Source organism: Frieseomelitta varia, unplaced genomic scaffold (genome assembly GCF_011392965.1).
Source record: "Frieseomelitta varia isolate USP_RPSP 00005682 unplaced genomic scaffold, Fvar_1.2 scaffold_273, whole genome shotgun sequence".
Classification (NCBI taxonomy): Eukaryota; Metazoa; Arthropoda; class Insecta; order Hymenoptera; family Apidae; genus Frieseomelitta; species Frieseomelitta varia.
Genome location: NW_025110005.1, coordinates 1 through 67946, shown reverse-complemented (window position 1 = coordinate 67946; position 67946 = coordinate 1). Strand labels below are relative to the sequence as shown.

Below are 67946 nucleotides of genomic sequence, written 5' to 3'. Positions count from 1 at the left end.
AGATACAAAAGGTTCTAGACTTTAAAACAGGCCAAAATTGCAATATGTTTCTCAGTTTGAAGTATACTTAAGTATAAGCCAGGCAGAATTGCATGTAATAATGAATTTATTACTTCTCAATTATTTCTATCCAGTGATATCGTACCGACGAATTCAAAAGGAACGCGACGAATTATTGTAGACGGTTTGGTCACTCGTTATGGTCCGCAATCAGTTGCCACCGCAAGTGGTTAAGGGGTTAGAACAGTTTGAAATTTTCAAAAAATCAATTTTCTTTTTCTTTTTTTGTTTTAAATAGTAGTTTGAAGTCTTAGAGATAAGATACAAAAAGTCCTAGACTTTAAAACAGCCCGAAATTGAAATATTTTTCTCAGTTTGAAGTATACTTAAGTATAAGCCAGGCAAAATTGCATATAATAATGAATTTATTATTTTTTAATAATTACTATCCAGTAATAATGTCGTACCGACGAGTTCAAAGGAAAAGCGACGAATTATTGAGACGGTTTCGTCACTCGTTATGGTCCGCAATCAGTTGCCAGGGCAAGGGGTCAGAAAAGTTCGAAATTTTCAAAAAATCGATTTCTTTGTTTTGTTTTGTTTTAAATAGGAGCTTGAAGTCTTAGAAATAAGATACAAAAGATCCTAGCTTTTAAAACAATTTATTTTGAGATATAATAATAAATCCGCGGATAGAGAATAAGTGAATTTGCATCACTGTTTACAATTTACAAGCAATATTAGAAAGTGTAAATCGTGTGATTCAAATATTACTTTTGGCGAATCGAATATTAGGGGACTTGGATTCAATTTAGTTGTGAATTGTAAGAAGTGTGAGCCTCGATATATAAGTAAAAAAAGTAACTAAAGGATACATATAAAAAATGACGTTCCGAAACTTTGAACACGTTTTCCTCGAAACTAGGTTTTTAGAAACGGTGTGCAAGATATCTCGGAATCTAACCAACCGATTACCGTGAAACTTGGTACGTATCTTTAATATAACATTTACTAGGGATTGACGATCGAGCATTTTTTAATTTTTAACAATTTCGAAAGATATAAACAAAAGACATAGAAATTTTTGGCACAAATTCGATACATCAAAAACAAATAGCTGCTATTTTCATAATTTTCACAAAAATGAAAATGTTGGATCGTCAATACCTAGAGAATATTGTTTACTTTTGAACGTTTTTTGCCCTTTTGTTACAACTAAACCTGTTTGGCTGCTAATCGTGCACACCGATAGGCAATGTAAAAAAAAGTTGTGTAAAAGGATGTCGGTAAAAAGTTAAATAAGTGCCCTCTTTTTTCCTCTTTTACTGTTGCTTTTTATAGTTCATAATGTGTTAAAATAAATCACAAAACCTCACGTTAATCGAATATATACTTTTCTTTTAATAGCCGTCCAAAGTATTCGTAATTTTTAGGACCGTCAAACTGTCCTGCCCCCTTAAAGCGACCAACTAAACCACATCACAGTGAGTAGGACCAAAGACAATGAACTCTCAAATGGACACGAGTTTTGCGAGTTATATCGGCTAGTAAACCCTCGGAGAGTATTTCGGTCTCTCTCGGAGAGTAAAAATTCTCAAAGCTGCTCGCAACTGAGAAGAATACGACGCTTGAGAATACTCTCGCGAGAAACTCTCAAACGGACACGTACCTTAAGGTCACGAATCGAAAACGACTACATACACATATATACATATATCGATTCACCGATCCGGATTCATCGGCTCGGATTATTCGTACGAATTAGCAGCGGTAACGATTTCGGGCAATTTTCCGAATCGCGTCGCGCGGCCCTCCCCCCCTCGCCGTGAAACGTCGATACCTTATAAATCGTTGCGTAATTATTACGTATCGTCGCGCACGATTATTCGCGGGCCCGCGATACGAGCGGAGAGCACGAGTCGGGTGACGACAGACAGAGAGACCGGAAGCGGAAGGGAGCGAGAGACGACGAGAGACAGACAGGGCAACAGAGTAGACTCGTTTCGTTGGTTCGTTGGTTCGGTTAGTCCAGGATTATCGCGATAATCATCGTCGGAGGAGCTCCAAGATACGGAACGGGACTGCTACACGCCGGTGCTCGGCGAATAAACTAGGATGTCGGGTGGTATCATTGTCGTGAGGGGAGCGAGCGCGAGCGAGAGATAACGCCGTTCATCTTTCTCGCGTATAAACCGAGGTAAGTACCGAGGGGTGGATGGTCTGGGCTGGTTGGCTGGCGCGTTTGCCCCGTCGTAAATCGCGAATGATTCCGCTAAATTTCCATCTCGTCGAATGCGAAAGGGGATAGTAGTGGCAGGGACCATCGCGGTATGATAGGGGTTGGATCGCCGATGCCGATGCTGATGCTGGTGTTGGTGGTAGCGGCGACGGCGACGGCGGATGGATAATGACCAGGGTGAATGATAATGCCGCGTGCACATTGTATCCTTCCTGCGTATCGCGTTTCTCTCTAGAGTTTCTCTGTTCGAACGGAGCTTCTCCTTGCTTTGTCCTTCGTTACCCAACGATCCTACGCAGCTTGGGACCGGATCGAGACGTCACTCTACTTTCAAGAGAGTATGAGAGAGAGAGAGAGAGAGAGAGAGAGAGAGAGAGAGAGAGAGAGAGAAATCGTGCCAATTTCTCAGCCTGCCGACTTTTGTGCCCGGTGATTGGGGGCCCGCTCGCGCGTCCTTGATATTCAGATATCCGAATTCCGAAGACACGAGCAAGAAGAAGCGAGGCAAGGCGAGCAAAGACTGGTAGCCGGAATACAGCCGGCTGCTTCACGAAACCCCAGAATTACGAAAATTACGGGCACGATGCACGACGCGGGGCAGCAGCAGGGAGGCCGAGGGCGTATCGCGCTCTCCGCTTCTTTTTGCCCTTTGCACGATCACCCTTTTAGAGACGGTTTAAGGGGCCATCGCGTACGAGAAAGAAGAAAACGAAGGAGAAGAACCATGGACAGCGGCCCATGGTCGCGAAATCTCGACGCGAAAACACAACTGAGAAAAGAGAGTCGATCGCGGGAACTGGTCGGTGGTTCGGTGTGCTCGCGCGTCGCGCTCCTTGATCGTTGCACCGTGGCGGAAGAAAACGGACATGAAGCTAGGGGGAGAGAAAAGGCGGTGGGAGGAGGGGGGAGGGGGAAAGAAAGATCGCGCGGTATACGGTGTACTTATCGTCAGTCGGATAGTCCCGTGCACCGTACGTACAGTTTCTGGCGATGGCGAGTCGGTCACGAATACCTAATCAATAATTATTATACCGCGATACTACTCTCTACTTTTTGCTACTCCTGGCCCCCTTCAGTCAGCTCTCTCTCCGTGGCGAGAACGTTCGTTTGTCGGAGATCCGCGAACCTACCGCCCGTTCTCTCTGTCTCTCCTCCTCCTCCTCCTCCTCCTCTTCCTCCTTCACCGCCACCCCCACCTCCACCCCTTCACTCACTCACTCTCTCTCTCTCTCTCTGTCTTTCTCTCCCTCTCGTCTACAGACCCTCCCCCCGAGCCGCCGTTTCTTCTCCCTACGTGCACCGTGCCGCCATATTTGCATATTTATAAGGGAATGTAATCGCAGAGCTCGGTTTTCGCCGCTCGTCGCTCGCTACCGTGGAAAGAATTCTCGCAAGATGGCGGAAAGATTCGAGGCAGACATGCGATCCGATTTCCTGTGCTCTCTCTCCCTACCGATGCCTCAACCGGCCGAACAACGTATCATCAACCGTGCTTTCTGTGTACGTGTCTGTGTATGTGTGTGTACGCGAGCGCGTATGTATGCGCCGATCTAGAAGAAACAATCCTTCTTTCCTCCACGGCTCGCCCCGTCCCTCGCCCCACCGCGTCCCTTTCTCCACGCGGAAACACACACCGGAAAGCGCAGAGCCGGCCAACCAATTCTTTTCGAAAGACGCGAGCTACTACGTTCTTCTTTCGAAACGTTGCAACCGACCTAACTCTAGCCCCGCTGCTGCTGCTGCTGCTGCTGCTTCTGCTGCTTCTTTCCATCTTCCGCGTTGCACGAGAGAACCGATCGATCGTAGGCATCGTAGGCCCGCGACCAGCCAGCAAACACTCTCAGGTTTGCTTTGCAGTGTGTAAACAGGCGGAAAAGAGGACAGAGGGAGTAGCATCGCGTACGAGCTCGAGGGACCGACCCGAAACGGGGGATGATGCAAAAGTGAGAAACGTGTGAAACAACGAGAAAGCGGAGCAAGCTGACGAAGAAAGAACAGAACATTCGGATGGAACGTTTGCAAAATTTTCCTCAAAACTTCGATTCCGAAGTCGGTTAGTCTCGCGTCGCGATTATTTGGCTTGGCCAGTCAGAGCGGACAAGTAGCAATTGCAGCAACAGGATAGGAAACTCTGCCATCGCAGCAGTTGCAATCGAAGTAGCGCAAAAGCGGCGAGTCACGATCGACTCGTTACTCCAGTTCGATCGATCAGTCCTCGGCCCCCGCCCCCTCGCGGTATCGCCGATCACGAAATCACGAGAATCATCCTCGATGATTCCCTCTCCTTTCCCCCTCGCTGTCCCGTGTCCCGTCAAACTCCTCTCAGACGTCTTCTCTCGTGCCTTCGGAATGAAAAATCGGGCGCGAACGCGGATCCATCGCGAGGGCGAGCCGCGCGCCGTCTTTCACGACGCGTTCGATAATATTGCCGGAACACACACCGCGTCATCGGCTGTTGTCTCTCGTTTCCTGCATTATTTGACTTCTTACGCTGGAATGACGTGTAACGCACGTCGACAATTTTTTGGTCCCAAAATTGCAACTTTTTCCTGAGTTTTAAGTATATTTAAGCATAACCCAGGCACAATTGCATATAATAATAAATTTATTACTTGTCAATAATTTCTATCCAGTAATATCGTACCGACGGGTTCAGAAGGAAAGCGACGAATTGTTGTAGACGGTTTGGTCACTCGTTATGGTCCGCAATCAATTACTAACGCAAGTGGTTGACGAGTCAGGACAGTTTGAAATTTTCATAAAAGCCGATTTTTTTGTTTTAAATAGTAGTTTAAAGTCTTAGAAATAAGAAATACTAAAAGGTCCTAGACTTTAAAACAGCCCGAAATTGCAATATTTTTCTCAGTTTGAAGTATATTTAAGTATAACCAAGGCAAAATTGCATGTAATAATGAATTTATTACTTGTCAATAATTTCTACCCAGTGATATCGTATCGACGAGTTCAAAACGAAAGCGACGAATTATTGTAGACGGTTTGGTCACTCGTTATGGTCCGCAATCAATTACTAGCGCAAGTGGTTGACGAGTCAAGACAGTTTGAAACTTTCAAAAAATCAATTTCCTTTTTTTTTTTTTTTTTGTTTTAAATAGTAGTTTAAAGTCTTGAAAATAAGATACAGAAGGTTCTAGACTTTAAAACAGGCCAAAATTGCTATATTTTTCTCAGTTTGAAGTATATTTAAGTATAACCCAGGCAAAATTGCATATAATAATAAATTTATTACTTGTCAATAATTTCTACCCAATGATATCGTATCGACGAGTTCAAAACGAAAGCGACAAATTATTGTAGACGATTTGGTCACTCGTTACGGTCCGTAATCAGTTGCCAGCGCATGTGGTTAAGGGATCAAGACAGTTCGAAATTCTCAAAAAATCAATTTCCTTTTTTCTTTTTTTGTTTTAAATAGGAGTTTGAAGTCTTAGAAATAAGATACAAAAGATCCTAGCTTTTAAAACAACTTATTCTGAGGTATAACAACAAATCCGCGGATACAGAATAATTGAATTTGCATCACTGTTTACAACTTTAAGCAATATTAGAAAGTGTGAATCGAATATTAGTGGACTTGAATTCAATTTAGTTGTGAATTGTAAGAACTGTGAGCCTCGATATATTAGTAAAAAAAGTAAGGATACATGTGAAAAATGACGTTCTGAAACTTTGAACGCGTTTCTCTCGAAACTAGGTTTTTAGAAACAGTGTGCAAGATATCTCGGAATCTAACCAACCGATTATCGTGAAACTTGGTACGTATCTTATAATATAACATTTACTTTGGGATTGACGATCGAGCATTTTTTAATTTTTAACAATTTCGAAAGATATAAACAAAAGACGTAGAAATTTTTGGCATAAATTCGATACGTTAAAAACAAATAGCTGCTATTTTTATAATTTTCACAGAAATGAAAAATGTTGGATCGTCGATCCCTAGAGAATATTGTTTACTTTTGAATTTTTTTTGCCCTTTTGTTGCAACTAAACCTGTTTGGTTGGAATCATGCACATTGATAGGCGATGTAAAAAGAAGTTATGTAAAAGGATGCCTTTAAAAAGTTAGAGCCCTCTTTTCTTCTCTTTTAATGTTGCTTTTTATAGTTCATAATGTGCTAAAATAAACCACAAAAGCTCATGTCAATTAAGTGTGTACTTCTTTTTTTACTAATCCCTCCAAAGTATTCGTAATTTTTAGGCCCGTCAAACTTAAACGCGGAGATAGCGCGGAGAACGTCGCGAACGATCACAACGGGCCCGGCAAGAACGGCGGCCTGCGCCATTTTCCAAACCAGGCCGCGAGGCTCTCTCCTCCTCCTGCCCCGTCTACGATATTTTGCTTTTATCACGCGTACAACGAGATCCACCGTTCTATCATTCCTAATGCCGTTTTTCACCGAAACGAAGTTTCAGAAGTCGTAGTAACGGTACAGAGAGCGGCGGCGTGCGGGTCCGGGAACGCCCCGGGTGGCCAATTTTCGTCGATCGGAAATGAAATTTCGATCGATGAAACAGCCTCGTCACCGCCCGGAGAAATCTAACCTACGATTCGCATTAGGCGGCAATTTTTGCGCGACGGGACGCTCTTCAGGTCGAAAGAGAAAGAGAAAGAGAGAGAGAGAGAGAGAGAGACAGAGAACGTTGGCGTAGCATGTTCGCGACAACCATGCAAACCAACCCCCGTTTCACAGAAAACAAGACGCTCTCGCGTTGACAGATCAACGAGAGACGACACGGCGACTCGCGGCGAGTGCTCGACAACCGAATGAATATCCACGGGGAGCAAAGCGACGGGTGGTTGGTACCCCCCGCTGGATAAGAGGAATACGCGATTATTCGGTTAAGAGACCGATCTGGCCGGGCCTGCTCTCCCCAACTCTCTCTCTCTCTCTCTTGATCTGTGTGTCGTTCATCCGTCGTCCATCGAAAAGTTCCAACGAGCGACTATAAATTAGATTCGCGACGCGGCAAAGGAAAATATCTGTCGGTTAGGCGGCTCTGAATGCTCTCTCTTTCTCTAGAGAGAGAGAGAGAGAGACGCGTAAAATCGGTCGTAAACCAAAAGCGAAACGGCGTTTCGCCGTTCGAATTTCGGTTCGAGTTGCAGGCGATCGAAATTTAATTGGCCCCGGGCTCCCCTCGGAAACGGAGCCGCCGCCGCCGCCGCCGCGCGTTCCGGACAGAACGCCGAGGAAACGATCGCACGAAAACGTGCCTGAAAACGTTGCGCAAAACGTCCGAGACGTCTATTATACTATTTACATACAATCGAATCTATCGCGCATACATTTACATACTACGGAGAAATAGGTCGTCTAAGCGAGCAAGGCTAACGAATATGTTGCGTATAAAGTATCACGCGACATCTCGATGCCTCGCGGCTCGTTTCGAGGAAGAGTTTCGAGGAGAGGAATCCGGCGGAGACTGAATGACTCCGATGGAGAGAAGCAGAGTGAGAAGCGAGGCTTGCAAACAGAAAAAGAAAATCGGTGCCCCGACGGGACAACGCTCAAGAAGGATATAAATATTAGCCGACGCCGGGTCACCGTTGACCCAGACATTGACGTTGTATACGTACAGGCAATGATAATAATACGTGGTACCAAATGTTTACGATTTATAAATGCAATGAAACACATGCAGTGCACATAAATAAATAAAAAAACATGTTCACGAAATTTTACATTTTTCGTAAAAAGGAAAGAAAATTCTCCTCTCCTCCCCCGTATTACGAACGAATTGTCAGATAACATCCTGTACCAGAGAGTTAGGCGCAAAGTAGCAAGTATAGCAAAAATTCGGCTACGGGTCAAAAGTGATCTGGTGTCGCTCATTTACGTCCGCTTTCCCTTTCGAGGATTAATATAATGGCGTTGATTACGACGAAAACCTGCGTAGCTCAGGTCTTTGACTACTAGAGTCAGACCCCGAACGCGATCAGGACTCGTTGTCGATTGTGTTTGCAGCATTTATCGGTGATTTATCGAAGAGAGAGCAACGACGACGACGATAAAGAGCAAAACGACAGCGGAGGAAGACGGTCGCGGGACTGTCGTTACGAAAAGCAAGAGAGGAGTGAAAGTACGAGTGAAACGGCTAGGGGATGATATATAGTGTGATATATATATATATATATATATATATATATATATATATATAAAGAGAGAGAGAGAGAAAGAGATAGCATGGTGGGCAAACGCGAGAGAGAAAGAGAGAGGGTGCGAACGCGTTGCATCTCGAGCGTCGGGAGGGTTTCCGGGGGCGAGGGTGGCACCACGGGCATTAAATATACACGCTGATTTGTCGTCCGCGGATTGTCACCTCTGATAGCTTTCATTTTGTTGTGTATATCGGTGGCGGGCGCGCTAGCCCCCGCACGCGCTCCGCGCTTTTCCACCGTAATTCGGCCCGCTTGATTGACTTTTGAGCTGGCCTTTATGGCGATATTCGTTGCGCGAATGCGCCAACCCTCGAATCCGTTCTCCACCCTGTCCCCTCCCCACCCCCTCTTTCTCTCGCTCTCTCTCTCTCTCTTTCGCCACTCCCGCTCCTCCCCTGCCCCCAGTGTGCCCCTAGACGTCTCTAGTAGATTTATCGGACAGCGAACGCGTGTCCTGCCGAACGGTTTTTCGTTCGTTTCGCACCGGTGGTAGCCCGTCACCGGAAACCGTGATGCCTGCCTGCCTGCCTGCCTGCCTGCCTGCCTGACCGCCCCTGTCTACCTTTTCGTCGCGCCATCACAGCCGCAGGCGGCACGCCGTTCCCGCCAACGCGCCACGTCGTCCCTTCTTCCGACACATTTCCAACTGTTTCGAACGCTCGCGTCAACTCGATCGATCGTGAGACACGGAAGGTTTCCACAATCCCCGTCCGCCGTCGGATTTTTAGCAAGTCTCGCGTACTGCCAGATACCGGTTGGCAACCAGAGACCGGCTGGCTGGTTTGCTCCGTCAGCTCCGGCACTGTGTTTCTGTCAACATCTTCGGACCACCTCGCGGCGATCCTCGATAATCGCGCGATCCCGCCGCCGATTATTTGTTTGAAACTCCGTGGAATTCCGCGTAGTATTGTCCGCCGGCGAGAACAACGCGGTCCGATCGCGATCGTAGCTGCATCGCTGCGAGCACGCGATAATAAACATCGTATAAACTTTCTTTCTTTTCTTCGCGGAAATTCCCAGCTCCCCTCCTTTACGCCGGCGTGAATGTCGCATTCGCCGCGCGAAACGATCGATCTCGCGCCGTTTACCACCGAGAGTCGCCACCGCGATTCAAATAAACTGAGGTGGAACAGGTTACGTTCCTTCTATCTACGGCCCCGGCGGGGCAGACAAAAGTCGGCGGGTTTCGGCGATCGCGTTTGCACCCGCGAAGAAAGTCGTCGAACGACGAAACGGGGACAGAGAGAAGTTCTCGGCGCGGCAGCGGCGCAGAGAACAGAAACGGCGAACGACACAAAAGGGTTCTCCAGGTCTCTCGCGATAACGTTACGCGCCGGTTATTGGAAATAGTCTGGTCGATCTACCCCTACCCACCGTGAAATACACACAGCTCGGCGAGCCTACGTCATACCTTGGCGTATGTACATTATTCATAGCCATCGGTGAAAAGGGCGCCAGCCGTATTACGTATGCCACGGGTTATTATGCCCTCTAAATGTTTAATGTGTTTGCCTTCCTTCTCCGGCCACCAACGTGGCTTTATATGTTTTACTAACTAAATTACTATCTTTTTTCTATTTCTCTTCTTTCCCCCTTATTATTAGTTCTTCGACGTTTATGTTGGCTCGATCGATCCTCACCGTCCACCTTCTTTTTCTTTCTCTCTTTCTTTCTTTCTTTCTTTCTTTTTCGGTCTTCTTCCGATAACCTATCTCGCACGTGTCCACCTCTCTCTCTCTCTCTTTCTCTCTCTCTCTCTCTCTCTCTCTCTCTGTCGACGTCGTCATATACCTCGAATATTTAATCGCCCCCTCTTCTCTTGCCCCGACTGTCGTTTCAACCGCGCGAGAGAATGTCGCGGCTAGCCAAGCTGCCCGTTCGGTTTCCCTGCATACTCGCGAGCATCGACAGCAGAGCAAAGAGAGGAGAGGAGAGAAAGGGGCACGGGGACGAGACGACGAGCTGGCGTCGGCGAGGTTCGCGTTTCCAGCGGAAAATGCTTTTGAAAAAGCCAGCGATTTCGCCGGCCTGGCAAGAAGCGTGCTTGTTTACAGGATTAATTTAATATCCCGACGAGCGTTCCTTGAGCCGGTGGATGCGGAACGGAGAAGGATGGACGGGGTCGTTAAAACCGCGAGTACTAAAACGCGCAACACCGAAACGCGCGAGACCCCGCTGCAAACTTTGCAATTTACTGCCCGACATATTGGCTGCGAAAGCACACGAAATTAAGGCTAGTAAAACACTTTCCTGACACCTCTCGCACCCCCCCGGTCTCACCCCCTGCCACGACCCATCCCCGTCCGGTACCTATGTGGCTACCATCTCGCCGAATCCAGCCTCGCAACTGCACTGCTCACAAAATCAAAAATCAGCTTACACTTCAAAATGAACGTGAAACGACGAGAAAAAAAAGAAGCATTTGATTATTTTCTCTTTTTTTTTTGTTTTCGTTAAGCAAGAACAACTTTCTCTGACCTGTCGTTTGGCTTCTCTGACGTTCTTGTTTAATAAAAAATAATTAATAAAGAATCAAATGCTTCCTTCTTTTTCTATCGCTTCATATTCATTTTGAAATATCCCCGAAATTTTTGTGAGCAGCGTATTTCCGTGCCAAAGCGCGTAGATACCTATCTTCGAACACCTTTTCTGCTCGATTCGTCCACTTTCGTTTTAGAACAAATCCAATCTCCCCTGCGAACGCTCGACTCGTTTGTATTTTTATACGAAAATGATTCTCTCCCTGCTGTTTGCGACAACTGCTTCGTCAAAGATGCATCGCATCTGTTTGTCGCGATTTTGTCGATGAAAAGCTAAATTTTCGGCTCTCGATCGCATTTGAACTTTTTTAACTCCACACTTTCTTTGTGGACTAGTAGTCGTTTCGACGTTTCACAGCGAAATTTCCTACGATCCTTTCCTACTTTATTTGCAAACCTACGAGATTCAATCTGGTGACGCAAGTTGTTCTTTTGAAAAAATCGCGTTTCGTGCAACGCGTTTAAAAGAAACTACTACCGCCACCTATTGTCCTGCACGATAATTGCAATTTTAGCGACAGCCGATAATGCAGGTGCCCGCATTTCCCACCGATTATCGTCTGTTCGTTTATCGATAAACAATTGCATTTCCAAACGGACGGATGAAAAATTTGAAAAAAGAAACAAGAAAGAAAAAAAAAAAGAAAGATAATGGGATGAAAAATAAGAACGAAAAGTGGAGAAACTTACCAGAACGATGAATGAAAATAAACGAGGGATACGCGGGAAGTAACTGTAACAAATGAAAAAGCGTAATTCAAATAAAATGTAAATATGCCAACGTGAGTGTGTTTCGATGAATACGACAATCGGTCGATTCTTCTACTGACAATCTCTTTATTATCAATATATTTCCTGTCGATGTATCTATTTCGCGTCGAGACATATACGTACATAACGTAAACAACAACATTACACGGAACTTGTCCTTGCAGATACATTTCGAAGTGACACGAAACTCGTCGACGAAAATTTCCAAATTGTCGAACGCGTTTTCCACGTTTGCACGCTTGTACATCCACGGTCTCCGACGATCGAGAAAACCGAAAACGTATCGACTCGAGAGTTCAAAAACCGACCAGAGAATCGAGGATAAATCGGTCGTCTGTGAAACCTCTCGAAGAGATCGTTGTTTGCGCGGTGTATCGCGCAACCACTTGTGGATCGTCGAGAGACACGAGACACACACGAGAGAGATACATGTGCGAACGTCAGCGAACGGCGGTTTCACTCGCTGTTTCATCCGCTCGACGGACGAACGTTCAGCGTTGGCGAGTATCGTCGACGCGACGGCAAAGCGACGCCTGAGAATGTGACACGAGCCGGACCGTCCCTCGGTAGAGCGGTTCGCCAATTTTTCACCGAGATTTCCACCGAAATCCGTTTTGTCAACGCCATGTCAAATTTTCAGCGGCGTTCAACGCGCGAAGTAAAAGGAAATCAACCATCTTACCGAAACTGTTCAAAGGCGGAACTATCGACCGTTCGCAGGGATCTCTGACAAAAGTCTCGCGAAACGAAAACGACACAGAAACGACAAAATACTCGGTAGCTAGCGGCGAGATGTTTCGTGCGAGCAACTGCATGTATACACAGATGACGGTGCTGCCGCCAGTTTGGTTCGACGCCGACCATCGCAAACACGCTTACGACCGCGCGATTTCAAACCCTCGCGATCGTTACGATCGTTCCTTTATCGGAAATTATCGTCCGACGATCGTCGTTCGTTGTTCAAATCACCTGAAACGATTCTCATCGAAATTTTTAAAACGATGGATCGTTGGAACGTTTCCCTTATTCGTTACAGCTGGGCGACGCTCGTTCCTCCCTGTAACTCTCTCGCGTTGAAAAAAGAAAATAATTCTGGTTGGCTGTGACGAAATGATTGCGATACTTTTTTTTTCTTTTTTTTTTGCGTATGCTATCTTTTCTCTTTCTCGCCTTTCGTCTCCTCTCTCGTCCAACGCAGTACGACGACTGCGTAAACACGAAAATACATTCGAGTGAAAAATAAATGGGAAAGAAGAACGAATGCGATGCGTCGAATGACAATGTGGTATATTTGGAGATAGGAAAGGGGGATGGAAAATCGTAAGCTGGAAGGGCGAGAGAGAGGAACGAACACGCCAGTGTTCTTGGTGGTAGCAGAGGGAAGCAGTGCTGCCTTTAAAGATGGCCTCCGGACGCAGCGCGCCATGTCGCGTCTACGTGAAAAAATGACGGAAAACGCTGGTCGAGTCGCGAACGTTGGCTAAATCGAGCTGCTCGGTGATCGGGGAAACGAACGTCTTGTGACTATCCCGGGGGAAAGATGCTCGGTATCGCTGAGCGTCTGGCCAGAGTTTGAGTGGCGAAAAATTTGAGCGTGGACATGATGCGAGAACGGGTGAGACTGGCGGCGGTGGTAATCATCCTACCCCGTGTCGAGTGACAGTGGCTTACGTAACGGATTATTCTCGCTATGATAACGATACTCCAGCCGCGAATGCGAAACAAGAAACTGTTTTACCGGGTTGTTCGCGGCGCTGTGCACCAATCTACTAGAAATACGCATCGCGGCTGACCTGATTAACAACTCCGTACGTTCCGATATATCGTACCACGCGGCTGTTCGAGTACTACCCTGCTACCTCGCGCTTTCCCAGCACGCTGGAAAAAGATATTACACCGCCGTTGCCCGAGAAACTATGACAGCGGCGCTCGTCATGGAAAACACAAATTGGGATCCTGGTGAGTAGCTGACTACCTGTACTCTTTCTCTCTCTCTCCCTCTTTCTCACCACGACTTGTGTTTTCCTTTCGATCGTTCTCCCCTTTGAGACAGTTTGTACAATTACCAGCAAGAAAAAACTTGGCACTTGCAGTCCGACTTTGCACCGTATTTGGCTGTTCTTCGACTCTTGGAAACGTGATATTTAGAAATGGTGTTTAAAAGCGTACCGCTTTCCTGCCGTTTCTCCTATCACGTACGCGTCTATTTTTACCTGCCAGCAAGTTTTTCGATAAAATGCCCGAGTTGACTCGGCGCTGTTATTAGTTACCAATCGTTGTCCACTTTGGGGAAATTTTCATCTATCGATCGGAGAACGAGGGTCCGGCAAATTCGATACTTTCGACAAGGAGGAGGGGGGGGGGGGGAAAAAACACGAGGCTGTACTTTTCTATTCTTGGCGCTGTACGTTCCTCGTTTCTTCTCTCCTTTTCCAGCGTTATCCAAGCTGCTGAATTCTCTGCAAGAAAACAAGAACGAGATACCAAGCTGCACCGACGAGGAGTTCGGATTTCTCAGCGACTTGTTGCAGTCGAAGGAACTGAACGCACTGGTGAACGTTCACAACAAGATCTTGAACAACGTCAAGGATGACAAATTCTTCCCGGTGCTCTCCAATTCCATGGACATCGACATCGAAGTTCTGGACCTGCTGTCCACGAAGACGCACGTTTCCAAGGACTGTAAGGAACTCTTTCACCTGCTTCAAAAGCCACACATACAGGTAAGCACGTCCGCGACTGCTGAAGCAGCAGTCCATAGTAGATGGATCAGACTATTGTATATTAAAATACATTGTAAAATATAATCAGACGCATGTATATTAAAATATTTCGTTGCAGGGTTTGTTGTGCGCCCACGATGCAGTCGCCCAGAAGGACTACTATCCCCGATTGCCGGAGATCCCTCTGGAGGTCGACGAGGACGAAGAGACCGTCAAGATTGTACAGTTGGTGAAATCGAACGAACCCTTGGTACGTCAGATAGGTCGCACGTGTTTCGTATTTTCTGTTTATTTCAAAGTAAACTTTCCCGCTCAATTAACACGACAAGAAACGGAGGATAGCTTGATAACGTAGTTTACGTTGGTACTCGTACCTCGTATTGGAAAAAAGTTGTATTTTGTCCGTGTATAATTATACAATGACAATATATTGTATATGTTATACAAGCCTCTCTTTCTCCGTCTACGGACACTGTAATATATTTTTTCCATGAATAGTCGCGGAAGTGTATCCTGTAGTTACACGCGAAGAAAAAAGATAGATACCAAAGAAGATACCAAAATATTTACCTGTGTATGCAAGAAAGAAAGAGAGAGAGAGAGAGGGAGAGAAAGAGAGAACAAAAGGAAAAAAGAGAAAGAATGAATAAAAGAAAAAGTAATTTCGTTCGGGAGTAATTAAGACAATTTGCATGGGAGTTGATTTTGATTAATCCCTGTTGTATCGGCTTAGATGCCTCGTGTTCCTGTAACAAGTACCGTAGTATCGAAATACGTATCGCTCGCGCGATATTCAATACAGTTTCTTAAGTAATCACGTGTTTCTTTCTCATCGTCAAACTTGCTTCGAAGTGTGGCGCTGGCGTTGAACCGATCGTGGTAAGTCGACTTCAAGCCGAAACATGTACAGGCCTGTAATATGCGTTCCATGTGTATCTAGCGATACGCAATACGATTTCGTAGCGTTCCATTTTTGTTTCTGTTCCGTTTCGTTTCACATTTATCAGACGTCTAGTCTGGTTGGAGAAATTTTCGTTTCTTTTTGTCACCTTGTCACTTTATTCTTGCCTTTACACCAGGCCTGAAGCAGAGCACGGGTGCAACCCGCTGTAAATATAGAAACCCGCTGTTCGTTTTTATTTTACTTCATTTTATTTTCTTTTATTTTTTCTTTTTTTTTTTTTTCACATACAACTTGTTCATTTTGCTTACGCAAACTTACTTTTTGTACACCGTGCGTCTCAGTTCTTCCCCTCCCCTCACTGATTTGTGTTTTTTTGTTTGTCACTCTTGCTTGTGAATAAAACAACTTCTCTGTTTAACAATTGTATCTTGTGTTATTGTCCCGCATGTCCTTTCGTTTTGAATGCGCGCAGAATTTCTCGAGATAAATGCAGACTGTATCGAGCTACACGAGCTTTTCGAAATTTTTTTTCAACTCTACCAAACGTAGATCGTCGACGATCTTTCATTTCCTTTTCTTTTTTACCACGCGATTTATCTCGAGACATTTAAACGACGCGACGCCGTCCGAGCAAGAGGGACGGCGCTTACGTACATGTATTCATAACGTTAAGCTTCGATCGAATGTGTGTCTATGCCTTCGTGAAAGAATTCTCTTTCTTTTTTATTAATTTTTTTTTAAGAGAAACGAAGGCACGACCTAAACACGCGCACCTCGCAACCGCAATGAAAATATTAGTTTACACGTTGACAATAGGGAGCGACCATAAAAACGTGCGAGGTCACTGGCAAGATCGTGATAGCGCGAATAATGCACGGCGGCGCGGCCGATAGGTCCGGCCTCATTCACGTCGGCGACGAAGTTTGCGAGGTCAACGGCATCAGCGTCGAGGGAAAGACTCCGAACTGCGTTCTCAAAATATTGGTAGGTCGCTGCATCTACTTTATCTCCCGCGACAGATATACGTACCATACCACTTTGCTCATCAATCTGTGCATACACAGGATGACTTTCGTAACGTGACGACGTCAAATAAGTCGTAAAATATTTATTGTACGAAAAGAATGTTCTCAGGTAGAGGGGGGACACTTAGTATTGTATTCAGTTTTATGTTACTTTTTATCAAGGTGTCAAGATTACTTTTAATTTTTTAAATAGAATAGTTGATATTTCTTTACTGAGATTGACTTTTCTAATACAACGTAAAAAAATATTTTTGCTAATATTCGCCTTTTTTTATCAAGCTTTCAAGGTCACCTTCAATTTTCTAAACGGAATAGTTGACATTTCTTCACTGAGATTGACGGTCTTTTCTAATACAACGTAAAAAGATATTTTTGCTAATATTCGCCTTTTTTTTATCAAGGTGTCAAGATTACTATCAATTTTTTAAATAGAATAGTTGATATTCCTTTACTGAGATTGACAGTCTTTTCTAATACAACGTAAAAAGATATTTTTGCTAATATTCGCCTTTTTTTTATCAAGGTGTCAAGATTACTATCAATTTTTTAAATAGAATAGTTGATATTCCTTTACTGAGATTGACAGTCTTTTCTAATACAACGTAAAAAGATATTTTTGCTAATATTCGCCTTTTTTTTATCAAGGTGTCAAGATTACTATCAATTTTTTAAATAGAATAGTTGATATTCCTTTACTGAGATTGACTTTTCTAATACAACGTAAAAAGATATTTTTGCTAATATTCGCCTTTTTTTTATCAAGGTGTCAAGATTACTTTCAATTTTTTAAATAGAATAGTTGATATTTCTTTACTGAGATTGACTTTTCTAATACAACGTAAAAAAATATTTTTGCTAATGTTCGCCTTTTTTTATCAGACTTTCAAGGTCACCTTCAATTTTTTTAAACGGAATAGTTGACATTTCTTCACTGAGATTGACGGTCTTTTCTAATACAACGTAAAAAGATATTTTTCGCTAATATCTCCAGTAAGTGTGTATTTTAGAGCTTATTTGGTGTAATACTTTTTTACGTAGAATTCGACGCTTTATCCAAATTCGGGAAGAAATGTCAACAATTCCATTAAAAAGACTGAAGGTGACCTTCATACCTTGATAAAAGAACAAAATAACATAAAACTGATTACGAACGCAGAAGCCATGCAACTTCCATCTGAATATTTTTTCGTACAACGAACATTCTATGAGTCATTAATATACACACCCTGTATATACATATATATCTACGCATTTAATACATATATGTATACATACCACAGATTCGCCATCAAGATTTATCATCATTCTTATCTTGTATTTACTCGTACCGCACAAAACATTCCTTACGTAAAACATTCCTTGCGTTCTCTTTCAGCAAAATTCCGAGGGTACGATTACTTTTAAGATAGTACCTGCCGATAGCAAGGGGGGGATCCGGGAGAGCAAGGTACGTTTCTTCAAGAATTTCTCATCTCCTCTTTATAATTGTTTGTTTTTCCCTCTTTAATGTCGTTCGTGACAATTTCATTCGCGAATCAGGTGCGAGTTAGGGCGCACTTTTCCTATAAAGCTTCAGAGGACCCGTACATACCCTGCAAGGAGGCTGGATTAGACTTTTCGAAAGGCGATGTTCTCCATATCGTCAGTCAGGATGACGCTTACTGGTAGGATTGGAATTGCGTTTGTCCGTTCGTTCGTAACGATCGCGATACGATGTTCCAATTGAAACACGTGGCATTTCTTCGATTGAAATCAGGTGGCAGGCTAGGCGAGAGGGTGACCGAAACATGAGAGCCGGCTTGATCCCTAGCAGAGCCTTGCAGGAAAGACGGATTATACTCGAGAGACAGCAAAAGGAGAAGACTGACGACGACAATATAAGTAAGTAGCCGAGTTTGTACAGTTTGACGAATGAAAATCGCAACGTCGAACGTGTCGAATCGTCGATCAATGTCAATGAGATGTGGCGAATGGCGTCTCTCTCGTCTCGTTACATGTACATAATTTCCAATCTCGTTCGTCGTGTTGTTTAAAATTCGACTAGAGAGGATAAACGCGTGACGAGCCACCTGTTAACAGTACGTACACGCGTTTCACAGTCGCGCGAACAATGGAGTAGACAGAGAGAGAAAAAAGAAAAAAAGAAAAAATGGTAGGCTGTGAACGCATGAACGTATAAATATACGTACAAAAGTATAGAGCTTGAAGTTAAATAAGGATCGTGGCGGCCAACGCGGAAACAATCCGTCGTGGACTGGTCTCGGTCTTGCTCTTCTTAACGGATGATGGCCTGACGACCTAACCGTCGGTTAGGCTTGTGTTCTGTTCCAGTGCCTTTGCCCGCATTGTGCCCCCGTCCCAGTACCTCTTTACACGCCTCGCCTACAAAGTGCAACTTGCAGGGAGTAAAAACTAAAAAAATCATGTATGACGCTGCAGAGAACGACGATTTCGACCGGGAAGAAATACCGACCTACGAAGAGGTCGCAAAGCTCTATCCGAGACCGGGCCTCTACCGACCGGTGGTTCTGATCGGGCCACCGGGTGTAGGCAGAAACGAGCTCAAGAGGCGGCTCATGGCCACCGATCCCGATAAGTACAAGACACCTGTCCCTTGTAAGTTTCCCGTGCGTTTTTTTTTTTTTCTCTCGTCATTCACACACGTACATACAACAGTCTGTATACCAGTCTCTCCATTTAATTCAGTTAATTCAAACCGAACGAAACAATCACGCCATCGAATCTCAAGTTCTGTTTCTCTGATCGGGTCTCGTCATTTATCTTCAGATACCTCCAGACCACCGAGACCAGGTGAAATCAACGGCAAAGAGTATCACTTTATTACCCGCGAGAAGATGGAAGAGGACATCGAGGCTGGCATGTTCATCGAATACGGCGAGTACAAGGGGAGCCTGTACGGCACCAGTTGCGAGAGCGTCAGCTCGTTGATAAACGCCGGATACGTGTGTCTGTTGAACCCTCACTATCAAGCCCTGAAGATGCTCCGAACTCCGCAGACGAAACCGTACGTGATATACATCAAGCCGCCGAGGTTCGAGATATTGAAAGAAACGAGAAACGACGCCAGAGCGAGGTCGACTTTCGACGAAAACAACTCTCGAGGTTTCACGGTAAGCGTGTCTTGCGTTCGCGCGCGTATTTTCCTTAAGGGGGCAGGACAGTTTGACGCGCCAAAAAATTATGAACACTTTGGAGGGCTAGTAAAAAAAAAAAAGTACATATTTGATTGACGTGAGCTTTTGTGATTTATTTTACACATTATGAACTATAAAAAACAACAGTAAAAGAGAAAAAAAGAGGGCTCTTATTTAACTTTTTAACGACATCCTTTTACACAACTTTTTTTTTACATTGCCTAACGGTGTGCACGATTCCAGCCAAACAGGTTTAGCTGCAACAAAAGGGCAAGAAAAGTTCAAAAGTAAACAATATTCTCGAGGTATTGACGATCCAACATTTTCATTTTTGTGAAAATTATGAAAATAGCAGCTATTTGTTTTTGATGTATCGTATTTGTGCCAAAAATTTCTACGTCTTTTGTTTATATTTTTCGAAATTGTCAAAAATTAAAAAATGCTCGATCGTCGATCCCGATCGAGTAAATGTTATATTAAAGATACGTACCAAGTTTCACGGTAATCGGTTGGTTAGATTCCGAGATATCTTGCACACCGTTTCTAAAAACCTAGTTTCGTGAAAAACGCGTTTAAAGTTTCAGAACGTCACTTTTCATGTGTATCGTTTACTTACTTTTTTTACTAATATATCGAGGCTCACAGTTCTTACAATTCACAACTAAATTGAATCCAAGTCCCCTAATATTCGATTCACCAAAAGTAATATTTGAATCACACGATTTACACTTTGTAATACTGCTTAAAGTTGTAAACAGTGATGCAAATTGTAATGTATCCGCGGATTTATTATTATACTCGAAAATAAGTCGTTTTAAAAGCTAGGATCTTTTGTATCTTATTTATAAGACTTCAAACTACTATTTAAAACAAAAAAAAAGAAGAAAATCGATTTTTTGAAAATTTCAAACTGTCCCCTTAACCACTTGCGCTGGCGACTGATTGCGGACCATAACGAATGACCAAACCGTCTACAATAATTCGTCGCTTTCCTTTTGAACTCATCGATACGATATCACTGGATAGAAATTATTGAGAAGCAATAAATTTATTATTATATGCAATTTTGCCTGGGTTATACTTAAATATACTTCAAAATGAGAAAAATATTGCAATTTGGGGCTGTTTTAAAGTTTAGGACCTTTCGTATCTTATTTCTGAGACTTCAAACTACTATTTAAAACAGAAACAAAAAAAAAAGAAAATCGATTTTTTAAAAATTTCAAACTGTTTTGATCCCTTGACCATTTGCGCTGGCAACTGATTGCGGACCATAACGAGTGACCAAACCGTCTACAATAATTCGTCGCTTTCCTTTTGAACTCGTCGGTACGATGTCACTGGATAGAAATTATTGAGAAGCAATAAATTTATTATTATATGCAATTTGGAGCTGTTTTAAAATCTAGAACCTTTTGTATCTTATTTCTAAGACTTCAAATTACTATACTATTTAAAACAGAAACAAAAAAAAAAAAAATCGATTTTTTTGAAAATTTCAAGTTGTCCTAACCCCGTAACTCTCGCTTTCAGGACGAAGAGTTTCACGAAATTCTGCACAGCGCTGCAAGAATCGAATTCCTCTACACTCATCTGTTCGACGAGGTGATCGTGAATGCCGACCTCTCCATGGCGTTCGAGCAACTGGTGAACGCTGTTCATCGAGTCGAGTCGGAACCGCTTTGGGTACCCGCCTCGTGGGTTCAATAAACTTTCAAGTTTATCAAGATCGGAACGTTCCGCGGGGAAAGGAAACGTTGCGAGTTGAACGTAGCTACGTACATATTTCCACCACCTTATGATCGCCGGATCGCTTTCCTCCAAATTTCTCAAGCTATGTTTCTTTAGCAAAGCGCGATCCTTTCTCCTTTGGCACACTCCCCTATAGCACTTGAAATTGACGCGTACTATCCGAGGAATAACGTCGACGATGCCTTTCCGCTCCTAGATATTTATGTATTTTATACACGTCGCTATTTTCTGGACTCGACTCATCTTCCTCTCTCTCTCTCTCTCTCTCTTTTCAACATCAATCTTCAAATTATACGTGTGTATAGATGTAAATGTCGGCCGGTAACGCGCAACTGTAAAGGGGATGGTATCAGGAGACAAGCCGTCGATTGTATTTTTGCAGCGATCTCGTTTCTAACCTCATATCGTATACGATGCTTGTTTTTTCTAACGTCGATCGTCGAGTGTATCATCGATGCGTCATTTTTTCAAATTTTTACTGCCACGAATTCGCGGCATCTCGCGACAATGGAGAAAGCGTTGCTGTCCCGCCGGAGGATGTTTCGAATTTGTATGAAAAGAAGTGGAACGGGTGGATGGACCGGGTGTTAAAGTTATTTAAAAAGTGATTTTGGGATCAACGATTATAACGTGACGAGTCGAAGGATTCCTTCTCCGAAGAATTTTGCGACGTGTCGGAAAAGAAAAAAACAGGAGAAAGAAAAACTTTTGAAGCGTTCAGCAATCGTTTACCGCCACTCATGACCTTTGATCCCAATTGTTGTTGATTGTTGCCAAATAATGTATCGTATCTAGAACACGACGAGAGAATCACCTCACCGATTATTGTATTTTCCACCTGATCAGCATTGCCATGATATCGCTATTTTTTTCATGATTATTAAAGGGCTGCCAGCATGAGGAAGATTTATGCACGCTACGCTCTACTGGCGTTGCATCAAATAGCTCATCCTCGATGTAAACTCTGTATGTTATCGAAATATAGCATTACACTTTCAAGATGTCGTCACTTGGTCCTTTGCCCGATATCTCTCGCACGGAAGCCATTCTGCACGCTGACGTAACGAAGAGCTTCACGGAAGGACTTTACGGTTTTGCGTACGTGCGACGAATTTGTCGAGTCAAAGCCAGTACTCTGAGGTAACGAACTCTTTGCTATTTGTCCGATGCAGATAGACGAAGTACGATCTACGCAACGATCGAGATTCACAATCTTCGTTGCATTTTATTCGCGAGTAAAACCGCAAATTATTTTATTTTATTTTTACTTTTATTATTATTTTATATTATTTTTATTTTTCCTACGCGTTTATAATTTTCTATATTAATAAAATTTAACATAATATTTTATATTTATTTTACTTCGTACTTTTTAATATAATATTTAATAATATTTTCTATAACTGCATGCAATTCGTTGCATTTTATTTGCGAGTGAAACAAATTATTTTATTTTATTTTTACTTTTATTATTATTTTATATTATTTTTATTTTTCCTACGCGTTTATAATTTTCTATATTAATAAAATTTAACATAATATTTTATATTTATTTTACTTCGTACTTTTTAATATAATATTTAATAATATTTTCTATAACTGCATGCAATTCGTTGCATTTTATTTGCGAGTAAAACCACCAAATTATTTTATTTTATTTTTATTTTTATTATTATTTTATTATTTTATATTATTTTTCCTACGTGTTTATAATTTTCTACATTAATAAAATTTAACATAATATTTTATATTTATTTTACTTCGTACTTTTTAATATAATATTTAATAATATTTTCTATAACNTTTTTATTATTATTTTATTATTATTTTATATTATTTTTCCTACGTGTTTATAATTTTCTACATTAATAAAATTTAATATAATATTTTATATTTATTTCATTTTGTACTTTTTAATATTATATTTAATAATATTTTCTATAAAATTGCATTGTAACGTCGCATGCAAGCTATCTTTAGTCCGAATTGTTTTTCTCGTTTATTTTGGTTTCAAAGGGGTATTCTGGCAATCCCGCTTAAAAAAATCAATTTCTTTTTTCCACATTCTCTCAAAGTATGTGCTTTCGAAAATGTCTATATACAAGGATTTGTTTGAATTCGTAAAATTAGCAAAGTTACAGATGTTTAAAGGGAACGGTGTACTGCTCGTAACGTAAGTATGAATATTTTTGTACAACGGGTAACAAAAGCTTCAAATGTGTTTTTCTCAAAAAATATTTTATTTACAACATTATTATTTATTTTTATATTATTATTATTTTATAATATTTTATTTTCTGTACTGCTCGATTGATTGTGAGTATGAATATTTTTGTACAACGGGTAACAAAAGCTTCAAATGTGTTTTTCTCAAAAAATATTTTATTTACAACATTATTATTTATTTTTATATTATTATTATTTTATAATATTTTATTTTCTGTACTGCTCGATTGATTGTGAGTATGAATATTTTTGTACAACGGGTAACAAAAACTTCAAACGTGTTTTTCTCAAATCCATATTTTTTAAACTGGTTTTAGTTGAACCGATTGACTTGAAATTTGGAGGAGATCTTCACCGGAGTGTCCTTTATCGCATAAACCTCGGATTTCAAAATCTGATGTTCTTTTTTATTTTTTTTTTTTTTTTTACCACCCAAAAGACGAAAAGTACAAGGAAAATCGATATTTTAACTTCAAAATGCTGCCATTTTTTTCAATTTTCGAAATTTCGCTGTTTCCGTGGTTCATGCGATGGCCATATTTATACTAACTAAGATGCACTTTGGTTTTGTTAGTTTCAAATAATCAGGCGGAAGTCACGTCAGTCATTCGAACCCGTTTTTAAAAAACGCGCTTTACCTAAGGCTATATAATTTTCACAACTTTCCATTAATTTCGTTAAAAAAAAATTGTAAATACTGTTCAAGTATGAATAAATCCGTGTGCGAAAACTGCATACCAAAATGTATCCTGGTTCTCTTAGAAAAAAGTCCCAAAGAAGTCCAGAGTACCCGCTTGATCTAAGAAATCAGTTCGACCAAACATTTTCAACTCCGACACTCGAAGAACACGTGAATTCGATTTACGTGTTACTAATTAAACGTTTATAATTAAATTCATAAAACGGTGTGTTTGAAAATGTGTGTATATGTGTGCGTGTATATCCAAGATCGAACCAGAAAGCATTGGTTGCGGAATTAATATATCCGCGTCTAACACGTAACGCTCTCCGCGATAGCCCGTATTAGCCAAACAGCTAATATACAGGCCGTTGCAAACACTATTTTTGGGAGTGTCGGTTTTCTAATTGAACTTGAATCATCGGAGGTTCCGAGCACGTGCATCGGAATTGGCCGCAAAGCGCGTTGCCTGCCTTTACGAAAATAGAACCAACGACAGACTGGCCTACGAGCATGCTCGAGTGAACTCCTCTTTGTTTCACCTTGGTCAGTGACGCTTGGGGATAGCGGCTAATTAGTAAGAGACAAGAGACAAAATTCGACGAAAATTATTCGGTGATAAACATACGTGACTTTTCGTTGACCATGCGACCATGCCGTGGAGTAACCGAGCCTGGCCTAAATCCGCGGCTGCGCGAATCAAAGAGCGCTCCCAAGAGTGGCCGAACACGACAGCCGCGATAGTTTCAGGGAAAGGGTGACGAATTAAACATTGGCCCAGTGTTCAATCAATGTCCTTACTTGGGCGCCGACAGATCAGCTTTGAAAGGGTGAAGAATTAGGGTTGAAGGGTTGCTCCTGGTCGGATTAATGGCGCCGTTTCTGCCGCACTTTCGTACACGCGACCGACCGCGTTGTTATCACTTTCAATAAATTTTTTCCCAGAAAAAAAAACCGGACGAAATTTAATAGTGTCGTGGACAAGATTGCCTATGTATTACCTATATCGTCGATCAAGCGGCACAAATGAATACAGGTAGGTGGACATTTTCTTTTATGGATATTTTCGACCAAGTCGAGTGATATTCGACAGGCGAATAAGTATGTAAAAAAAGAGAGAAGAAAATATAAAATGTGCGCAAATTGATATTTCCCTGTTGCACTCTATGGTCGTAAGAAAGTTTTCGAACCGTTGAAGTTGGACGTTTGGAAAATTTTGCGGAGGATTTTGCTTTACTTAAAAGAACTGTCCGAGCCCCGGAATAGTCTAGTTTATTTGCAGCGGCTCGCCACGAATTATTAAAGAGGCCGTTAACGAACCACGGTCGTGATATTAAGAGACAAATTTACGGATCCGCAGCGTCGGTTCGACGTCGACCTCGTTTAAAATTAAACCGAAGCCGGTCAGTATGGAAAAGAACGTCCTCTTACGTAGACGCGAAAACCGATCCACGTAATCGAGACGTTCGCAAGAGATTCGTCAGCGAGGTTATTATCGTCCCCCCTAAAATGTGTCAATGACACGGTCAATCGCACGTGAATTATCAACGAAAACGCGATTATAATTTCTGATGAGGTCGCGTGCACGTTATCGGCCTTCGTCGGGTTTGTCGCGCTGCTCCTATGAATTTTCATTAATCGCGCGCGTTCTGCACGAGTACACGTTTCGAACGAAGCACTGCATCCTCGTGAGAACCCTCGTTTTGAAAATTTCGATCGTTTTGCGGAGAATCTTCATCGATCGCTTCGACACAAAGAGCCACGTTTTTATTTTATCATTATTATGGATTTTAGTATTTTAATTTTGCCTTCTGATTCGTGTTATTAATTCTTTGCCCTTGAAAACGGGTTTTCAAATAATGCTGTTTAAATGACATTTGAGCACGAAATTTTGTCGATTGCGTTCTTCTGTTCAAAGCAATCATTAAGTATAATATGTAACAGTTAATTTCAATCTTTTCAAAAATTTCCTACGCCATTTTACAAACTTTCGCAAGAAGTAACAAGAAGTTTAGTTTATCCGAATAATAATTCAACGATAATGAATATCGACTTCCTTTACTCTGAAATTTCTTCTTTTTGAAATAAAGATCGTTTCCGTTTTGCGCAGAATCTTCATCGATCGCTTCGACACAAAGAGCCACATTTTTATTTTATCATTATTATGGATTTTAGTATTTTAATTTTGCCTTCTGATTCGTGTTATTAATTCTTTGCCCAGAAAACGGGTTTTCAAATAATGCTGTTTAAATGACATTTGAGCACGAAATTTTGTCGATTGCGTTCTTCTGTTCAAAGCAATCATTAAGTATAATATGTAAAAGTTAATTTCAATCTTTTCAAAAATTTCCTACGCCATTTTACAAACTTTCTCAAGAAGTTAAACTTAACAAGAAGTTTAGTTTATCCGAATAATAATTCAACGATAATGAATGTCGACTTCTTTTACTCTCAAATTTCTTCTTTTTGAAATAAAGATCGTCGTCGATCGTTTCCGTTCTGCGCAGAATCTTCATCGATCGCTTCGACACAAAGAGCCACGTTTTTATTTTATCATTATTATGAATTCTAGTATTTTAAGCATTTGCCTTCTGATTCGTGGTACGAACATTGTTAACTCTTTGCCCTTGAAAACGATTTTTCAAATAATGCTGTTTAAATGACATTTGAGCACGAAATTTGGTCGATTGCGTTCTTCTGTTCAAAACAATCATTAAGTGTAATATGTAAAAGTTAATGATACGTAATTTCTATCTTTTAAAAAATTTCCTACGCCATTTTATAAACTTTCGTAAGAAGTAACGAGAAGTTTAGTTTATCCGAATTATGGCGAATCAATCGAACAATAATTCTACGATAATAAGTATCAACTGCCTCTATCCTCGAATTTCATCTCTTTGAAATTTTATTATTTCTACCCACCCTACTCTATTTATATCTACACAATACCTACATAATTTCATTATCAGCAATTACAAAAAATTTTACAATTCTAGCAATTAGCTAAACAAAAGTCTCCTTAGTCGAGAATGCAAAGAATTAACAAAGAGGTCGGACGTGGGAAAAGTTTCGTAATCTAGTGGTAGTTGATGCGAATTATGGCGAATCGAATAATAATTCTACGATAATAAGTATCAACTGCCTCTATCCTCGAATTTCATCTCTTTGAAATTTTATTATTTCTACCCACCCTACTCTATTTATATCTACACAATACCTACATAATTTCATTATCAGCAATTACAAAAAATTTTACAATTCTAGCAATTAGCTAAACAAAAGTCTCCTTAGTCGAGAATGCAAAGAATTAACAAAGAGGTCGGACGTGGGAAAAGTTTCGTAATCTAGTGGTAGTTGATGCGAATTATGGCGAATCGAATAATAATTCTACGATAATAAGTATCAACTGCCTCTATCCTCAAATTTCATCTCTTTGAAATTTTATTATTTCTACCTACTCTATTTATATCTATTATTTCTACCTACTCTATTTATATCTACACAATACCTATATAATTTCATTATCAGCAATTACAAAAAATTTTACAATTCTAGCAATTAGCTAAACAAAAGTCGAGAATGCAAAGAATTAACAAAGAGGTCGGACGTGGGAAAAGTTTCGTAATCTAGTGGTAGTTTATGCGACTTATGGCGAATCGAATAATAATTCTACGATAATAAGTATCAACTGCTTCTATCCTCGAATTTCATCTCTTTGAAATTTTATTATTTCTACCTACTCTATTTATATCTATTATTTCTACCTACTCTATTTATATCCACACAATACCTATATAATTTCATTATCAGCAATTACAAAAAATTTTACAATTCTAGCCATTAGCTAAATATAAGCATCTATAGTCGAGAGTGCAAAGAGTTAACAGATAGGTCGAATCTTACACATTTGCCGAAATAGCTCGATAGGCGCCATACGCGCTCTTTCAAACGCGGCAATGATTTTGTAAAATCGATAAACAGCCCCGGAGTTGAAAGGAAGTTTCTCGGGGCACGGCACAATCGATAGATTCTCGGCGTGCATAGAGGAGAATTCAAAATATTGGCTTAACGCCAGGAACAACGGCGACTAACGACGATAAGACTGGTCGGGTAAATGTAACACCGCCAAAATAAGCACGCGCCGCGCTAGCAAAAAGACGAGTGTGCACGACCGCCGAAAGTTCGCTCAACCAAGATCATCGTCTCTCGCTCACCGACACGTACCGAAATACGTGAAAATCACGAATTCCTCGGTTGCGCAAACCTCGGAAGAGAGACGAAATTAACTTGACACGGACTCGGGGCTCGGTCAAACGATATTTCCCTTTCGTTTATCAGTTCTCGCTCGCAACGATCGGGGCAACATGTTACCCGGGGACCGAGACGATCGATCGACTTGACGTCTCGTTATCGATAACATACGGTGTGTCGCGGATGGTGTCCACGTCGACGATGACGAAGAATCGGGAAAACAAGTTGCCAACGTTGAACGACCAGCTCTACTACGGGAGAATTTCTCTGTCCAGTGGGATAAAGTGCCGTAACGTCCAAGACGCCATGTATCAGCGTGCCTCCAATCGAGTAAGCGTTTCTCGTTTCGTCTTTCACCTACATTTCCATGCATGTATTCGAGTGCAAGCACGTACGGCCGCGTAACGTTCGACCGTCTTCTCGAAAATCGATTAATTTACGATTCAGTAATTGTTCGTGAAACGATCGTTTTACGCTCGAACGCCAGCAGTCAGTTGCGCAGCAGAATTTTCCCGAGACGATTTATTACGCGTGTTTCGAAGACGTTTATAGCTTACGCGAAAAGCGAAAATACCGAGGGCGAACGCTCCCGTTGCTCCGGGAGACCACCAGTTGGTCGATCGAGAGGAGGAAAAAAATATAAAGAAAGAAACATGGAGAGAAGAAAAGACGGGGGTCGCCAGGGTGGCCAGAGGCGACAGGTCGAGCCAACGCGGAGAGAAACAAACGCGTACACACGTTGCCCCGGCAGATCCTCCATTCTTTCGACGATGCGCGCGTGTACATAAGCGTCGAACGAGCCACAACCGAACCGACTTAACCGACATATAAATAGCGTTTAGTTGAAACGGACGCGGTAGAACACGCGTGCACGTCTCTACGAGCCGATCCGGAAGGCACGACTCGCTTTTCAAGGAACTTCTCCTACTCCGAACGCCGGGAGACGCCTTGGTGGCGTGCGGGAGTGTCTGTTGATCCGCGTACGCCGTCAGTGATTTCCGAGAGTTTCCGCGGGAACCATCGATTTTCAACGCGCCGACTCGCTCTCCTCATTTCCTCCGCAATCGTCGATTCAAAGTTTCTCCATTTCTCTCTAGTAAGTAAGCCTCTCGATAAGTAAGCCTTTCGTCGGTGTCTTTGACATTTCAAAAGCCACCCTCGCCCCTCTAAGAGATTCTTCGTAGAGTTTTAACCTGTATTTGATTTGAACTCAATTTAAATCCGCGTGTATAAAGAAAAGATATCGGCACCTTCGTACGTGCTTGCGCACTATGCACGCCACTTTAATTAACTTCTTGCGCTGGAATGAACGTGCCACGAACGTCGAGAATTTTTTTGCTGCAAAATTGTAATATTTTCTCAGTTTTAAATTATATTTAAAGTAAAACAAATGATAAATTTATTACTTCTCAATAATCTCTATCCAGTGATGTCGTACCGAGTTCAAAAAGAAAGCGACAAATTGTTGTGTACGGTTCGGTCACACGTTACGGTCCGCAATTAGTTGCCAGCGCATGAGATTAACCTCTTGCACTGGAATGACGTGCCACGAATATTGAGAATTTTTTGTTGCAAAATTGTAATATTTTCTCGGTTTTAAATTATATTTAAAGTAAAACAAATGATAAATTTATTACTTCTCAATAATTTCTATCCAGTGATGTCATACCGAGTTCAAAAAGAAAGCGACAAATTGTTGTGTACGGTTCGGTCACTCGTTACGGTCCGCAATTAGTTGCCAGCGCATGAGATTAACCTCTTGCACTGGAATGACGTACCACGCATACTGAGAATTTTTTTGTTGCAAAATTGTAATATTTTCTCGGTTTTATTTAAATATATTTAAATAAAACAAAATAGACGAAATAAGTAATAAATTTATTACTTCTCAATAATTTCTATCCAGTGATATCATACCGACGAGTTCAAAAAGAAATCGACGAATTATTGTGTACGGTTTGGTTACTCGATGATCTGCAATTAATTGCCAGCGTAACAGGTTAACCTCTTGCACTGGAATGACGTGCCACGCATATTGAGTATTTTTTTGTAATATTTTCTCAGTTTTAAATATATTTAAAGTAAAACAAAATGGGCAAAACAAATAATATTATTACTTCTCAATAATTTCTATCTAATGATATCATACCGACGAGTTCAAAAAGAAAGCCAAAAATTGTTGGGTACGGTTCGGTCACTCGTTATGGTCCGCAATCAATCGCCAGTGCAAGTAGTTAACCTCTTGCACTGGAATGACGTGCCACGCATATTGAGAATTTTTTTGTTCCAAAATTGTAATATTTTCTCAGTTTTAAATATATTTAAAGTAAATCAAAATAAGCAAAACAAATAATAAATTATTACTTTTCAATAATTTCTATCCAGTGATATCGACGAGTTTAAAAAGAAAGCGACGAATTGTTGCGTACGGTTCGGTCACTCGTTATGGTCCGCAATCAGTCGCCAGCGCAAGCGGTTAACTTTTCTCTTCTACCTGCCTGCCCTTGAACCGTGAATCTAACGCACGCGTTTCCCAACGCGTTTCCCAACGCGTTTCTACTTTTTTTCACTCGCTGCATGCCGAGAACGACGTTTGCACAGGCTAACAGTAAGTAGATGGGACTCTCTTTTAATATGCACAAGTGATGGAAACAGGAGGGCCGATTGGAGGAAGATAACCGGCAGGTAAACGGGGCGCGGGCTACGCTAAGGCTAAGGTGCAATTCTCTGGCGACAAAGGGCAACAACTGCCCTGTCAACAATACCAGCATCGTCGCGTCCAGGGGGGAGCTTGCTCGAAGTAACTGCGCGGCCAGAGAGACGCCGGCGCCGTCCACCGTTTACAAGACAGCCGTGAACGCGAATGGTACTCGCGCCAAATTTCACCACCATTTCCCCAAACAACAGTCCTCCAACGAAGTCGTAGCATCCGTGGATCGCGACAAGTCTCAGCGGCCTATTCGCAAGTCATTCTCCGTGCCCGATTATCTCCGAGACAGTACGTACATAAATACCTGCAATTACACGTTCGTTGTTCCCTCGTTGCGAAACGAATCTCGAAATAGACGATTCGAAAAGGGAACGGCGGCACGCGTTTACCGATTTTCTTTTTCCAGCTGGCTCGTCGTCAAGAAACTGAAAACACTTGGCGTTTGAAACGAACACTACTAGAGAGAATGACTTTTCAGGTTTCTCGACGACGCGGAAGATCGATCGGAAAACGACCGATGAAGGTATTTTGAAGAGATCGTCCGCTTTTCTGTCGAGTCTCACCCACTCTGCCGCTAGAATCCGTGCGAGCAAGCTAGACGAAAGCCGCTCGGAGGACAGTTACTGCAACGAGAACACCTGTTCGATCAGGCATTCGCCGCTGAGGGGATACCTTTCGATCTTGAGCAGGGTGACGAACGATCTTGAGCCGTTTCGACGAGCTCGTTCGTCGAGCGTTCAAACGTTGCCGGTCGAACGGCGTAGGAGAAGCGGCGCTCGCGTGAAGAAATCCGTGTCGTTCAGTTCGGACACGAGTTTCGAGGAGAAACGCCTGCCTTACAGAAGAGTGGCCGCCGTTCACGAGGTCAAAGTCTATCACAAGGGTGTTTTGCAAGGTATTTACTATTTTCTTTTCTCTCATTCGGATTCTCTCGTTCGCATCTGAAACCGAAAAACACAGACGCAACTCGTCAATTTTGCACTCTTTCTGGTGCCTGCACGCTTTGGGCATCGCTCTTGTTTTCTTTGGAAATCCGTCAAGAAGAATATGCACGAACGCATATACGAACGGACTGAATAAACGAACGGGGGGAGAAAATAGAAGTCGAATAACACGACGCGTTGAAAGCGGGCGACTAAAACGAACACAACGGTAGAATCATCGATTATCGAGAGAGGCACACCACCCACGTAAATAATTACTCTCCGTAGAATGACTCTCTGTAGAATTGTTCTCCGTTCAATGCTAATTTTCGCTAAAACCAATCTTCTTGTGTTACCAATACATATATCCAGTGTTATAATTGATTAGAAAGATAAATATGTCTGTCACGTAAACGTAAACTATCGAGCCAACGAAGGCTACCTGGACAGCCTGTTTGTTGCTTCTCTATCTTATTTCTCTCCCTTCCCCCCCCCACTTTTACTTCTGCATCTTGAAAAATTTGTCATGACAGACGTAAAACACTCGGTTGATTGCGTAGATCGTGGCGTGCACGAGGCGGACACCGCGGGAAAAGTGCCGTCCTCGTGGCAAGCGACCTCCGAGGGCGCATCGGCCCTTCTCAGGGCAGCCAGAGATGCCGACGACACTGCCCTCGAGCAAATTGCTGCCCACGTGCGAAAATTCGGCCTCGCCGACATGGACGTCAATATCGCTGACAGCAGCGGCAGGGTAAGTCATCGTTAATCACGTTGGTTACGTGGCTTTTCACTAGAAGCGATTGATTTCGATTAGAAAATTATTATTATTAACATTGGAAATTATTATTATTATTGAACAAATTACAAAAATACAAAACACCGTATCTGTCAACTTTTTTTAATCTAGTACCTATAGACAATTGCTATTTTGCTGGAAATTCGTCGTGTATAAAATACTGTATTTGTCACTGTTTTTTAATACTTGACTCACTAAAAATATTTGATTTTTTAATCAGGTACCTATAGACAATTATCATTTTGCTGGAAACTAGTCGTGTACAAAAAATGCAAAATATTATATCTTTCACTGTTTTTTAATGTAAAATACTTTACTAAAAATATTTGATTTTTTAATTTAGCACCTATAGACAGTTACTATTTTGCTAGTCGTGTACAAAAAATACAAAAATGTATCTGTCATCTTTTTTTAATCTAAAATACTTGATTCGCTAAAAATACTTGATTTTAATCAGAAAATTATTAGTGAAAAAATTACAAAAGTACAAAACACCGTATCTGTCACCTTTTTTTAATCTAGTACCTATAGACAATTGCTATTCTGCTGGAAATTAGTCGTGTACAAAAAGTACAAAATACTGTATCTGTCACCTTTTTTAAATCTAAAATATTTGACTCGCTAAAAATACTTGATTTTAATCAGAAAATTATTAGTGAAAAAATTACAAAAGTACAAAACACCGTATCTGTCACCTTTTAATTTAATCTAGTACCTATAGACAATTACTATTCTGCTGGAAATTAGTGGTGTACAAAAAATACAAAATAATCTATCACCTTTTTTTAATCTAGTACCTATAGACAATTGCTATTCTGTTGGAAATTAGTGGTGTACAAAAAATACAAAATAATGTATCTGTCACCTTTTTTTTTCGTCTAAAATACTTGATTTTAATCAGAAAATTATTAATGGAAAAATTACAAAAATACAAAAATACAAAACACCGTATCTGCCATCCTTTTCTAATCTAAACAACTGCCACTTTGCTGGTAACATCAGCAAACAGATAACGCAATCTGATAACGTACAATTAAGTAACCGCATTTTTTCGCACATGTCAATTTACGCTTCTGTCATCTGTACGTACGCGTATCATTGGAGCTTTACTACCGGCAGTAACAATGTATTTGCAGAAGCGCGATAAAGGTTTGGAACTTTGTTATCTCGGTAGAGATATACAACAGCTACTTATGCTCGTTAGGCGTGTATGCATACAAATTGTTTCAAAGTCGCGGGAAAAGAAATCGTTTCTTTCACTGGATGTGCGAAATTTAAAAAGAAACGATTGTCACTGACAATATCCTCGTATCATCCTACTTCGTATATACATAAGTATACCGTGCTAATAACCATAACTGCAGCTTGACGTTCTCGGAGTTTATGCATCTGAACTTTTGAACCCTGAAATTATCGTTTGCATTATACGTACGTTCGAGATCCGTAGCAAAACGAGAATAAAACATTTCTTTCTTCCTGAATCTAATTTATTCGTTAACATTAACACATCGTTAACGTCATCTCTCGTTGACGATACTTTGAAATTTAAATTCTCGCGTGTTTCGACACGTGCAACTTTCTACCGACGTGATCGCCACATCACCGCTAAATCTGCCATTGTTTTTAGAGAAACTTTTACTTCCTCGAGGAACGTCGAACGTTCTCATCAATTCTTTGCACGAAGAAAAGAAAGGAAAGGAAAGAAAGAAAAAAACAAGTACGAGTGATCTGCTGACGCGTGTTTGCCATGATGACGCACATAAAGTAATAGCATTTGAACTATCGCGTCAACGTGGTCGCAGTAACCACTTAATAAATTGATTTTTATCGCACAGTCCTTTGTGCGTCTCTCCTTCCGAGAGAAGCAAAGAATAGTCTAGAGTAGGACAGCCTGGCTAGGACAAACCTCTTTTCAACTTTCAACCGGCGTTCGCCCGCGTTTTATTTCCATTTCATTTTCTTGAGGCCGACGAGAACAGCTCCGCGATGCTGTTTCTAACGACGTTGAATACGCATTTGTGTACGTGACACGGCGGAAAACGGAAAGTGGTATCGACGAGAGCATACAGAGAGCGACGTAGAGGAAACGAATGAAAAGTATTGTGAGGGGAACACGAGACGAGTTCTCGACCGGCGTGGAAAATTTAAATAACTCTTCGGTTCGAGACAGAGTTTTATATGTACAGCGTGTCCATAAAGTCTTTTTGCAATTTCAACAATTGATTACAAAGGCAAGTGAAATGACAGATAAGTGGAAGTTATTACAAAATGAGACGTATGTATTCAAGTTTTTTTTTCTTTTTTTGCCTCATTTACACCTCTACATGGGTATCATTAGTTGCACGAAGCACATCAAGACGATACTCGATTTCTTGCACGATCGATGTTTTCCTCGGATGTTCTTGGTCGTTCACTCCTCCTTTTATCGGACACTGTCCCTGTCTCCATAAATTCCTTGTGCCATGCACGAATATGACGAACGTGACGACAGATCTCTTCCATACTTAGTTAGTTCTGAAGTTTCGCCGAGTCTGCAGATCCGATTTGGTTTCAATAAACGATGATACACATTGTGCTTTCTCTAGTCATTTTGTAAGGGTAATCAATTAACAGTATCTTATTCGTCAACAGGGTACGTGAAATACAGTGTGACAAAAACCTTGATAACCACTGAGTACACAGAACAAATCTGACGAAGATGTCTCATCAATTGCCTTTGTAATAAATTTTTGAAATTGTAAAGAGACTTTATAGACCACCATGTGGTTATGTTAAGATATCGTGTATCGAACAAAGGGACATTACTAATCTAAAGCAAAAGATCACTGATGCCATTGGGTATGCTACAGCGAACATGGAGTACCGTCTTGATGTGCTTCGTGAAACTAATAATGCCCATACAGAGGTGTATTAAATGAGGCAAAAAGCACTTGAATATATACGTCTCATTTTGTAATAATTTCCACTTATCTGTCTTTTCACTTGCCTTTGTAATAAATTTTTGAAATTGCAAAGAGACTTGCATAGTTTCAACCAAGTTTTACATACAACCGGACTTTTGTGCCAGCCTTCGAATATAACTAGACATTTCGATTGTTTATGCACGATGCCAGACCGCCATCAGCTACATGGCTGGGAATGGTGCCTCGACGATGCTGGAACTAGCTCTGTCGTACGACAGGGTGGACCCGAACGTTCCCGACAACGAAGGCAACACGCCTCTGCATTTTGCCGCGCAGGCTGGTAAGTGATGATTTAAAAGAAAGTGTTAATTTAAAAAAAAAAAAAAGAGAAAAAAAAATGAAAGAAGGTAAATATGCTGACGAGTTATATATACCAGTTTCTCGTTGCGGTTCTGCGCGTGCTGGAAAACGCAAATCGTTCGAAAGAAGGTTTCTTCGATCAAAATAAAATTTGTTGCTCCGAAGTTGCTCTTTCAAGGACAGACTTCCATCTCTGCCCCGTACAACCGTGTCGTGCGTAATCGGAAGAATGCGGCCACGCGGTGGGCATAAATTTTGTAAATACAACAGTTCTCGCATCGTTAGAAAAAACCTCGGGTCATATCGGACAGACAACTATACCCATAGTATAGTTATAACACACACGTATGTGCATACAATAACGTCAAGAAGCGGACGTCAAATTTTATACTCGTGATGTGCCGCAAGGCGCAAGGATCCCAGTCGCGTCATCGGCGCCAGAAATAAATGATACGTTAGAGTACTTACTTGAAACTTGCTGGCGCGTGGTTTTGCAGAGTGACGTAGGACGTTTCAAGCCAAAACACTGTCGAACGTTACTGTTCCGATTCCGCGAAGTTTCACGACGTTTGTTCCGTTCTCGATTCAAGGGGGCAGGACAGTTTGACGAGCCTAAAAATTACGAATAGTTCGGAGAACTAGTAGAAAAAAAAGTATATAGTTGATTGACAGGAGCTTTTATGATTTATTTTAACATATTATGAACTATAAAAAGCAACATTAAAAGAGAAAAAAAGAGGTCTACTTCACATTTTTAACGGAACTTTTCTACATTGCCTAACGGTGTGTATGATTCCAGCCAAACAGGATTAGCTGCAATAAAAAGGCAAAATAGTTCAAAAGTAAACAATATTCTCTGGGGATTGACGATCCAACATTTTCATTTCTGTGAAAATTATGAAAATAGCAGCTATTATTTTGATGTATCGAATTTGTGCCAAAAATTTCTACGTTTTTTGTTTATATTTTTCGAAATTGTTAAAAATTAAAAAATGTTCGATTGTCAATCCCTATTAAATGTTACAATAAAGAAAAGTTTCACAGTAATCGGTTCGTTGGATTCCGAGATATCTTGCACACCGTTTCTCAAAACCTAGTTTCGAGAGAAACGCGTTTAAAGTTTCAGAATGTCATTTTTCATATGTATCCTTTACTTACTTTTTTTACTTATATCTCACAGTTTTTACAATTCACAACTAAACTGAATCCAAGTCCCCTAATAGTCGATTCACCAAAAGTAATATTTGAATCACACGATTTACACTTTGTAATACTGCTTAAAGTTGTAAACAGTGATACAGATTCAATTATTCTCTATCCGCGGATTTATTATTATACCTCAAAATAAGTCGTCTTAAAAGCTAGGATCTTTTGTATCTTATTTCTAAGACTTTAAACTACTATTTAAAACAAAAAAAAAAAAGAAAATTGATTTTTTGAGAATTTCAAACTGTCCTGATCCGTTAACCACTTGCGCTGGCAACTGATTGCGGACCATAACGAGTGACCAAACCGTCTACAATAATTCGTCGCTTTCCTTTTGTATTCGTCGGTACATCACTGGATAGAAATTATTGAAAAATAATAAATTCATTATTATATGCAATTTTGCCTGAGTTGTACTTAAATATACTTCAAACTGAGAAAAATATTGCAATTTCGGGCTGTTTTAAAGTCTAGGACCTTTTGTATCTTATTTATAAGACTTCAAACTACTATTTCAAACAAAAAAAAAAAAGAAAATTGATTTTTTGAGAATTTCAAACTGTCCTGATCCCTTAACCACTTGCGCTGGCAACTGATTGCGGACCATAACGAGTGACCAAACCGTCTACAATAATTCGTCGCTTTCCTTTTGTATTCGTCGGTACATCACTGGATAGAAATTATTGAGGAGTAATAAATTCATTATTATATGCAATTTTGCCTGGATTATACTTAAATATACTTCAAAATATTGCAATTTTGGGCTGTTTTAAAGTCTAGGACCTTTTGTATCTTATTTCTAAGACTTCAAACTACTATTTAAAAAACAAAAAAAAAAAAAATCGATTTTTCGAAAATTTCAAACTGTCCTGACCCCTTAACTGGGCCGTCTCGTTCCGTTCGATCCAGGGCAAACGGAGTGTCTGAACATACTGCTTCAAAGATGCCCGGACATCCAAGTGGACGCGAGAAACGCATCGGGCTTCACTCCGTTGATGAAGGCAGCCCTCCAAGGAAGAACCAAATGTGCCAAAATTCTGTTATTCGCCGGTGAGCGGAAAGTCTTTTCATTCTTCTCTTATGTTTCTTGCAAAAAGCACAGTACCAGCTCGTGTCTGGAAAAAAGGTTGGGAAGCGTAAGTGTACGAACTTTGGTTTCTAGGCGCGAATCCGACGCTGAGAGATCACGGGAGAGGACTGAGGGCCGAACAGTGGGCCAGATTTTGCGGAAGATACGTGTGCGCCGAAGTGATCGAGAGGTTCGCCAGACATCGACTTCTGGAAAGATCGACTTCTTGCCGCTGGGGTAGCGAACCCGAACTGGCAGCAAAAGTACTTCAGGGAAAGGTAATTGTGCCTTTGACGAGGTATCACATTGTCGGCCGTCGTCGCGAAAATTTGCACTTTGCATCACTACTTTCGCAAGACGTACGAAAAAAAAAAAAAAGAAATTCTGATTTCAGAATCTCCAATTCGATGTTCGTATTCTGAAAACTGTTTCGTTGCTTGCAAGATGAACCACTTGGTTAATGACATGGCATTTATTTTTTAGAAAGAAACCCGTTTTCGCAAAAACCTGAAATTCACTGCAGATTCACATTAAATTGTCTGTACGCGAGAAATCTGCAATTTGACAAGCTAAATTTTATTGACAAATATAATGTAATTACGGTAGCCCCCATAAATAGTTCTTTTTCAATGTGACAAAAGAATATTTTGTTCTTTCTGTCTTATTAAACAAGTATGTATTTAACAAAGGAATATTCTTCCTATTGCAATATAATTAAACAATATCCGTATAATTAAACAACTTTCTGTTTTTATCAATAAAAGATCTTTTGTACTTGATGATGTTTCAGCAGAAAATCTAGCTCTTACTTTACTTTCATTTTTCGTAATTGTACGAATTGTCGATTCATTTCTGTGAAATTTCTTGCAAAAGAGATGTTAACCTATCACCAGATTTCAACCGATCAAGAATTTCATCCAATTTTTCTTCCAACAATATAAATCTTCTACTCTGCTTATCTTTTCCAAAGATCCTGGGAGTCATGGCTGGAAAATATTATTTCTTACTTCCGACATTAAATCTAGTGGAAAAAAAGATTGCCTTACCTTATACTCGATTAGTATCTACTTTGCAATTGAAATGAATTCCTTTTTGAAATAACACAACTAATTCTGCACGGAAATAACTGTTCCGCGATACACACTTTAAACAATCCCTTCTTATCGCAAGAGTTAATGCAAATCTGTGCTTCGAGTTATTCAAGGACGCGCATATTTTCATATCAGAAATGAGTCTTTTTCAGTGGCGCAATTTTTAGTCCTTCTGTACTCATTATTCTGCGAATGACTGCGCAGTAAAATCTGTCTTACGCAGCGGCAATTGCGATGAGAAAAATATGCGGTCGTCGAAGCGATAATGGCAGTGCCACAGAGAATAATGAAAAGTGTTGGATAATGCACAGGTGATGCCTGTTCCGACCGCACCTCTGTCGCCGCCATCTTCCGGGCTCAAGTCGAAGATAAGGAAAGTTTTTCGCACCACGTCCGGGCCAGATCGAAGCTTCTCCTTGGTCTCTCAATTAACCAGCGCTGCCCTTTGCGCAAGCAGTCCGGCACTACCAAAATCCAGCGACGTTCCTCCCGTGGTTAAAAGCCTTCTCCGACCTTTGAGCGTTCCACAGTTAAGGTAAAGCTTTCGCTCTTTTTTGCGTTTATACCAAACAGCCGATCCTCATTTTGTTGATTCTTCTGTTCCTTTCGATTCTTTCCAGAGTGACTCTGGTTTCGCCGCAAGATTTTCTTGAGCAATCGAAGGACAAGTACGCGCCAAATTTCACGGAGAAGATCGAGAATACGGTAGGAAAGCCATCGCGGTCGAAGAACAAAAACAAATAAAAACGACGAGTCACGTTCAGCGATTCATCCGCCGACTATTCGGTTCGGATACACAGTTCCTACCAAACGATCCTCGTTCAAGTACTATTGATATACTAAAAATCTTGTACGGTCATTCTTTTTTCTAGTCGATCGAAATTTAACAAACTTTTCAACCTCGTATTCTATTCCACGCAACGATGAAATTTATTTTTGCTCTACGATTTTGGTAAATATCGCCAGAGGTTAGACTGTACAGATAGACAAGTTTCTCCAACTGAACGTCAACGGATCAACAAGAGTTATCGTTATTCATCGAATCGATGAGATAATTTTTCAATGCTTCGTGAAATAATCATTCACCAAGTGAGCGACGAAAACGATTTTTCAACTTACAAATACCTATTGAAAATCATAAACTGACATTTTTTTAAATTATATTGACCGCCGAACAAACTTATAAATAAATATCTTAGTAAAACTGTCGTATATTATTTGTAAGACGGTTGCTAGCTATTAAAGGCGAAAGCAATCTTTCTTCTTCGGGGCGAGCCAGAACCATACTCTGACAAGGACATTACCACATGTACTTACATGTTTATATATTATACAGTACTCGTAGCAAATACGTACAAAGGTAAAATTTCTATGTGTACATGAAACTTTGCACGTACTTACTCACACCTGCGTCGAGCACTCGAACGTGAGCGTAATGCGTAAATTTTACAACTCGGATAATATTGCCTTCAACAAAAGTGCATACTGTTGTAACAAGAGACAACGAGGTATAACGAACTGCTTCGCAACGCAGGTTTCTATCGTTAATAAAGTTCGTACTTTGCTGTTGAAGAACTGTAAGAAATATATTTTTTAGAATAAACATTAACGAGGCGGCGGAAACTTTGTCTCAATACAGATACAACCAGTTTAATCGCTAGTTTTCGAAATATCAAAACATCAGACTGTCGTGATAATTTCAGTTGATATAAAATTGTCGACTTATCCGATTCAACTTGAAAAGTTAATGCATACAGTTATACAGGTCAGGTTTCAAATTTTCTATTTCGACGTTGCCTGCGGTTTTTCGCCTTGGAAAGAATTTCGTACGCTTGCTGTATTTCCATAAACTTCTCCTGAGCCTGTCTCCTTTCTTCCTCGGTGCCTTTTATCTTGTCGGGATGATTGTCCCTCGAAAGAGCTCTCCAACGGGACGTTACCTCGGTTTGTGTGGCCGTTTGAGAAAGTCCTAAAACCTACACGCAAAAATTTCGCATTCAGACACGTGTGATGCAATTGCACACGTAACGGGGAATCGAGGCGTACCTTGTAAGCGTTTATTTCTCCCCGAGGATCTGTCAGATCTATCAATTGCGCCCACGTTGCCCAAAAACCTTGATGAATCGCTTGATTCCAGGTTGCTATGAGACTTGCCTGGAAAATTTCGAATTTTGTAAAATACTCCACATCGTTTCGCGTGATTTTTTTTTCACAAACCTTGAGATCCAACCATATGGGAGACGTTAAGAAGTGTTGAACAGCCTCGGATAATTTGATCTCCTCGCCCTCGCTGTCGGTAATAACAGCGTTAAAGTACAAGTACAATCCTATCAAGGACAGGTAGATCGCGGCAGCTAAGCCGAGACAGAAGATCCTTCGCACGAAGCTTCGTTTCTTCCTCGGCTTCAGTCTCCACTGTTTGCTGAACGTATCGAAACTTAAACTAGCAGCGACCACCATCAAAAATATCCACGTGCTGTCGTCCCCGATGTAGAACAGCGTTGGATAGAGCAAATACGCCGAGCAAAGTGCAATCCATATGGAACCTTGTTCTCTGCCAATATTTCCAACCGTCCAGACACCTGATCAAACACAATTACTAGACATTCGCAGAGGGAAATTCAGGCCGCGGCTGAAACGTTATCAACCATAAATAAATAACAGAGAACAATATTCGATTCGTAAAATTACTTTGCCGGATCGTGTAAGCATCGGTTTAACAACTTGCGCTGGCAAACTGATTGCGGACCATAACGTGACCGAACCGTACACAATAATTCGTCGCTTTCTTTTCCTTTTAAACTCGTCGGTACGATATCACTGGATAGAAATTATTGAGAAGTAATAAATTTATTATTTGTTTTGCCTATTTTGTTTTACTTAAATATACTAAAAACTGAGAAAATATTGCAATTTTGGAACAAAAAATTCCAGCGCAAGATGTTAAACGTATATTCAGCGTGATATTCGCACTTGCGAAATCTTATCGGCTAATTATGCGAGGCACAACGAACATGCTATTAGCGGAGGTAAAAGATAAATTGCGCCTCGGTGACTTCACAGTCAGTTTCTGGATTTTGCGTTTCAATTTCTTTACCTAAAGCAATGACCAAAGGTGTCAGGATTAGCAAGTGTCTGAAATTAATTCCAAATACTTCGTCCTCTGGAATCGCGTTGCGAAATATCTCGGCCCAAAAGTACGCAACCGCATTTGCCGTGGCGAACCGCACCGACGAGAACGGTGGCTGAAACCAAGCGACCAAACACACTGTTTTAATATCAAATTTCGCCTACGAGGTCGATTCGTATTTCTTATATGTATATCGCACGATTCGATTCCTTCTTTATGGACAGTTACACTCGTCCCATCTCGTGCTAAAAATAGTGATCGTCGATCGTTTTCTCGATACGTACCTTACGATTGGCCCGAACCTTTCCCTTAAAGTCATTCACAAAGTTTGGGTGTTCGTTGGCATCGCGAACGTACGAAGGTATCCTGTAGATGTCGCGAAGCCATCCGAGACCGAGATATCCACCGAGAGTACTGAAATATATAAAAGCCTGCGCGTCCCGTTCCAGGTATACGTGATGCGCTCCGACGAAACCACCGATCATCCACAGCACGTATGTCCAAAATATCGATTTCTCCTTTCTCGTCGATCCCGAATTGTTCCTCTTCTCGGAATGTCCACCACCGTTTCGCAACTCCATTTTCATGTTTTTCTTTGTTAGCACGTGACACTACGTACGTATCGGATGACACATTTCTTCTTCTGGCTGCACGTTTTAACACGATTGATACGCGGCGTATACGCGTCAAGTGAGACAGTTGACGAGCAGGCCAGCACTACCGGCTTTTAGTTTTGCGATTCCACCAACAACTTTGCATGTGCTACTTGCCAGGAGTCATCGTTAATTATCGCGCGGCTCCTCATTATTCTTTCGACAAGAACACAGAGACAGTCGAAACAACAGCGATCCTTTTCTTCTTCTTCTTTTTTTTTCTTTCTTTCTTATGTACGTTTTTACGTCGATGATCGTTTCCTTTGTGTAAACACAATTGGCCGGAGCGTAGTCGTCGGTGTCGTTTCGAAAAGTACCGCAGGTGGCTTTACCATTGTGGTTCAACGCTCTGTCAGATACGCGTAACGGTACTTTCGCAGGACCGTAGCAATAGAACAGCCGTTCGTGGATCCGACACGGGGAATCGCGTGAATCAACAATCACAGAGGAAGGAATTCGTCGCTTGAGAGAATCTATGTGTTAATTTCTTATTAACAGACTCACTTTAGAGAATATATTACAAGAATGAAATACGTGATGACACGTATACTACGATAATAGCGTATCTACACTAAAAAATGGTGTAACTATAACTAATGGTATAGCACCAAATGTTAAAAAGGATTTTTAAGTGACTCGATTCGTCGCGCACAAATTCTTGTATATATCTTCTCTATCTTTATTTATCAACAAGCTGAGACGATCATTTTTACATAAAAACACAATCGAACCTGAAACATTTCAATTTCATAAATAATTTTGATGTTAATTCGGTCTTTTGAATGAAATTAAACGAAAATGTTTTCTTATTAACGTTTTAGACACTGATATATACCTGTAATATAATTTCGTCGATCTCTTTCGTTACAAAGTGTGTCAATTATTTGAACAGAATCACAAACGTCCATTTGTTCTTTCAAACAGACTTTTTTATATATATATATATAAAACAACCCAAACAAACTTGAGACTTTTTTTTAATATAAAAACACAATCGATCTGAAACATTTCAATTTCATAAATAATTTTGTCGTTAGTTCTGTTAAGTGAAATTGTAGAAATTAAACGAGAATGTTTCCTTATTAGACACTTATATATCTACCTATACACTGATATATATATATACCTGTAGTATAATTTTGTCACTTTTGATTATTCATGTGCAACATACCCGATTCGTACGATTTCTTTCGTTACAAAGTGTATCAAATATTCGAACAGAGTCACGAATGTCCGTTTGTTCCTCGTTGTGCAAGTTCCGTTTTTGAATGAATAAACGTGACCAACTCACCGAGATAAAAGTCCCTAGAAGAATATTACCTACGATGGTAACAATTTACGTCACCAAATATTTATCATCAAACTGCATTTTCTTGTATCATGTATTTGTTTAGTGTGCAACGCGCATTACGAGATGCAAAAAGAAAAAAGAAAAGGAAAATTGTGCAAATAACGAAATCCATCCAACCGGTACCTCGATGAAATTTGTACTTTGACAAAAAGTCGAGGAAAAGTTATTTTTTTTCAGAGTACGCCTGCACGTGTACTGGAAATTTTTCACTCGACAGCGTTTCAACGTGCAAAAAGTCGAATCGAAGAGCAATTTGAAATGATAGGGACAAAATCCGTGTCGGCGGTTCCCTCGTTCTAATCGCAAGCGTAACATGGCGACGTGCACGTGCTGTTGTCTACATTTCTTCATGGCGAACGATCGTCAGACGCGTAACGCGTACGTTTCACGGGTCTCGAAAATTCGTGGTGCCGGGATACATCGGTAGAAGTGACGCGTATATATTTTTTGGTGGGAAACGCATGGTAATGGAAGGGGATCGCTCGACGAAGAAGAGTCATAAAGAGTGGCGTAAGATAGCGAAGAAGGAACGCCGGAGACATCTGCGTCGTAGAGCGGCCGCGGAACGGGAAGCGGACGAGCAACGACTGAGGGCAGCACTGGAGAAAAGCGCGGACTATTTAAACTGGCTGGAACAGCGTGAAGCTGAGGAGAGAGAGAAAGAAGCTCGTGAGAAAGAGGAGCACGACGAACGGGAGAGACTGTGGTTAGAGGAGGAGGTGAGAGAGTTTGAAATAAAGGCGCAAAGTATTCCACGAATTTTCTCTTACAAATTTCTCTTACAAATGTCTTTTCCTCGATTCGCGATACCTGCTGGCGAGCAAACGAGCGATTGATCAATACTATCGTGTTGTACTTTGTTTTTCGAGATCGATAGCAGTTGATCGATATAAGTTAAGATATTCCCCAAGGGTTATATAACCCTGAAAATGAAATGTGTTGAAAATGTGGATACCAAAGCCCGCTAGTTACTACATGGTTCCTATAAGCTAAACAATCGAGCTTGATCAAGCTCGTAACACGGTTACACTATGTTTCGTCTCTCTTTAGGTGAAAGCCCAAGAGGAGTGGCAAATTTTGCAGGAGAAGAAGCAAAAGGCCCGGCAACTGCAGTTGGAACAGGAGGCGAAAGTCCGCCAAGAATTCGAAGCGAAGCAAGAGGCCGTTCGGAAGAAGCAGGAAGAAGAGAAACGTAGGAGAGAGGAGGAAATTAGGAAACGAGAGCAGCTGTTGAAAGAGATCGACGATTACATCGACAACGGGATCAAGACGCCGGAAGCTCTGCGCGAAGTTATCGACAGCCAGCCTGGCAAGGAGCTTTGTCCCTTTTTCACGAAAACAGGCGCTTGCAGGCAAGCAATTTACAAGGAGGTTTTAATAACCTCCCGATCGGATAATTAAAAGCACAACTAAGTTCGATGTTTGCAGGTACGGCGATACTTGTTCGAGGAATCATCGCAGATTATGTTTGAGTAAGGTGATACTTGTGCCTGGATTTTACACGCATTTCTCTCTGGAGAAGAATTCCGCGGAATACGACACAGACATCGGCCTTGAATTCGAAAGCTCGGAGACACGGCAGCACTTCCGCGAGTTTTACAACGACGTCGTCCCGGAACTCGAGTCGTTCGGCAGAATCAAAACGTTGAAGTACTGCTGCAACACCGAGGTTCACCTGCGGGGCAATTTGTATGTCGAGTATCACACCGAGAGGGAGGCTGCCAGGGCTTTGAGGAAGCTGAAGGGTCGATGGTACGCCGGCCGGCAGCTTAACTGCGAGTTCGTCAACCTGAAGTCATGGAGGAGCGCGGTTTGCGGAATGTCGAAATGCCCGAAAGGGAGGGCGTGTAATTTTCTGCACACTTTTAAAAATCCGCACGACCAGTACGACATTAAAAGCCCGCCGAGATGGATGAAGCAATTGTCCTCGTCCGCTCAGGAAATTACCAGCAACAAGAAGCTCGAACACAGGTATTGTCAGCGGGCGAATCGTGTTATATTGATTTTTCTTTCTTCATTTTCTTTTTTTGTTTTTTTCAGAAATAAATCTAAATGGGAGGACGACACGGAAGGTGATAAAAATTGGAGATGGTCCGAATCTCCCGAACCCGAGATAGATCATCGTTCGAGGAACACCGAGAAACGCCATTATCATTCCGACGAAAGGGAACGAGACTTTCGACAGAGATCGGCGCGCGACAAACGACACGAACAAGTCGATCGAGACGCAGCTGCCGATAACGAGTCGCCATCGGTGAAACGTCACCGAGCCAAGTCCAGGAGATACAAAGATGACGAGAAGATGAAAGACGACGACGTTCCGAACGATCGCGAATCATGTAAAAGCTCTAGACATTCCAAGAAACATCAGAGAAAGAGGAAGGAGGACAGCGACGTGTCGCCGAAGCGTTCTCGTAAAAAAAGGCGCTCGAAAAGCAGCGAACGAAATCATCGCTCGATAAGCCACCGGTTCTCCAACAAATATTCGAGAAGCGAGAAAACGGAGAGCGTCGACAAAGACAGACACAAGTTGAAAAGTCACAACGAACTGTGCCAAGACCCTTGGAGATGTGGAACCAAAGACGCGCGTACCAAAGAAATTTGCGTCGACGCGATGAATGGGAAATCCAAATGGGACAAGGAAAATTCGGAGAAAGTCGATTCCGAGGGTACGGAATCCTCCGATTCCGAGATCTCCGGCGTTGTCGAGGACCAGAAGGATATTGATAAGTCGGAAACACCGTGTCAACGTTCTTCTGAAAAAGTTTCCGACAACGAATGGACTACCACAGATTCTGAAGACGACGTGAACATCAAGAAGAATTAGTACAAGAGACGACCAAGAGAACACTTTGTTGAAAATTGCGCAAACGATCCAGATGTAATAATTATTATAGTTCCGACTATAGTAGTATAGTACCGACGAATACTTTTTCACATCGAAATATATTTAACAATAAAATGTATTCACACTTGTCTCAGTTCGTTCTCTCCATTACGAGTTTCTTTAATCATTATTGTCGGAAGTGACTTGAGAGATTTGGAGATCGATAAAAATGATTTATGAACAAGATACTTTGACCGATATATTACTTATCGTCAAATTGGGACATGTTCGAGTGATATTTATTTAATAAACGAACTATGAAGATTAAACGATTAGGCGTTTATCTATGTTCATCGGTTCGACTTGTATCTTATACGTATGTACGTATATCTTAACTTATCAGATAAATTGCTTTTAATTTAATGTTAAGAGAAATCTATTCCCCATCTTCCTACGAAATGTTGAAACAATCGTAGAAAAACACTCGATGAAACAGTGTCTCGCGAACCGATCTAAACTGTTGACCGTACTCGCAAAATCGTCGTTCTGAATATTCGATATGGTTTACCTAAGTTTTCTGTTGGTATTGTGCCTGACTTGTCATCTCGCTCGCGGTGTCGGCCTCCACGGATTTCATTTTCACGGCCTGGAAGAGCCACGATCTTTGAGTGAATCGGAAAATATAACCGAGGCATGGATCCAACAACCTGTTGATCATTTCAATCCTCGCGACAATCGCACTTGGTCGATGGTACGTTTGTTAAACGTGTACTATTAAACAAGACTTATCCATATTTACATACGTTATTTCGACGTAGCGTTACCTTGAAAACTCGAGATATTTCAAGAGAGACGGGCCGATTTTGATCATGATTGGAGGAGAATGGGCAATATCCAGGGGTTTCTTAGAAACTGGTTTGATGTACGGTCTAGCCTCCACTCACAACGCGATGATGTATTACACCGAGCATCGTTATTACGGCAAAAGTAAACCGACCAAGTACGACGTTCCTTCTTTCAACTTAAATCTACGATAGTCCTTTTGTTTGTTGGCGACAAATATTTAATCATCTGTCAATCATTGTTCAAACGCTTTTCAGAGATACCAGCCCGGCAAGTTTGCAATATTTAAGCGTGGAGCAAGCACTGGCGGACTTGGCGCGTTTCATCGAGACGAGGAAAAGGAGGGAAGGATTCGAGAACAGCACCGTGGTCGTTTTCGGCGGATCTTACGCTGGAAGCGTGGCAGCTTGGCTCAGGTTGAAGTATCCTCATCTGGTTCAAGGTGCCCTGGCCAGCAGTGCCCCGATCTTCGCGAAAGCCGATTTCTACGGTATGGATGAATAATCTCTTTTGCAATTCAACGTAGCTGCTGTCGTTTCGCGATCAAAAAGGGAGCTTCTTTTCCTTAGAGTACTACGAAGTGGTGACCGAATCGCTGCGTAGATACGGTGAGAAATGCGTGGACGAGGTCAAAGCTGCGTTCAAGGCGGTCGAAGAGTTACTCACTGCTGAAGATGGCCCGCAAAAATTGAAACGACATTTCAAGTAATTCATCAGTTTTTGTTTTCAGAAAACTCGCTGTGCGTAATATTTTGCAATCTCGTTTAAATCTCGTTTCAGTTTGTGCGACGTGCCCGATGCAAATTCGCCCAACGATCGAGAACATTTTATGAATATTCTAGTCGAGGTATAGTCTGCAAATCCGTGTCAGTTATATCATTGAAAAGGAGTATCGTTATTAATCGTGAGAGTGTCATTTTAATCAGGCATTTGGTGCTACCGTTCAATACGACAAGGTGGAGAATGGTCGAACACAGATCGCCGCTTGCTGCGAAATCATGACCAATGTGCGTTTGGGCACTCCTCTTCAGAGATTGGCGCATTTCGTGTCAAATGGAAAGAAATGTTTGGAAAATAATTACGAGAAGTTTGTGAGACTGTACAGAAACGAGGCATGGGGCGCGCAACCTGACATAAGTAGCAACCTAACAGTTTCTCTTAACGATTGATAAGAAAAAAAAAAAAGATATTTCGACCATTGAGTATATAGATATATCAATATCTATACTTGTTCTTATCGTATCGATGTTTCCAGTGAGACAATGGTCCTATCAGACTTGCACGGAATACGGTTATTACCAAACGACAAGCTCAAACAAAACGAGCTTTGGATCCTCATTGTCGTTGCGTTATTTTACGGACATTTGCAGAGACTTGTACGGAGAGTAGTACGTATTGCATCGAACAGATTGTATCGAATATACAGGGTGGGCTAAAATTCGTTGTACGATTCTACGTCAAAAGATAAGAAAAAAAATTTGGTACAACATTTTTTTATCTGAGGCTCGGTTTTCGAGAAAAATCCACTTTAAAGTTTCTTCATCTTTGAGTTTCTACGCAATGAATTGTCTTCGTTGTTGGAGGATGTACTCTTAGCTACTACAAGGAGTATGATTTTCCAACATGACGGTGCATCGCCACATTACACGAGGGAGGTTAAAAATTTTTTAAATCAAACGTATTCGTGTTGGATCGGCCGTGATGGTAAGGAACGTTTGACCACCGAAGTCTCCAAACCTCACGTCTCTAGATTTGTTTTTATGGGGGCATATCAAAGAACAAGTTTATAAAGACAATATTTCAAATATTACACAATTGAAGGAAAAGATTATGGAGGAATTCGAGAAATTAAAAACCGACATCAGCTTACATTCTGTTCAGATGTCATTAATTCGTCGAGCAAGCTTATGTATGTAGGCAACGAGCAGGACATTCTCAACAATACTTGTAACAGTGTAGTACTGTATCGTAGTATTGCAATAGAAACTAGTAATACGGAATAAAAAATTAATTATCAGTAGGAACACTTTGTACTGCTTTAATCACGCAATAGATAATGTTTGTCTATTCGGACCGCGGTAGAAGAATAGACAACTAAATCGTTCGCAGAGATGAACAAACTTTAAAGTCGATTTTCTCGAAAACCAAATTTTTTTCTTACTTTTTGACGTAGAAACGCCCTGCTCGGTTGTACTACGAATTCCGGTCCATCCTCTATAGTGTACAGAAGAATTTATCTCTCGTTTTGCAGTTACAATAACGAATTCTTGAACGTCAGAATCAAAAGAACGAACGTAATGTACGGCGGTTTACGGCCAGATTTGCGAAATGTTATTTTCACCAACGGGAACGTCGATCCATGGCATGCTCTGTCCGTTCTCCAGGACTTAAATACACTTTCTCCCGCCATATTTATCAATGGTATTTAAACAAGATATCCTGTATCTTCATTTGGCTTCATTGTTGTCATTACCGAAAGAAAAAAAGGAAAAAAATTTGTCGTTTGTAGGATCGTCGCATTGTCGCGATTTGTACAGTGACTCGGACACGGATGTGCAAGATCTCACCCAAGCTAGAGCGAAAGTACGCAAAATCATTGGCAGCTGGATTTCTTCTTAAACTTGTGATGATGTTGTTCGTCGTATTGGCAAATAAAAGAGAGCGATATACGTATACATGCGTAAGAAAATATTTATTTCTTCCCCTAATACGGTTTTATTTACAAATAATTCAAATCGAATGACGTACAACTTACAATTATGCAACGCGACTGTGAGCTTTCGAAAGTTTCTACTGCAGTATTGAGATCGAAAATTTCACTAATTTTTCTTATACATTTCTTCTTCTTCTTTTTCTTTTTTTTTTCAGTAATATCTTATATTAAGTCTCGATATAATCGATATCGTGTATTGTACTTGACAATCTTACACTATCCATAGAGCGTGCAGCATCGTTTATTATTTAATGTGCAATAATCGGGTCGAATTTTCGATCAGTCGACTTCGAGCTTCCGAAAGGAGCCGGTGATGCCGTACATGGTGGAATCGCTGGACCCAATGTCGGAGCAGCCGAAGCCTTGCTTCAAGGCCGAGACCGCACCTTCGCGCGCCTTCTCCGAATACAACTCCAGACACACTCTCATTTTATCGTGAGTCAACAGCGTCGGTCTCATCTCTAGCAACTCTTGCCTCCACAGTTCTGCGTGAAAGTGAAATGATTTTGTCGTTTTCGTGGTTTCGTCGGAAGCAGCGGTTCGTACTCACCGATCATCTCTTTCATTGGCATCGTGCCGCCATACTCTTTGGGCAACATGCTCGTATCCATTTTGTGATTGATAGCCTCCTCCAGGCTGGTGTAAATCCTGACGCGTTTCTTTATCTTTTCAGAGATCAACGACATGCCGAAATCGAGGGCAAATTTCAACGACGGATGAGTGTTGATCGCGTGAACCTCCTTGTGACGCATGGGTATAGTTCGCTAAAAATCATCGTTACGCTTGTATCCCAAATGTTTTGGCATCGCGACGTCGATGCAAGTTGCGTTTACGAACTTGCCGGGGGAAAAGGATTTAATTCGATTAATAAAATTTATCTCCTCGCCGAGGAAAAGAGAAAAATTAGCTGCAGCCTTCTGCTCTCCTTGAACATGTTGCTTCGTCAATCGGCAGCCGCTGAATATGGAAAATTGTGGGAGGGAAGAAAAAGAAACAGAGGGTTTGTAAGGTTCATAAGGTTTGTAAGGTTCATACCTCGCCGTTTTTCACGATACGGACAGCCTCCTTCGGCGTAAAAAGCGTCAGATGGGGGAAACTAACGCCAGCCCCGTCGGCGAAATGAACGAAACCTCGTACCTGATTCTCCTCGTCCTCCATCAAACACTCGTAAGTTATCGCGTGAATTCGACACATGTCAGCGTTCGTGTACTTGTGGGGATCGAAAACGCCTAAAAGCGCGTGTGCCACGCGGATCAAACACAGAGTGAGCATGTACCTACACGCACAAGTACCTACATAGTACATACATATATGCGTATAGAAGTTTGTTAGAAGAATTACAAATAAAATTCGAAAGATTTAGATCGCTGGATCCGATCTTTCGTTCGCGTCTACGTGACCTGAAATTAATTTCATCGTCGTTGCAATCGACAGCAACACATGTGTAATTAAAGTTTTTCAGAAATTGGTAATTGAAATTGTTTCGATTCGTTGAAAGAGGATGAAAGATATTCGAGATAGAAAAAAAAAAAAAGAAAAGAAATCTTGAGAACGATTATCACGCTGGCTACTTCCAGAAATGATCGACGTTATATAGAGATATATAATCAAGTTTCGCAAGAGCAATCGACAATGCTGAGATCAACACGTTCACCGATGTCAGCTGGACAACGTGACGCGATCGGCACGTATATTATATATGTTTAGGATATTTGTACGAACACCGTGCGTGTCGCAAACGAAATACCACGAAATTTCACAATACGAATTACGGTTATTCGTCAGCATATACGTACGTAAAGCTGCAGGCACTGCAGGCAACAGAAGGGAAATCGAACCGATCGATCGAACGTGTTAAAATTGAATTTACCTGGTCGGGCAATTACAACGCGGCGGCCTTTGGCGTCGCGTCCGGGTGCAGCAAATAGATATCTATGAAAATTAGCAAATTACACGATCGTTGCGTCTTCTTCGTCAATCGTCGACACGAGCCAATCACATATTCTTATCTTACCCCAAAGACAACAGCTCTTGCATCGTTGGCTCGGTGATGTCCAAATGATGAAAGGCAAGGTGATAAACTTGACGCAGCAGCAAATATCTTTCGATCGCCTCCTCCGCCATTGGGACGTTGAACTTTTTGCATCTCAAGAACCTCAATAAGAACCGCGCATCTGTCGAACGAGATAGTTCAGTGTCGGCGACAATTCTTCACGCGCGTGACTGCATGAACGAGTGATCATTGAATATGGAAAAGATGATTCTCTCACCGAGCCGACAGTTTTGAATACGCGGATTCAGTTTTATCCAGTTGCGTATCTGCTCGAGAGCTTGGTCTCTCGTGTTTTTGTCCTCTCTGAGCTCCTCCTTGGCTAGTTTCTGCGTTTCCATCGAAAGTGAGCACTCGTAGCTGTCTCCCTCGGTTACCCATTCGATCGCTCCCATCTTGCTTTAATTTATATCCAACGATACAAAGGCAGCTTTGACTTTTCTTCAAAATGTAACAGACCGGTGGAAATTCTAAAAAAAAAAAAAAAAACACCATTCGTTTCTCTCGTTACCAACGATCAACTCACTTTCATCTTTAACCGCGTGGACAAATTGTCGTTGCTTCAATTAATACGGTATTTAAGAGGACAGTTTGAAATTTTCGAAAAATCGATTTTTTTTTCTTTTGTTTTTGTTTTAAATAGCAGTTTGAAGTATTAGAAATAAGATACAAAAGGTTCTAGACTTTAAATCAGCCCGAAATTGCAATATTTTTCTCAGTTTGAAGTATATTTAAGTATAACCCAGGCAAAATTGCATATATAATATATATTTCAAGTATATTTAAGTATAACCCAGGCAATATTGCATATATAATAATGAATTTATTGCTTCTCAATAATTTCTATCCAATGATACCGACGAGTTCAAAAGGAAAGTGACGAATGTGTTGTAGATGGTTTGGTCACTCGTTACGGTCCGCAATCAGTTACCAGCGCAAGTGGTTAAGGGGTCAGGGCAGTTTGAAATTTTCAGAAAATCAATTTTCTTTTTCTTTTTTTGTTTTAAATAGTAGTTGTTTTAAATAGTAGAAGAAATAAGATACAAAAGGTTCTAGACTTTAAAATAGCCCGAAATTGCAATATTTTTCTCAGTTTGAAGTATATTTAAGTATAACCCAGGCAAAATTGCATATAATAATGAATTTATTGCTTCTCAATAATTTCTAGTAATATCGTACCGACGAGTTCAAAAGGAATTATTGTAGACTGTTTGGTCACTTGTTATGGTCCGCAATCAATTGCCAGCGCAAGTGATTAAGGGGACAGTTTGAAATTTTCAAAAAACCAATTTTCTTTTTTTTTTTTTTTGTTTTAAATAGTAGTTTGAAGTCTTAGAAATAAGATACAAAAGATCCTAGCTTTTAAAACGACTTATTTTCGGGTATAATAAATAATAATAAATCCGCGGATACAGAATAATTGAGTTTGTATCACTCACTGTTTACAACTTTAAGCAGTATTATAAAGTGTAAATCGTGTGATTCAAATATTACTTTTGGTGAATCGAATATTAGGGAACTTGGATTCAATTTAGTTGTGAATTGTAAGAACTGTGAGCCTCGATATATTAGTAAAAAAATTAAGTAAAGGATACATATGAAAAATGACGTTCTGAAACTTTGAACGCGTTTTTCATGAAATTAGGTTTTTAGGTTTTTAGGTGTGCAAGATATCTCGGAATCTAACCAACCGATTACCGTGAAACTTGGTACGTATTTTTAATATAACATTTACTATTGATAATTGAACATTTTTTAATTTTTAACAATTTCGAAAAATATAAACAAAAAACGTAGAAATTTTTGGCACAAATTCGATACTTCAAAAATAGCTACTATTTTCATAATTTTTACGAAAATGAAAATGTTGGATCGTCGATCTATAGAGAATATTGTTTGCTTTTGAACTTCTTTTGCCCTTTTGTTGCAACTAAACCTGTTTGGCTGGAATCATGCACACCGATAGGCAATGTACAAAAAAAGTTGTGTAAAAGGACGCCCTTATAAAAAGTTAAATAAGAGCCCTCTTTTTTTCTCTTTTAATGTTGCTTTTTATAGTTCGTAATGTGTCAAAATAAACCACAAAAGTTCATGTCAATCAAATATATACTTTTCTTTTAATAGCTCTCCAAAGTATTCGTAATTTTTAAGCCTGTCAAACTGTTCTGTCCCCTTAAAATAAGTATCCCTTCCGGTCTTTTTCACTGAAACAGAGGTCAAATTTCCTCTCGAGCTTTCCGTCGTGACTGCACTCTCTTTAACGAACCGGTGACATAGTTTTCACCGATGTCGTTCAAAGTCACCGAATGCGAACGAAAGTTACGTAGGAAGAAACACGCTCGAAATCTCGTCCTCTCGTAACGCAATGTAACATAACGTCGCGTTGTCCTATGATTTCGTAAGAATCGACTCACCGGTGAGTTAACGGTGATTTTGTGACATAACAATTTCGTCGTTTCGTGATATAATGCCGTCGAATACCAGCAACTATTACGTGTATCCGCGCGATAGTAATGCGTGCCGCGTTGTGAGTAAGTGACTTGTTTTGCAACCACTTTCTCCGGTTATGTAATCACGCGCCAGGTCGCGCGCCCATCATCTTTGTTCCCCGATCTTGTATATATGTACGTCCAAGACTAACCGTCGTCCACATAACATCTCGCTATCTCTTTAAGTTAAATAATCCCCTCGGGCCGGTTCCCTTTCTAACGATCAGCTCTGTCGATTTCGATTCTCATATGTCATTTATCGTCGCATCTCTGCTCGTTCGATCAACGAAGAACTTTGAATTTCGTCGAGAAACGAAACGACGACAATGATACGCAGTGTTTCGACCTCTGTTACACGCACTGTTTCAGTATCTTGGAATGTGGAAATAGGCAGAGGGGCAAGTTACTTGAATTTTTCAGAACGCGAGATTTTCGCTCGCTACATATTATAGCAGCCGAATTGAAAATTCGAACTTTCGAGATAGACTTACAGATTCACAGCAAATGGTTTCCTTCATTAACCTTTATTAGTATTAAGCTTTATTGCGAGCGTAACGCTAATGGGGTTATCGAGAAACTAAACAGTGAAATAAACTACGTAACACTATCTTCCGTGTAGAAAGTTCCACTTATGTTATTACCACTCGAGTTCTTTCTTCGACATCGGCTACCGTTCACCCCATAGGTGGTATTCTCGCTAGGAAGTATCAATTGGATTAACAGATCTACTCGGATCGACCCTTTTCTTTTTTCATTCATTCTCTCTACTCAAAATTACGTATTTTCTTCTCTTTAGATAAATAGATCAGTGGTTCCCAATTTTTTTTTTTTTTTTTTTTTTTTTTTTGGCCATCCTCCACTTAAACATCTCTAAAATCCTGATTACTCTACTTCTGTGACACGTAACTCTCATTATTCAAAAAGTGAACTTTTGACGTGGAGGAAGCCTAAATGATCATTAACATCAAGGTCCAACAGACTTCCAAAGAACGTGACATCCGTGAAAAAAGGAATTGGAAAGTGAAATTTTCATTTAAAGAAATGCATTCTCGAATTGCCACCTAGCAAAAGTAGTATAATCAATTGATTTTTAAATGAAATCTGGAATGAAGGATCAATGAAATATACACTGTCTCATGTATAAATTGTGAATTTAAAATTTTAATAAAAATGTTAAAATCTTTTATGGGACGATAAGACCCTATAGAATCTTATATTAATTAATTTTTGTATTTAACGTCGAATTTAAATTAATATTTGATTGGGAGAATTATTAGATTTAATAAATTTTAATTTTAAAAGACTTTAATTAAAGAAAATAATTTGATCTTTAATTTAGAATTAATAGAATAAATCATCCTAGGGATAACAGCGTTATATTTTTTTATAGATCTTACAGAAAAAAATCCTCGATGTTGAATTAAAATAAATTTTAAATGTAGAAGTTTAATAATTACGTCTGTTCGACTTTTAGAATCTGACATGACTTGAGTTCAAATCGTAAGTCAGATTGGTTTCTATCTATAAAAATATGTAAACCACGGACAAGTGTCAAAAACTAGAGAGAATAAATCTCATCGAACATTTCGTGTCAAACGGAAGCCTGTATCGATTCCAAAAACACCAAGTTTGAACAGTTTGTGTAATCGAACACGAAGCAAAAGAATTATCAACTCGAGTAAAATATGCGAACATTGCATTACGTTGTATACGTCACCACACGCGCCAATTAAACACTGTTTCGCATATTAATTCGATTTGATTGACCGTCATTGTTTCCAGTTATCGATCAAAATCAATGACACCCTTGGACGTTCAAAAATTTATTCTATGCCCTTGGCCTTTAAAGTTTCTGACCTCTGAGAACAAGGCCAGTCCAAGTACAATCGCATATGTAGGTAACTTAAAATTCACCCGACGTCGGTTCAGCGAAGTACATCGAGAAGAACGATTTAAACGCCTTGCGACGCGATTGAAATAGCAATTAGCGAATTATCATACAAACAGGAAGGTTCATCCGAAGGTTTATCCGAAACAAAGTACGTATCACAGTATACGTAAAACAAGCTAATATGAAACGAGCTACTAAAGGAATTCGAAAGTTTATTTTTTTATTTGCCAAGGCAAATTGTTTAAAATTGGCTAACATAGAATTTAAACATCACGACACAATCGGCACGTGTCATTTGTTTGAATATTTTTATTATCCTCGAGGAGAAACGTATCAATTTCTAAAAATTATTTATCGATTTTTCAGGATTTCTTTAAAAATTGGACTCTTAAGAAACAAGCTCCGTTAATGCCGTAATAAATAAATTCTTAATAAAACTTGGTATCAACTTACTAAATGAACAAAAAGATGTAACGTAGTACCCCGATTCGTAGTCGCGCGGGTGAACACCTGGAGGAGACTGTCTCCTCTTGGCCGCCGACCGCTCTTTTATAATTTCCAGTTACACCTTTCCTCTAGCTCCGCCTTCGATACTCGTGCAGCAGTTGATATGTACCTGCAGACTCAAAATAGAGGAACACAAAAGTCCCTTTCAGGGACAAATCGCGTCTTCCTTGTACCTTTCTTGACTCTAGATGAGTCATCCGAACGATTTGTCAAACAGAAGACGACACCGTAGTTGCGTGGTTTTGCGGTCAACTATACGCACCGAATACCGTGGTTCACCTAATTGCACGTCTTTTATAGATGCGACAGGTATCGTTGTTCGCTTAAACGATGCACGATAGCAGGTAATTTCGTAACAACTCTTCCTTTTCCTACTCTTTTACAATTCTTACAAAATCTTCCCAAAAATTGCATTCTCGTTCAGAAATGGGACAATCTGTTTGTTAGAATAACTTGGCGATTTATTAACAATAACTAGCTTATCAAATCAATGTGTACTCATTGTCAGTCGAAAGAAATTAATTATATTATTCTCCCTTTTCATTACTTTTAATTACTTTTAAATTCTAAAACTAATGTTAACTCGCCGCATTAACATTGGCAAGATGAACACGATGATGCCATGTAACGTTTCAAATAAAAATTATTAAAAAAAAAAGAAAAAGTGTACGATCATATCGTATTTTCTACCGCATATCGACGCAACTGTTCCTATCTTACATCATTCATCCACGTAACAAGTAATTAGGAAATTTCTTTTTTGCTTGATCTCGAATCTTACGGTAATCTCATGGGCATTTATTGTCAAAAAAACGAGAACACCGAATTCGACGCTATGACGCATTAATGTTACGTACTGGCGCACGAACGATACGCTTAAACTTGAAAGGATTAATTTACAGTTGCCAAAAGTTTTTAAATACGACACGTGAATTATAACACGTTGTTCAAATTAACAAAAGTTAAATTAAAAAAGACTATTTATAAAAGAAATAATAGAGACAGGAAAGGAAAAAATTGAGAGTTACATAGATTGTTACGGTTTTGCATAACGATTGTGATCATACTGACATAAGTATACGTAACAGTTGCTTCGATGTTATATTCCTATCAATTTCTCGCACGTAATAGCTCGAGTATTTACCATCAAAAAGTGAAATAACATTTTACGCTCAAGTGTTCTGACGTAGACATAACATTTTATGGGATAGTGCACGCGTCACACAGAGTACCGATTTTGGAAAGAGAATCCAAGCATTGTCTGCTTAATCGTTAAGTGCGAAATTAAAGGAATGCGTAAATTATTAAAAAACAAAATGAATAAAAAAGTCAGAAATTTATTAAAATTCTCAGTGTTTTGAATCTCTCTCTCTCTCTCTCTGCTATTCAAACAAATTTGTTTATGTAATGTGTAATATTTATTCTGTAATTTGTATAATTCCTAATATTGTCGTTTTGTTTTTGTTTTTTTACAAATTTAAATATTCGATAAATAGTATATTTCGTAACTACATTAATTAAAATTAAGTTAAAACACATTATAAATATAATGGTACTACACTTTGTATAAAAACTTTAACAAAACTGCAGAAAAAATTAGTTGACTTGGCTTAACGTGGTTTGTTAATAATTGAATTAAGGATAACATTTGTAATATTCCAGCTTATTCTTGCTATCACTCTGAGGCTAAAATTAGATTTATAATGATAAACTTTTGAAATATGATACTTTTCTACAGAATCCACTGATATTAAGTATGCAATTAATATTACCATTTCAGTCTTTAAAATTTTGAGCACTTAAAAGAAAGAGGAACATATATTTTAAAAGTGAATAATCAAATCTTCAGTGTCTACCAATAACTTGTACCTTAGCATAGGCCCCCTTGCAGCCACTGGCAGAAAGTAACAAATTTTGTTTGATTTCATTTATTTGATTCGACATAAGTGTCAAATTGCTAATTGCTGCCGCTTCTATTATGCACCTTTGCAATGTTTCTTCATTCAAAGGCTGATAAGGAACAATTAAGCTATCAAGCTTTTTATCAGCAAATGCTTCATTAATTGAATTTATACTTTGTGTAAAATTTATTGTTCTTTCTAAATTATTATTCACCTCTTCTATGTTGAAAATTGCTATTACAGTAATACATTTATCTCTTTTTTTATTTAACACATCTATTATAGTAGAAAAAATATCTAAATTTCTTATTTTTAAATTTTCCATAATGATTAATTGATACGAATCAAATAAACTTAACATGTTTCCATTGGAAGAATAGGGGAACAATGTATCATATATAAAAATTTCTTCTTTCAGAGGAAAATGTTTTGCTATAATATTAGCAGTGTAAGATTTTCCAACACCTGTTCCACCTACAAGGCACAGAACTTTTAAATAGAAAATATCTTGATTTATATGACTAATAATGTTAGAAATTGCATTTTCTTGTCCATGTATCTTCTGCTGTAATTCTTGAGCTGCATTTGAAAAAAACATTGCACGATTACAGGCAGTAGGTATATTCAAATTTAGAAGCATTGCAAGTATTACTGTGACTATTGGAAATAAACATAATATCAAGCAATTGTAATAACACATATTTCTCTTCTTTTTTGGTGGAATTTTGTTTTTTAATACCAATGGTCTGAATTTATGTTTTATTTCCTGATACGTCTTTTTATTCACAATCTTTGCGTCACCGTTTGCCTCAGCTTTAGCCACTGTTTTCTTAGGGTTTCTGAATTGTGCAGAGGAAAAATTATCAACTTCATTTATCGTATTCGCATTTGCTGCAGAGCAATGCAATGAAAATTCGGATTCATTTGTAGGATTTACATTTTCAGTTTCATCGGGTAGTATTTCACTAAATGGTTTGTTCGGTACAAATTTCGGTGCTTGTAATATATTGCTATTTTTACAAAACTGTCTATTGGGCGACGTAAACGAATCAAAATAAGATTCGGTTGTTGTCTGATATTCGTTAGAAATTTTATTGTCACTTTCCTTTTTTTTCATTTGTCTGAAATTATGAAAAGAACCCATTATTTGCGTCGCATTAGCACGAAATCTGCATTATAGTTTTTACCTTGCAGTTGCACGCTCGGCAAAAATTTGCTCGCAATTGTATTGTCTAACCAAGTTAGGCTGAGTTTCACGCTGACAGATCTGATTTACGCAGATTCGACGAGAAGATGGCGTTTGAGAATAATTAATAGTCTCCGTTATTTCCCAATCACTGTCCGAATCTAACAATTTCAACGATGCAAAATGTTTTTCCATACCAATATTCTGTATACCTCAAAGCTATATGTACAATGTAGTCGACAATCAAACATAACCTCAAATTCAAAATATTCTCTTCAAACGAACGTGAACAGATCAACATCATTTATGAATTTTCCGTATTGAAATTGTTTATTTCGTTGATTAGCTTAAATCAATATTTTAAGTCGACATTTTAAGAAACGAATCACATAGAAATTACAATTATTATTATTGTGATAAAAATCGTTAAAACGTTAAGAAAATAATATCTGTACTCAAATTTAAATTTAAATAATACAATCGACACAAACACACATATGCACAGACACACATATATATACATATGCGTTAATATATATGTTACATTTTTTATTGTATGTAGCAAAAGAATATTATTCTTTCTATAAAGAGCAATAAAGAAGTTTTAAAAATTGCGCCTAGTTCAATTCGTCCGTTCCGTCCACCATCGATGACATTCCCATTCCTCGTGTCCAAGCTCAGTTTCTGCTCGTGTATCGACGAGTGAAGATTGCACGTTTTAAATACAATTATTTTGTATTTCCGTGATGTGACACTTCCCTGGTGAAAATTAACGAAGATGCAATTGACACAATTAGTGATACGATGTCTTTGGACTGTGTCAATATTTGTGTTAGCAGCGGGCAGAATTCACAAACTCCAAATACGGGTTAGTTGAAGGAATCTTCGGCAATAACGCGTGTATATCTATGTACCGATTATTTTATCAGAATTCCTTTGTTACGTCAATCGCTGTTTGACCGGTTACGGGCATCAACTGCGTTACCGAGTTTGTACGTGCATGCTACGCGATGATCACATTAAACTGAGAAAAGAATTATAAATGCATTATGTAAACGAACGACATATTGCAACGTCGTACTTACATTTATACTTAAGACCGTGATTGTTCAAGCGTTTGCAAGCACGGTAAACAATGTAGAAGATTGCCGCAAGAACCATTGATATAAAAAAAAAAAAAAAAAAAATTGCAGGATATAGGTTATAGCCAGTTACGTTCGTTGGACAAACTTCTTTCTCGTCGACTGATCGGTTTTCTTTCTTGTCGGCTATAGGACACTTTGTTGTGCTTATACTTCGAACGTTATGTTCTTGCATGTTACAGAAAGATGTAAGGCGGTACATCGCGCTTAGTACCTTCGGCTTCTACAAGGGAGGTACTCTCGATGTGAACCTGACGAATTTCAAGGCTGACCCGTACGACGAGAACGCCGTGGTAAGTAATGATCATCGTGAATATATTCGCGCAAAGTTACGCGTCGCCCATTCATAGACACCTGTTTCCATTTCTTCGTCATTCCCATCGCTGTGTTACGCTACATGTCGGGAAACTATTGCGTGTTCGAGACCATTGCGGAATACTTGGCTCTCAACGCTTCGCGTTTGTAACTATCAATAAAAACGTGCGCGCGTACGATACCCACTTTTCAATTGATTAATCAGCTGGGATATCTCGGCGGAATGGAATAGGGTTATGTATATCGGATATTGTGTCGGAAGCGCAACTGTCGCCGCACATTTCAATTCACGGGGGTAGCTGAAGTTAGGTAACAAAGTGCGAATGTTCGGAACAAGTCTTTTCATAATTATTTATTTTTTAACTCCAGCCAAATCCAATTGTTCAACACGCTTGGACTTGCTGCAATTCTGGTTACACGTTACTATGTACGCAATATTTAACGCAACTCAGCGTTTATTAGCATTTTTTCAATCTGTTTTATAAATTCTCACTCACGTTACTGCTGAATTTTCTTTTATCATTGATTGTACATATTTCGCGACTCAAACGGGAAAGCAAAATGTATTACGCAAATGCTTATTAAAGTGTTGGCGAAACAGTGAATGACAATTGATTAATTTCAGAGAACGACTCTCCCAATCATTTATTTAAAAAAATTGTTCAAATTGTTAATTGTTCAAAATGTTTTTTTTTTTTCTTTTTAAGTCCGAAGACCCGTTTTTCCTTGTATAATTGCGTGCTCTATATTTTATTGCGGTTTAGTTTGGATTCAGTTTGGATCGAACCCTAAGCGATGCGATGAATCCATATTTAGACAGTCACCAAGAGAGATGCGTACTCCAAGACATTTCGAGCATCAAGCCCGATTTCGAGCAAAGAAATGACAGCGCAGTGATATATTTTATAATGGATTTGAAGAACAACTTGTAAGTATTATATATCCATGCCCTGCTGCGAAAATGCATCTAGCCTTGGAAATTCGACGACCACGAATGAGTACGAGTAAACGTGTTGCAGGTTGAGAGTAAACTGTAGCCGAAATGTGGGCATTGTACATATCTACAAAGATTCCAGCAAAGTGTTAGTATTTCACGAGAAAAGAGATTCCTTTCCAACTAGATTCAGTGATACCGTTCTTTTCCCACGGAGGAAACGGTACACCTCGTACGACGGTGAGTTAAACTTTTCTTCAAAACTTTATCTCAATTGCATGACAGTAGAATAAACATGATATGACCGGTATCGTGTTTCTGTGATGATAAAAGTCCTTGTTGTTAACAATTGTAATTGTCGAGTACTTTGACAACAGTAAAAGAAATTTCGAATTGATAACTGGATATCAGTTACATTTAACTATGGTTTTAGAAACGTATGTTGTTATAAAAGATGAACAAGAATTTAATACGTTTGTCAGGTGTAATGCGCTCTTAATTTTGGCAAGCATTCAAACTGTGAGAGGTAGTAGCAGTAAAGATCTCGTTGAATGAATAAAGTGGGTAGATCGTAATAAATTTTCGCAAATTCCTCAAGTCTACCAATTTGCGTTTTGTATCCCGATAGATAAATGTTCGATAGATAAATATTTGTTTGATTTCAATTGCAAGTCACGCACGATAATCTAAAGATCTCTGGACGTTTATTTAAAGATTCTAGGCCAAGAGGCCTGAATGTTACGCTGGTAAAGTAGAAGATATCCATTCTTCCGTAATTTTCGACGACGTCCACTTAACGATTGTTTATCAGTGCTAGTTGAAGTAGTACGTTAAAATTAAACATCGCTGTACCCATAAGCTATTTTTGACGCGGTTTGTTGCTAATATTAGATGCGCGATTCAATCACAACACTGACATAAACTAACAGGTGGGAAGTAAGGAGTTGGCATAAGTTACATTGAACGTAACCTTGGAATATGTGCTCCATGATGTTTCTTGTGCAAGGAAATTTATATCGACACACATTTACAATTTTTTGCAGATTGCTAGCTTTTGTACTTGCAAGGATCAAAGGCTACGCTTTCCCGATATAATCTGTAATTAACGCGAGTCAAATAAGATCTGCTAATTAACCGCAGTCTTTTTTTTATCCTTGTTTATATATACGCATAAATTATCTTGATAGTGGCACGCGTTCACTGGCACCCGCTCGCCGATTCCGCATACCATTGTATACGTGCTGGATTACGTTGTTAACTGCGAGTCGTCGGGCATTTTCATTCAGCCCGACCGATATACGACATTGAACTTTGCATATCTATCTTATTTGACATTTAACTTATTTGTTTAATCGATTGTTCGACGACAATAGCGAGATGTAACCGTACGCTGCGCGCGTAACGTTTCAGCGTGACGTTATCGATTCCAGTATTAACGCAAGACGGTTTGCAATTGTCGGAATTTAGGCGTGAAATTGAAATATTGCAGTTGGAATCGAAAGCGATTGCAAAACTAAAAGCGAATATGATTGATATCTCATGGAATGTGGACCCTGTGGCAACATCGGTGATCGAACAGCACCAAGTTGAGAGTCGCTATAATTAACATGACTCGTCCTCAATCTTATAAATAACTCGAAACTCAAGTATTTTTAAAGGTTTGGTTAGGTAACTATCTTCTAGAGTAGTACATTTCATGCCAATAAATATTTCAACGGGGATTCTACCAAAATTCACCGGCCAATATTCGGTTAAATCATTTTATTAATGGATATCGAAGCAACGTTTCGTACACGTTCTCTCCCCCTCCCCCACCCCTCTAGGGTTCTAGTGTTCTCTGAAAATATTACGTACATACTTATCAATGATAGTGCAATTTCCACAGGTATCGAGAGAACTGTTATCGAGGATGAATTTGAATCGAGGTCGGAAAGTAGCGTCTGTTCTCGTCTAAAGTTGCCGATGACCGTGCAAACCATAAGAGGGGAAAAATATTACAATACGAGCTTTGCCATGTACGTTGGTAGCGAGGAAGAGGAAGGTCTTTATAATCTTTATTTCCATAATTGCCCAAATTACAAGTACGATTCGCAAGTTGCGTTGGATTTCACGGTAAGGCGTCTTTTTCTTAACTGTTTCAACTAAAAAAAAAAAAAAAAAAAAAATAGCATGTTTGCACTGCGATAAAACGAGGTATAATTTACAGATACAAATATCGGAAATCAACAACGGAAATTTCCTCAGCGCAGGTGAAATGCCTTTACCAATCCTATATTTTGTCATGTCGCTTCTGTTCTTTCTGTCAGGTTGCTTTTGGGTGTTTATCCTCAAGAGGAGCAAGTAAGACTTTCGTTTGATTTTTTTTTTTTTGATCAACGTACATAGCTTCTCCTCTTTGAAACTCACGGTTCAATCTTCCTTTAGGCACCCTGTTTTCAAAATTCATTATCTTATGGCTGTTTTGGTACATCTGAAGGCCATGTCCTTATTCTTCCACGGGATTAATTATCACTTTATTCAAACAAAGGGAGAACACGTTGCCGCATGGGCAATCTTGTATTATATCACACATTTACTGAAAGGAGCCGTACTTTTTATTACCATTGTATTAATTGGCACTGGATGGACGTTTATTAAACACATTTTAGCTGACAAAGATAAGAAGCTCTTTATGATCGCGATACCGTTGCAAGTTTGTATATTTGTATAGAGAAAGAGATAAGGAAAGAGAATTGACAGATACGTGGTATGATATATCGTCATTTGTCAGGTATTGGCAAACGTAGCAGAAATAATAATCGAAGAGAGCGAGGAAGGAGATATCGAGTATAAAACTTGGCGAGACGTTTTTATTCTCGTGGACTTACTTTGTTGCGGTGCTATTATATTTCCGGTTGTTTGGAGTATCAAGCACGTGGAAGAAGCTGCACACATAGATGGCAAAGCAGCCATTAACTTACGCAAGCTCAAGCTTTTTAAGCATTTCTACATTATGATATTTTCTTATATTTACTTTACAAGAATCATAGTGTACTTACTTAAGGTAATGGCCTGTGTTATGTTACAATTGTCGCTCTCCATTCTAGAAGGACTTTACCTTTCATGTTCCATTTTACAGATTACAGTACCTTTTCAATACGAATGGTTAGATGAAATGTTCCGAGAAATGTCCACGTACATCTTTTTTGTTCTTACTGGGTATAAGTTCCGAGCAGCAGCCGCAAATCCATATTTCACGTTGACCAACGATGAAACAGCTCATGCTGACGAGGACGACGAGATGGATGTCGTGTGAGTATCTACGTATTTGACACTGTTCTCTTTCTCCTTTCTAGAAAAATCTCTCATTATCATATCGAAGACTATATCATTTCCATTCGTTAGTTTCAAGCATTTTTTGATATTCCATTAGTTATTTTATACTCTTGCCAGTTCTAATGTGACGATCTCAGTCTTTTTTCCAGTGTTTCCGGAGGTAGTGGCATCACGGAAGGTCTCAGTAAAGTTAGCAAAGTGCCGAAAGTTCTGAGGCCAGTTACATCGGATATTCCATCCACTCAGGAGGAGAGAGACTGTTTGTTTAACAAGACAGAATCTTCTCACGAATACGACTGAACGACGTAGAAATTGGTCGTAATGTAACGACGATTCAGTATGAACGAAAGTAAAAGATTCGTTTGCTGTTTGGTGATATATTTCGAAATAGTGCCAACAGCCAAGAGTACCATCTAGCGTGAACAACATTTGAAAACTGTCGAACCAAGACAGAAGTACATAGTTAAAGGTAGCGTCAGAACTTCTCGTTTGGATTTGTTTTGTATATTTTTTTTTTTTTTTTTTGTACAGCAAAAGAACTGACATTTTATTTACCAAATGGTCACATATTGTGTTCCTTTCTCAATTTTGCGAGAAAAATTTTTTTGAATTCATTTTAATTTGGGTGTAACCTTACGTGAAAACAGTTTCTTTGGACACCTAATGCAATATTTTCGATTATTCGAAAACTATTTTTTTTTTTTTTTTTAGATTCATTTGATTGGCAATAGATTTTCTTACGCAAATATAACATATAATATTATCTGCTTCCTAAAACGTAACTTCGGATCAGACTTTGAAATTTAACGTAATTTATAATTATTAATACAGAATTGCTAATAGGTATCGGTCAGAGTTAATCTAGACGGTTTTAAATGTTTAATGTTTTGGATACGCAATATGATGTGATTATACGTTTAGAATCATACTTGAATGCAAGCTCAATGAGAGTAAATTCGTGTTTTGATATGCATCTTGCTGTAGTTGATTTTTCTTAGGCATTTAGCGAAACGGAGAAACATTTCCATTTGTGTTTCCCATGGCAAACTTAGTTTTCGTCGATTCGAAGGAGTCGCGCTTCGGCGCTTTAGCAATCTTGTGATAATCGATGCACCAAGTTCGGTGTATTATAATCCATTTTTTGTAAAGCACTTAATAACCTTTTATATAGAAATAATTATCGTATCAAAAAAAA

General features: G+C 40.0%; 9 protein-coding genes and 1 long non-coding RNA gene across 22 annotated transcripts; 5 read left to right on the top strand and 5 right to left on the bottom strand.

The window, feature by feature from the left end:
• Positions 1-11421: 11421 nt before the first annotated feature.
• On the bottom strand, positions 11422-12710 carry LOC122528964. The gene is made up of 3 exons (XM_043654646.1): positions 12414-12710; positions 11651-11693; positions 11422-11520 (listed from the first exon to the last, which is right to left on the bottom strand). The coding sequence occupies exons 1-3, from the start codon at positions 12593-12595 to the stop codon at positions 11422-11424; spliced, it is 324 nt and encodes a 107-aa protein (XP_043510581.1). The 5' UTR covers positions 12596-12710.
• A 395-nt stretch (positions 12711-13105) lies between these two features.
• On the top strand, positions 13106-22289 carry LOC122528960 (MAGUK p55 subfamily member 7). 6 transcript variants are annotated; one of them, XM_043654636.1, is made up of 11 exons: positions 13106-13690; positions 14168-14454; positions 14573-14704; positions 15307-15333; positions 16175-16342; positions 17759-17830; positions 17923-18047; positions 18140-18264; positions 18715-18999; positions 19171-19514; positions 21072-22289. In XM_043654636.1, the coding sequence occupies exons 1-11, from the start codon at positions 13648-13650 to the stop codon at positions 21246-21248; spliced, it is 1785 nt and encodes a 594-aa protein (XP_043510571.1). In that variant the 5' UTR covers positions 13106-13647; the 3' UTR covers positions 21249-22289. The 6 variants fall into 6 exon arrangements, with proteins under 6 accessions (XP_043510571.1, XP_043510570.1, XP_043510573.1 ...); XM_043654635.1 differs by having other exon boundaries at positions 18697-18999; XM_043654638.1 differs by having other exon boundaries at positions 13107-13690; positions 18823-18999.
• A 2567-nt stretch (positions 22290-24856) lies between these two features.
• On the top strand, positions 24857-41120 carry LOC122528966. Of its 2 annotated transcripts, XM_043654647.1 has the most exons (10): positions 24857-25231; positions 28534-28776; positions 31102-31444; positions 31635-32051; positions 32640-32830; positions 35989-36118; positions 38254-38394; positions 38507-38691; positions 39816-40039; positions 40125-41120. In XM_043654647.1, the coding sequence occupies exons 2-10, from the start codon at positions 28630-28632 to the stop codon at positions 40246-40248; spliced, it is 1902 nt and encodes a 633-aa protein (XP_043510582.1). In that variant the 5' UTR covers positions 24857-25231; positions 28534-28629; the 3' UTR covers positions 40249-41120. The 2 variants fall into 2 exon arrangements, with proteins under 2 accessions (XP_043510582.1, XP_043510583.1); XM_043654648.1 differs by lacking the exon at positions 24857-25231 and having other exon boundaries at positions 28516-28776.
• LOC122528969 (dnaJ homolog subfamily C member 22) lies at positions 36461-43806 on the bottom strand. 2 transcript variants are annotated; one of them, XM_043654654.1, is made up of 7 exons: positions 42919-43806; positions 42602-42749; positions 41722-42086; positions 41551-41658; positions 41265-41480; positions 39702-39710; positions 36461-36477 (listed from the first exon to the last, which is right to left on the bottom strand). In XM_043654654.1, the coding sequence occupies exons 1-5, from the start codon at positions 43219-43221 to the stop codon at positions 41271-41273; spliced, it is 1134 nt and encodes a 377-aa protein (XP_043510589.1). In that variant the 5' UTR covers positions 43222-43806; the 3' UTR covers positions 36461-36477; positions 39702-39710; positions 41265-41270. The 2 variants fall into 2 exon arrangements, with proteins under 2 accessions (XP_043510589.1, XP_043510588.1); XM_043654653.1 differs by lacking the exons at positions 36461-36477; positions 39702-39710 and having other exon boundaries at positions 41065-41480.
• A 545-nt stretch (positions 43807-44351) lies between these two features.
• On the top strand, positions 44352-47888 carry LOC122528967 (U2 small nuclear ribonucleoprotein auxiliary factor 35 kDa subunit-related protein 1). Of its 2 annotated transcripts, XM_043654650.1 has the most exons (5): positions 44352-45357; positions 45689-45990; positions 46067-46609; positions 46679-47331; positions 47374-47888. In XM_043654650.1, exons 1-5 carry the CDS (start codon positions 45100-45102, stop codon positions 47463-47465), a joined length of 1848 nt encoding a protein of 615 aa, XP_043510585.1. In that variant the 5' UTR covers positions 44352-45099; the 3' UTR covers positions 47466-47888. The 2 variants fall into 2 exon arrangements, with proteins under 2 accessions (XP_043510585.1, XP_043510584.1); XM_043654649.1 differs by having other exon boundaries at positions 46679-47888.
• Positions 47889-47958: 70 nt separating this feature from the next.
• Positions 47959-51805, top strand: LOC122528968 (putative serine protease K12H4.7). 2 transcript variants are annotated; one of them, XR_006306709.1, is made up of 10 exons: positions 47959-48216; positions 48284-48465; positions 48566-48798; positions 48878-49013; positions 49089-49155; positions 49235-49445; positions 49564-49696; positions 50560-50729; positions 50818-50978; positions 51695-51805. XR_006306709.1 is itself a non-coding variant. In XM_043654652.1 (9 exons), exons 1-9 carry the CDS (start codon positions 48025-48027, stop codon positions 50925-50927), a joined length of 1434 nt encoding a protein of 477 aa, XP_043510587.1. In that variant the 5' UTR covers positions 47959-48024; the 3' UTR covers positions 50928-50982. The 2 variants fall into 2 exon arrangements, 1 of the variants encoding a protein (XP_043510587.1); XM_043654652.1 differs by lacking the exon at positions 51695-51805 and having other exon boundaries at positions 50818-50982.
• LOC122528970 (clavesin-2-like) lies at positions 50982-58449 on the bottom strand. 3 transcript variants are annotated; one of them, XM_043654655.1, is made up of 8 exons: positions 58132-58448; positions 57905-58067; positions 53292-53541; positions 53036-53195; positions 52892-52953; positions 52057-52250; positions 51572-51785; positions 50982-51506 (listed from the first exon to the last, which is right to left on the bottom strand). In XM_043654655.1, exons 3-8 carry the CDS (start codon positions 53464-53466, stop codon positions 51301-51303), a joined length of 1011 nt encoding a protein of 336 aa, XP_043510590.1. In that variant the 5' UTR covers positions 53467-53541; positions 57905-58067; positions 58132-58448; the 3' UTR covers positions 50982-51300. The 3 variants fall into 3 exon arrangements, with proteins under 3 accessions (XP_043510590.1, XP_043510591.1, XP_043510592.1); XM_043654656.1 differs by having other exon boundaries at positions 57934-58449; XM_043654657.1 differs by lacking the exons at positions 57905-58067; positions 58132-58448 and adding an exon at positions 55486-55815.
• Positions 58450-59421: 972 nt separating this feature from the next.
• On the bottom strand, positions 59422-61434 carry LOC122528963. Its single transcript, XM_043654645.1, has 2 exons — positions 61047-61434; positions 59422-60980 (listed from the first exon to the last, which is right to left on the bottom strand). Exons 1-2 carry the CDS (start codon positions 61238-61240, stop codon positions 59804-59806), a joined length of 1371 nt encoding a protein of 456 aa, XP_043510580.1. The 5' UTR covers positions 61241-61434; the 3' UTR covers positions 59422-59803.
• A 261-nt stretch (positions 61435-61695) lies between these two features.
• LOC122528961 (protein GPR107) lies at positions 61696-67789 on the top strand. Of its 2 annotated transcripts, none has more exons than XM_043654643.1 (10): positions 61696-61913; positions 62370-62480; positions 63267-63430; positions 63522-63676; positions 65322-65548; positions 65643-65776; positions 65861-66128; positions 66207-66479; positions 66555-66727; positions 66889-67789. In XM_043654643.1, exons 1-10 carry the CDS (start codon positions 61824-61826, stop codon positions 67049-67051), a joined length of 1758 nt encoding a protein of 585 aa, XP_043510578.1. In that variant the 5' UTR covers positions 61696-61823; the 3' UTR covers positions 67052-67789. The 2 variants fall into 2 exon arrangements, with proteins under 2 accessions (XP_043510578.1, XP_043510579.1); XM_043654644.1 differs by having other exon boundaries at positions 61697-61913; positions 66901-67789.
• LOC122528962 lies at positions 61782-62371 on the bottom strand. The gene is made up of 2 exons (XR_006306708.1): positions 62131-62371; positions 61782-62069 (listed from the first exon to the last, which is right to left on the bottom strand). It is a non-coding gene; the product is annotated as an uncharacterized LOC122528962 (long non-coding RNA).
• Positions 67790-67946: the final 157 nt, after the last annotated feature.

Bases quoted from the DNA above. Each gene is read 5' to 3' on its own strand.
- LOC122528964 (XM_043654646.1), bottom strand. From the start codon at position 12,595: ATGGTCGGCGTCGAACCAAACTGGCGGCAGCACCGTCATCTGTGTATA. The intron at 11,694-12,413 runs GTAAGATGGTTG...CATTTGTTACAG, and splicing joins TCCGCCTTTGAACAGTTTCG to TTACTTCCCGCGTATCCCTC. The intron at 11,521-11,650 runs GTAAGTTTCTCC...ATAAACGAACAG, and splicing joins TATTTTCATTCATCGTTCTG to ACGATAATCGGTGGGAAATG.
- LOC122528960 (XM_043654635.1), top strand. From the start codon at position 13,648: ATGACAGCGGCGCTCGTCATGGAAAACACAAATTGGGATCCTG. The intron at 14,455-14,572 runs GTAAGCACGTCC...ATTTCGTTGCAG, and splicing joins TTCAAAAGCCACACATACAG to GGTTTGTTGTGCGCCCACGA. The intron at 16,343-17,758 runs GTAGGTCGCTGC...GTTCTCTTTCAG, and splicing joins ACTGCGTTCTCAAAATATTG to CAAAATTCCGAGGGTACGAT.
- LOC122528966 (XM_043654647.1), top strand. From the start codon at position 28,630: ATGGTGTCCACGTCGACGATGACGAAGAATCGGGAAAACAAGTTGCCA. The intron at 31,445-31,634 runs GTACGTACATAA...ATGACTTTTCAG, and splicing joins GCCCGATTATCTCCGAGACA to GTTTCTCGACGACGCGGAAG. The intron at 40,040-40,124 runs GTAAAGCTTTCG...GATTCTTTCCAG, and splicing joins TTGAGCGTTCCACAGTTAAG to AGTGACTCTGGTTTCGCCGC.
- LOC122528969 (XM_043654654.1), bottom strand. From the start codon at position 43,221: ATGAAAATGGAGTTGCGAAACGGTGGTGGACATTCCGAGAAGAGGAAC. The intron at 42,087-42,601 runs GTAAAGAAATTG...GTGTTTGATCAG, and splicing joins ACCTTTGGTCATTGCTTTAG to GTGTCTGGACGGTTGGAAAT. The intron at 41,481-41,550 runs GTACGCCTCGAT...TTTTGCGTGTAG, and splicing joins GAGAAATAAACGCTTACAAG to GTTTTAGGACTTTCTCAAAC.
- LOC122528967 (XM_043654649.1), top strand. From the start codon at position 45,100: ATGGTAATGGAAGGGGATCGCTCGACGAAGAAGAGTCATAAAGAGTGG. The intron at 45,358-45,688 runs GTGAGAGAGTTT...GTCTCTCTTTAG, and splicing joins GACTGTGGTTAGAGGAGGAG to GTGAAAGCCCAAGAGGAGTG. The intron at 46,610-46,678 runs GTATTGTCAGCG...TGTTTTTTTCAG, and splicing joins AACAAGAAGCTCGAACACAG to AAATAAATCTAAATGGGAGG.
- LOC122528968 (XM_043654652.1), top strand. From the start codon at position 48,025: ATGGTTTACCTAAGTTTTCTGTTGGTATTGTGCCTGACTTGTCATCTC. The intron at 49,014-49,088 runs GTAATTCATCAG...ATCTCGTTTCAG, and splicing joins AAATTGAAACGACATTTCAA to TTTGTGCGACGTGCCCGATG. The intron at 49,446-49,563 runs GTAGCAACCTAA...CGATGTTTCCAG, and splicing joins GGGCGCGCAACCTGACATAA to TGAGACAATGGTCCTATCAG.
- LOC122528970 (XM_043654656.1), bottom strand. From the start codon at position 53,466: ATGGGAGCGATCGAATGGGTAACCGAGGGAGACAGCTACGAGTGCTCA. The intron at 51,786-52,056 runs GTATGAACCTTA...GATGATTTTTAG, and splicing joins GTATCGTGAAAAACGGCGAG to CGAACTATACCCATGCGTCA. The intron at 51,507-51,571 runs GTGAGTACGAAC...ACTTTCACGCAG, and splicing joins GCCAATGAAAGAGATGATCG to AACTGTGGAGGCAAGAGTTG.
- LOC122528963 (XM_043654645.1), bottom strand. From the start codon at position 61,240: ATGGAAAAACATTTTGCATCGTTGAAATTGTTAGATTCGGACAGTGAT. The intron at 60,981-61,046 runs GTAAAAACTATA...TCATAATTTCAG, and splicing joins GCCGAGCGTGCAACTGCAAG to ACAAATGAAAAAAAAGGAAA.
- LOC122528961 (XM_043654643.1), top strand. From the start codon at position 61,824: ATGCAATTGACACAATTAGTGATACGATGTCTTTGGACTGTGTCAATA. The intron at 63,431-63,521 runs GTAAGTATTATA...AACGTGTTGCAG, and splicing joins ATGGATTTGAAGAACAACTT to GTTGAGAGTAAACTGTAGCC. The intron at 63,677-65,321 runs GTGAGTTAAACT...CAATTTCCACAG, and splicing joins ACGGTACACCTCGTACGACG to GTATCGAGAGAACTGTTATC.